General features: G+C 38.3%; 1 protein-coding gene across 7 annotated transcripts; it reads left to right on the top strand.

Moving 5' to 3' along the window:
• The first annotated feature begins 14,072 nt into the window (after positions 1 to 14,072).
• LOC135648725 (diacylglycerol kinase 1-like) lies at positions 14,073 to 46,894 on the top strand. Of its 7 annotated transcripts, none has more exons than XM_065166637.1 (14): positions 14,101 to 14,252; positions 14,343 to 14,391; positions 14,990 to 15,198; positions 15,279 to 15,401; positions 15,549 to 15,677; positions 18,774 to 18,859; positions 21,650 to 21,773; positions 35,565 to 35,613; positions 36,608 to 36,690; positions 36,948 to 37,015; positions 39,134 to 39,208; positions 45,958 to 46,045; positions 46,146 to 46,262; positions 46,409 to 46,894. In XM_065166637.1, the coding sequence occupies exons 3-14, from the start codon at positions 14,998 to 15,000 to the stop codon at positions 46,721 to 46,723; spliced, it is 1,458 nt and encodes a 485-aa protein (XP_065022709.1). In that variant the 5' UTR covers positions 14,101 to 14,252; positions 14,343 to 14,391; positions 14,990 to 14,997; the 3' UTR covers positions 46,724 to 46,894. The 7 variants fall into 7 exon arrangements, 6 of the variants coding, with proteins under 6 accessions (XP_065022711.1, XP_065022709.1, XP_065022708.1 ...); XM_065166636.1 differs by having other exon boundaries at positions 14,101 to 14,254; positions 14,348 to 14,391; XM_065166639.1 differs by lacking the exons at positions 14,101 to 14,252; positions 14,343 to 14,391 and adding an exon at positions 14,073 to 14,094.
• The last annotated feature ends 25,195 nt before the right edge of the window (positions 46,895 to 72,089 follow it).

Genomic DNA, 72,089 nt, shown 5'->3' with positions numbered 1-72,089 from the left:
CTACTAGCATAGGCAAGGAATATCCTTATGGCTTCCAATCGAGCCACAGGTGCGAAGGTTTCTTCGTAATCGATACCTTCTTCTTGGTTGAAACCTTTGGCCACTAATCTAGCCTTGTTTCTAACCACGATACCATTTTCATCTTGCTTGTTTCTAAAAACCCATTTAGTACCAATTACTAAATGGTCATTTGGCCTAGGAACAAGCGTCCACACCTCATTTCTCTCAAACTGATTCAATTCATCTTGCATTGCGATAATCCATGAATCATCTTTCACGGCTTCATCAACGCATTTGGGTTCAATTTTGGAGAGAAAGGCGGCGTTGGCACAAAAATTTTTAAAAGAAGATCGTGTTTGAACCCCCTTTGATGTGTCTCCTAATATTAGCTCCTTAGGATGAGCATCTACATACTTCCAATCCTTGGGTACGGATATTTCGGAAGTGGATGCATTCAAGTTGCTAGTTGGAGAAGGGGTTTCATTTAAGTTTAAGGAATCAAAATTAACATCATCATCAAGATCATTTTTCTTAATTTCGGAAATCTCATTAAAAACAACATGAATGGATTCTTCAATAATTAAGGTTCTTTTATTGAAGATACGAAAAGCTTTAAAAACCGAAGAATAACTAAGAAAGATTCCTTCATCGGATTTAGCATCAAATTTTCCTAAGTTATCCTTTTCATTTAAGATAAAACACTTACACCCAAAGACTTTAAAATATGAAACATTGGGTTTTTTGTTATTCCATAACTTATAAGGAGTTCTGGTGAGTAAGGGTCTTACTAGTACTCTATTCAAAATATAGCATGTAGTGTTTACGGCTTCGGCCCAAAAGTATTTGGGTAGGCTGTGTTCATTCAACATGGTTCTTACCATTTCTTGTAGATTTCAATTTTTTCTTTCTACTACCCCATTTTGTTGAGGATTTCTTGGAGTAGAGAAACTATGGTTATATCCATTGAGTTCACAGAATTCTTGGAAATCGTGGTTTTGAAATTCTCCACCATGATCGCTTCTTATTGACGAAATCATAGAACCTTTCTCATTTTGAACAAGTTTACAGAACTTGGTAAAATATCTAAAGCATTCATTTTTTTGTTTTAAGAAGTAGGTCCATGTATATCTGCTATAGTCATCAACAATGACAAAGGCATATTTGCTACCTCCTAGACTTGATGAAGAGATTGGTCCAAACAAGTCCATATGGATCAATTGTAAGGGCCTAGAGGTGCTTATTTGATTTTTAGTCTTGAAACTACCCTTAATCTGTTTACCTAATTGGCAAGCATCACATACATTATCTTTGATGAACTTGATATGAGGAATTCCTCTTACAAGTTCTTTAGATGATATTTGAGTGATTAGTTTCATGCTAGCATGACCTAATCTTCTATGCCATAACCAAGCATCTTCATTTAAAACTGAAAAACACATTTCATTACACAAGTCATTGATGTCAATAGTGTATACGTTATTTTGTTTTAATGCAATCATAGACATGTTTTTATGGGGTTTTTCAATAATACAAGCATTGGATTCAAATTTGACAATGTATCCTTTATCACATAATTGACTAATGCTCAAGAGGTTATGTTTTAAACCATCAACTAACAAGATATCTTCAATAAAAAAGTTGGATTTGTTACCTATGGTTCCTTTGCCAATGATTTTACCCTTGTTGTTGTCTCCGAAGGTAACATAGCCTTCATCTATGCTAGAGAGCTTAGAGAATTGAGATGGATCTCCGGTCATATGCCTTGAGCATCCACTATCAAGATACCATCTCTTGCTCCTAGCTTGGGATGGTGTGGGTTTCTACAAGAAAGGATAATTTTTAGGTACCCATTTGCTTTTGGGTGCCTCACAAATAGATCTATATTTTCTATCATGTTGCATAGAATTTGTCATGGTTCCTTTAGGAACCCAAATCAATTTGTTTGGACTTATTTTCTTGAATGGACAACAATGTGTCTTGTGTCCAAATTTGCAACAAAAGTTGCATTTGTTTTGATGTTGAACATGTAAGATGGAGCCTTTTATGAAGGTGGTTGGATTTTGGTGAGAACTTCTCACGAATCCAATTCCACTTCTTTTGGGAACGTGACCCTTATTTGTAAGGATCATGTTCAATGACTTGCTACCAACCTCGAATTTCTTCAAGATATCCTTGAGTAGCAGGTTTTCTTTTTGGAAGGTTTCTAAATCATGACATTTGGTACATGAATTTAAACTATCATGACTTTCAACTTTTAACTTGTCAAACTCACAAGTAAGACTATCATGCACCTTTTTCAGCAATTTATATTTTCTACTGATACTCTTGCATTCGTCAAATAAGTCATTGAAAGCATTTAATAATTTATCAAAAGATAAATCAGCATTTAATGAATTCGTTACCTCCTCTCCAATAGCCATTAAGGCGTAATGAGCAACTTGCTCGGTGTTGGACTCCTCTTCCTCAGATGCGCTCGAATCATCCCATGTTGCTTTGAGTGCTTTCTTCTTTGTTGTTCTCTTTTTGGCTTGGGGACAATCACTCTTGTAGTGTCCCGGCTTTTTGCACTCATAGCAAATAACTTGATCCTTCTTGGGTTCAAGTTTATTTTTAGTATCATTCTTAAACTTGTTTCTTTTAATGAATTTTTTAAATTTTCTAGTTAAAAGTGCCAAGTCGTCGTCACAGTCCTCATCACTTGAGTTTTCTCTCAAGTGATCTTCAGAAGTTTTGAGTGCCATATCCTTCCTGTTCTTTGGAAGGATGTCTTCTTGCTCTTCATGAGCTTTACAAGTCATTTCGTAGGTCATTAATGACCCGATTAATTCTTCAAGAGGGAAATTTCACAGATCTTTTGCCTCTTGAATAGCCGTGACTTTAGGATCCCAACTCTTAGGAAGGGATCTTAGTATCTTATTAACAAGCTCAAAATCCGAAAAGCTCTTTCTGAGTCCTTTTAGACCGTTAACGATATCCGTGAAACGGGTAAACATGTCGCCAATGGTTTCACTCGGTTTCATCCGAAAAAGTTCGAAAGAATGTAACAGCAAATTGATTTTTGACTCCTTTACTCTACTTGTGCCCTCATGGGTCACTTCGAGTGTGTGCCAAATATCAAATGCAGTTTCACAAGTTGAAACACGGTTGAACTCGTTTTTGTCAAGTGCACAAAATAAGGCATTCATAGCCTTTGCATTAAGAGCGAAAGCCTTCTTCTCCAATTCATTCCAATCGATCATTGGAAGAGAAGACTTTGAAAAACCGTTTTCGACAAGGTTCCACAGTTCAAAATCCATAGAAATAAGAAAGATCCTCATTCGGGTCTTCCAGTAGGTGTAGTCCGTCCCACTGAACATGGGTGGACGAGTAATAGAATGCCCCTCTTGGTTTCCGGCATATGCCATTTCTCTTTGGGTTTTAATCCGTTAGAGAGTTAACCTTGCTCTGATACCAATTGTTAGGATCGAGAGCACTAAGAGGGGGGGGGGGGTGAATTAGTGCAGCGGAAATCTTTTAGCGATTAAAAACAAAAGCTGCGTTCGTTCGATAAAAATCAGTTTTGAAGCAAAAGCCGATTCTAAGATAACTTATGATTAAGTGCAGTTTACGTCTAAACGTAGTTTACGTCTAAACACAATTTACGTTTAAATGCAGTTTGCGTCTAAACGCAGTTTTACGTCTAAATGCAGATTTACGTTTAAACGCAGATTTATGTCTAAACGCAGATTTACGTCCAAACTCAGTTTACGTCTAAAACGTAGTTTTACGTCTAAACGCAGATTTACGTCTAAACGCAGATTTACGTCTAAACGCAGATTTACGTCTAAACTCAGATTACGTCTAAACACAGTTTGGACAGTTTTACGTCTAAACGCAATTTTACATCTAGACGCAGTTTCAAAGGGATCTGAACTTAGAAACTCGTTCGTAAAAGCGTAGAAGACAGTTTTGCAGAATCAAGGCGTAAACGTAAACTGCAATGTAAATATCGCACGAAAACACTGGTTTACGTCTGAAAACAGATTTGGAAAGATCAGCACTTAGAAACTTGTTCGTGAAGACGTAGAAGACAGTTTTGCAGAATCAAAACGTAAACGTAAACTGTAATGTACGAAAACACCGATTTACGTCTGAATGCAGATTCTGAAAGAACAGCACTTAGAACTTGTTCGTAGAAGCACAGAAAGCAGTAGTTATGAAGGAGGTTTGCAGTAATGATAAAGTGCTCAAAATAAACGTAAACCAGAGATTTAGAGTGGTTCGGTCAGTCTTGACCTACTCCACTTTTGGCTTCCTCCACCGACGAAGTCACCGACGTCAACTAGAGGCCTTCCTTCAATAGGCGAAGGCCAACTGCCCTTTTACAGTTTCTCTCCTTTTGACAGGCTCAGGAGACAACCTTTACAGACCTTTCTCTCCTCACTTTACAACTTAAGAACTTGAAGAACAGAAGGAGGAGACTTAAAGGCTTTACAACACTTTTGAGCTCTTAGAATCACAGAAAAGATCAAGATTTCGTTGTAGGTCTGTATCTTTTCAGTGCTGAATGGGTGGGGTATTTATAGGCCCCAACCCAATTCAAATTTCGAGCTTAAAACGATCAATCCCAGAATTTCGGGATCAGGCGGTTGCACCTCTTGACTGGAGAGGTTGCACCGCCTGGCAGAGCTCGAAGACCGAGCTCAGGCGGTGCCACCTCTCTGTCAGGGAGGTTGCACCGCCCAGTCTTGCTCGAAGATTGAGCTCAGGCGGTGCCACCTCTCTGTCAGGGAGGTTGCACCGCCCAGTCTTGCTCGAAGACTGAGCTCAGGCGGTGCCACCTCCCGGCTGGGGAGGTTGCACCGCCCAGTCTCGCTGGGAGTCAGGGAGGTTGCACCACCCAGTCTCGCTGGGAGGCTTAGCCCAGGCGGTGCCACCTCCTGGCCTAGGCGGTTGCACCTCCTGGTGCAATCAGGGTCCGAATGGTTAGTTCCATTCGGCCCAATTTCAGTCTTTCAGGGGCCCAATTGCCCCAAGATTAAGCCAAAGGGATCACCTCCCATTTTCCAACTTAATCAACATGCTAACTATGATTAAATCTAAGACAATTTCTGCAGCTTTGCTTCGGTGCGTCAATCGCTTCTTCCGGCGAGTTTCCGACGAACTTCCGTCGATCATCCGATGAACCCTCGGTGATGCTCCTGCGGACTTCCGGCAAACTCCTGGACTTTGCGACGATCCACTTGGCAAGTTCCGACGAGCTTCGCTTGGCAAGCTTCTGGACTTCTCTGATCTGTTCTCGCAGAACCTCCGACGACCGTCCGAACTTCCGTCGAACTCTCGAACTTCCAATGTGATCATGAACTTGACTCCGGCCCAACTCCTGCTGCTTGTCTAACTTTCATCGTAGATAATCCTGCACACTTATCTCAACACATAGATTAGACGACAAATGACAATTGACTTCATCATCAAAATCCGAGATTCAACAAGTTTGTGCCTACTATTGGATTTGAATCATAACTGCAAACTGCATTTATATCTTTGCTGCATCTCGCCTAAACAAAAGTTAAAGTGATTTACGAATCGGCTTTCTTACCGAAATCACTTTTAACGAACAAACGTAGTTTTTATCGTAGAAGGTTTTCCGCTGCACTAATTCACCCCCCCCTCTTAGTGCTCTTGATCCTAACAATTGGTATCAGAGCCTGGTATTTCTTATTTCGGATTTACACCCGAGAGAAATGGCTCTTCATGGCTTTCAAGAGGGCTTATCGGTCTTTCGTCCACCGTTGTTTAACGGATTGGACTACACTTATTGGAAAACTCGAATGAGAGTTTTCTTGATTTCTATGAATTTGGATTTATGGAATATCATTGAAAACGGTTTTCAACTTCCCTCTTAACCGATGAACGAATGGTCAGATTTGGAGAAGAAGTATTTTTCTTTAAACGCAAAGGCTATGAATGCCTTATTTTGTGCTTTGGACAAAAATGAGTTCAATCAGATTTCTACGTGCGAAACAGCTTTTGACATTTGGCGAACACTTGAAATCACGCACGAGGGAACTAGTAGAGTCAAAGACTCGAAAGTTAACATTTTATTGCATGATTTTGTGCTTTTTCGAATACAACCAAGCGAGACTATAGGCGACATGTACACCCGTTTCACAGATGTCGTCAATAGTTTAAGAGCTCTTGAAAAATGTTTTTCAGATTTTGAACTCATATACAAGATTTTACGTTCTCTTTCTAAGAAGTGGGATTCAAAAGTAACTGTAATATAAGAAGCTAAAAACCTAAACAACTTACCACTTGAAGAATTAATTGGTTCGTTGATAATATATGAAATGGTGCATAATGCACGTGATTAACATGATGAACAAAATCACCTTCCAAAGAACAGGAAGGATTTGGAACTCCGGACAAATGAATACCACTTGAGCGATGACTCAAGTGATGAGGACAATGATGAACTTGAACTTTGAACACTAAATCTTAATAAGTTTATTAAACAAAAATCTAAAATAAATAATAAACTTGAACGAAGGAAGAGGCCAAAGAAGAAGAACACAAAGTGGGATGAATCAAGCTCCTCCGAAGACGAGGAGAAAATCAAGAAAGGCGAGGTGGCAAACCACGCCTTAATCGCTTTCAATGATGAGGTAATCGAAATCCTCCTAATTTATTTTGAAATTACTTGATGCTTTCATGATGTATTTTCTCTTTTAGTTTAGAATTAATTTTCTTAAAAATTACATGTTTAAAAAAAATATTATGATCATGCTAAGTAATTTCGAAAATGATAATATTGCATATTTTATGATAAACAAATAAAATGATCTTGATTGAAAATATGAAAACATGGTTAAGAAGTAATAATGTGTATTACGTTGATTTCCATTGTTATTGATTAAAAAAATCATGTTTGATTTGAAGAAATGCATAATGATGAAATTAAATATTTTGATTAACAATTTTATGCATGAGATTTTAAGCTGATGATAAGCATGTGTTATTTTCATGAGTGTATTTGAAAAACTATGGCAAAAATGTGCTCGAATGTATGAACTTGTTAAGATTATTTTTCGGACTTTCTTGATTTAATGTTCAAATCACTTAATTGTCATGATGATTTTACACTATTACATGCCTTAATAACATGTTGGAAATTATGTGTTTTGGATACATAAATTTATATGATCATGAGCATGTTTTATCTTCATGATTGAACTTGAAAATCTATAGCAAAATCTTGTCCGAATGCATGAAAGTGTTAATTTCATTTTCGGATTCGCTTAACAATTGGTATCCTAACAATTGGATTTTCTCATACACTTATTATATGAAAAATATTTTTCTGAAATGGATTTGATGAAATGATTCCTGCTTATAAATTCCATCCTGAAATATGAATGATAGTGTTTTTACTTGCAAAGATTTGTTTCACATACATATCTCCTATGATTCATATGTAGAGAAAGAATTTATAAATCATAATACAATGAGATTTCTTATGCAAAAATAAAGTGCTTTTGTGATTCTTTGCTAAAGAAAATAATTATTAAAATCATGATCTTGATAATTATAACATGAAGTTCTTTATAAATCAAGATCGTTCATTATGCTCCCTACATTTATAAAAAAAGAATTCTTCAAATGAAGTGTAACTTGTCTTTTGATTTCTCAGAATCCAATGAAGTGTCATATTGATATCTTGATACTTGGAATATTTTAAAATGTGATCTTGATAAGAATGTTTCAAGTTGCTCTTTGTGCTATATCTTTTCAAATGAATCATTAGCCTTGATATCATATATTTCATAATATAGAAATAACAAGATTTATTTGCCTTGTATGTCTTGTGTGATGATTGTACATCAATTTGCTTTATTATGAACTATATGAATCTTGATCGTGAACTTGTTAAGAAGAATTTTAATGAACCATGAATCATATCTTTGGTATTCACAAATTGATCCTCATTGATATCTTTCATTGATATGATAAATTATCATCTCATGATATATCTTATAATTATATCATGCTTTGCAATTGTATCATGTGATCTTTGCTGAATTTTCACATTGATATTCTTCATGACATGATTTCTTTGCATTATTGTCTTGTATACTTCATGCGATAATATGAATACATGAAACACTTATGATATGATTATTATGCAATTCCTTGTATTCATGAAATGTTTATCTCATCACCTAATAATTTTTCTTGATATTCCTTATGTGATGATAAGAATACATGAAAAATTCATTAATTTGTTTTGATGTACACAAATAAGAAGTTTCGATCATGTATGGTAGGATGTAATTTGACAAATTTGGTACCATCATGTTGCAAAATAAATGATGATTAGGAATCATGCATTAATGATGATTGTATATTTTATGATTTGGCATGATGCATGCAATGATGAAATATTCATTAATTTGAAATGATGCATGCAATACTTATGAAAATGATGTACATGATGTATTGTATATGATATGTATCATGAATGCTTTAAATGATGAATGTTTGGTATCATGATCAACATGCTGATAAATGCTTAAAAATTTTAATGTTTGAGTATCATGTATGATATGCTCATTAATGATGATTGATTTATTTTTCGGTATCGTGCATGAAAAATAAGGTTTTTGAAATTGTGTATATTTTAATTTGAATATATAATGATGCATAAATAAGATTGATACTTACCTTTTTCATAATCTGAAAATTGATATAAGGGTCTTCCCTTCTTTTTGACAATGACAAAGGGGGAGCAAGAATTTATAGCGTGAACATCATGAAAAGAGGCAAACTAGCTAGCTTGCACAATTCAAGACAAAAGCAAAAATTACACTTTTCAAAAGAGAAGAAATTGATATCTTGAACATCACCGATAATTACTAGTTTGAAATCTCAAGAAGAAGCAAAACATGCTAACGTGCATGAAATTGAATATATAATGATGCACAAATAAAATTGATACTTACCTTTGTCATAATCTGAAAATTGAAAAAAGGGTCTTCCCTTCTTTTTGACAATGACAAAGGAGGAGCAAGAATTTCTAGTGTGGACATCATGAAAAGAGGCAAACTAGCTAGCTTACACAATTCAAGGTGAAAGCAAAAATTACACTCCTTTAAAGAGAAGATGCAAATGTAACACTTGCTAAATTGTTTGCTTGCCTCATGTAAAACATTATCTCTTGCTAGTTTGGCATTTTGCTAGCTTGCACTTAGCAAAGAAAGCAAAAATGACACTTCTCAAAAGAGAATAAAGAGCTTGTTATCTTGAACATCACAAGTTTGCCAAACAAAAATTGCAAAAGTGCTATCTTGCCTATCTCAAGAAGCAAAACTTGCAACTTGCACATTGCAATAGGAAGCAAGAATCATAAGCTTACACAAGAAAACTATCTTGCATTTGCTTTCGAAATTTTTGCTAGCTTGTATGTAGTAAAACTTGCATATCGTAAAAATTGCTAGCTTGTAGTATAAAGAGAAGCAAATAGTTGCTATCTCAAAAAAATTAAACATGCTAAACTTACACCTTGCAATGGAAGCAAAATTGCGAGCTCAAACATTGCAAAGGAAGCAAAAATTTGCTAGCTTGCAACTTGCATATTTCAAGAAGCAAGAGTTACCTTCTTGAACATCTCTAAATTGTTAGCTTGCAAGTTCTAAAATGTTGTAACATTGCTAGCTTGCATGTTCTAAAAGTGCTATCTTGTATGCTATAAAACTTGCATATCTAAAACTAGATAGCTTGAATGTTCTAAGCATGATATAACATTTGCTGAATTTTCTGGCTTCAAAACTGTATGATGATAAAACTTGATATTATGTTTTTCATGCAATAAGTTAAACTAATATTCCAAACACAAGAATAGTTGGACTTCTCCTTTTTGTTGATGACAAAGGGGGAGAAGTATGATGTTCTGCATAAGTTTATGCATAAGTTCATGATGACGTGTTGTAAGTATTCATGATGAATATTGCAATGACTTGAATTCAGTTTGAATTCAAGATTCTATCAATATGGCATATTGATAGGGGGAGTTTGTTTAAACTCCGGGAGTTAAGTTTAACTCCGTCATCAAGTGGTTGTCATCATCAAAAAGGGGGAGATTGTTGAATCTCGTATTTTGATGATGAAACTACTTGATATATGTTTATGACTTAATCTGTGTTTTGAGTGATGCAGGATGCTTCGATCAGGATGAGACAATTAAAACAGGAAAATCATGTTGTGCCGGAGGAACATGTCAGAAGATTGGACGTCGGGCCGGTGGATCAGTCGACGTATTGACAGAAGGCTTCGGGTCGTGGACTCGGGCATCGAGCCAAGAAGAGCAGGTATTGTGCCAAGGATATCGGAGTTGCGGAGTCAACTGGCCGATTGGGCAATAGGCTGCAGGAAAGGATGATGCGCCGAAGAATCGGACGAAGCGTCGAAGGACCAATGACATGCCGGACAACTTGGTTAATTGCTTAGGATTAATTGTCTCGATCGAAGTTTTGTTTTAAGTGTGCAAGATTAACTACGATGAAAGTAAGATATGCAGCAGGAGTTGCGCCGGAGTCAAGACAATGATCACGTTGGGAGTTCGAGAGTTCGACGGAAGTTCGGATAGTCGTCGAAGGTTCTATGGGAACAAATTCGGGAAGTCCATGAGCTTGCCAAAGAAGCTCATCGGAACTTGCCAAGTGGATCGTCGCAAGTCCAAGAGTTTGCCGGAAGTCCGCAGGAGCATCACCGAGGGTTCATCGGATGATCGACGGAAGTTCGCCGGAAGCTCGCCGGAAGAAGCAATTAACGCACCGGAGTAAGTTACAGTAAATGTCTTAGGAAATATCATAATTAGCACAATGATTAAGTTGGAAATGGGAGGTGATCCCATTAACTTAATCTTGGGGCAATTGGGCCCCTGAAAAACCCAAATTGGGCCGAATGGATCAACCCATTCGGACCCTGATTTTTGGTAGGAGGTGCAACCGACTAAGCCAAGAGGTGGCGCCGCCTAGGCTAAGTCTCCGAGCGAGACTGGGCAGTGCAACCGCCCCAGCCAGGAGGTGGCACCGCCTGGGCTCAGTCTCCGAGCGAGACTGGGCGGTGTAGCCTCCCCTAACAGGAGGTGGCACCGCCTGGGCTCGGTCTCCGAGCACTGGCTGAGCGGTGCAACCGCCTCAGTCAGGAGGTTGCACCGCCTGAGCTCGGTCTTCGAGCTCTGGCAAAAGGTGCAACCGCCCCTAACAGGAGGTGGCACCACCCAAAGGCTCAGTCTTCGAGCTCTGCAAGGCGGTGCAACCGCTCCAGTCAGGAGGTGTAACCGCCTGATCCCGGAATTCCGGGAATTGACAATTTTGAGCTCCAAATTTGAACTGGGTTGGGGCCTATAAATACCCCACCCATTCAGCACTGAAAGAGCAAGAACTAACACCGAAATCCTGATCTTGTTTTGTGATTTTTAGAGCTCAAAATTATTGTAGAGGTCAAAAGTTCTTCTCCTTATTTTCTTCTAAGTTCTGAGCTGTAAAGAGAGGAGAGAAAAGTCTGTAAGGGTTGTCTCCTAAGCCTGTCAAAAGGAGTGAAACTGTAAAAGGGTGGTTGGCCTTCGCCTATTGAAGGAAGGCCTCTAGTTGACGTCGGTGACCTCGTCGGTGGAGGAAGCCAAAAGTGGAGTAGGTCAAGATTGACCGAACCACTCTAAATCTCGGTTTGCATTTACTTTGAGTATATTATGTTTACTACAAACCTCCTCTAAAGCTTACTGCTTTCTGCGTATATACGATCGGGTTTCAAGCTTTACACTTTCCGAATCAGCGTTTAGACGTAAATCTATTTTTTCGTGCGAATATCATATTTCAGTTTGCGCCTACTATCGAATTTGAATCATAACTGCAAACTGCATTTATATCTTTGCTGCATCTCGCTTAAACAAAAGTTAAAGTGATTTACGAATCGACTTTCTTACCGAAATCACTTTTAATGAACGAACACAGTTTTTATCGTAGAAGGTTTTCCGCTGCACTAATTCACCCCCCCGTCCCCTCTTAGTGCTCTTGATCCTAACAATTAGTACTATTTATTTATTTTTAAAAATTTTAATATAATTAATTATCAAAATTTAGATATTTTTGTTATGCTATGTAAACGAGTGTATTTTAATTTATCTTCAGCGTAATAGAGTTAACCTCGGCCGTACCATTCCAAATTTTCGTTGCTCTAATAGGATATTATTCTAACATTATAGGGAAATTTTTTAAATTTTTATAGTATTTTAGGTTATATAATTATTAAAAATTAAAAATTTTAATAAATTTTATGAATGAGTGTATTTTAATTTATTTTCAATTATAACAAAATCAACATCAGGTAAACCAGATCAAACTTTTATTATTCCACTAGTACATCATTATAACATTATTAGTAATAATTTTTTATTTTATGAGAATTTTAGGATAATTAATTATCAAATTTAAAATTTTTTAGATACGATTTGTGAATAAATTTATTTTAGTTTATTTTGGAGTGTAACAAGATCAATTTTAACAAAACTAGCTCGAACATTCACCACTCTACGAGGACATAATTTTAATATCATTAGTAACACTTGTTTATTTTTATAAAATCTTAAGATAAATAATTATCAAACTTTAGATTTTTTGGATAGGCTATATGAATGAGTTTATTTTAGTTTATCTTTGAGCCTAATTTTGTCAACTTCAGTCAAACCATCTCAAATAATTACGAATCTAATGAGACATCATCCTAAAATTATTATTAATAGGTTTTCTGAACGAGTTATTTTAATTATTTTTGAGTGAAATAAGTCAACTTTGACTAAATCATTTCAAACGTTCACCACTTTGCTAAACAATGATTTAGAAGATTTTAGGATAAATAATTGTTAAACTTTAAATTTTTTTTATGTAGACTTTGTGAACTTTAGTTTATTTTTGAGTAACAAGAGCAGCTTCAACTAAACCATTTGAAGCTTTTACCAATTTTGTAGGATATCATTCTAACATCATTAGTAATATTTTTTTATAATTTTTAGAAAAAAATAAAATAGTTAATTATTGAAACTTAGATTTTTTAGATAGATTCTAAGATTAAGTGTATTTTAAATAATTATTGAACATAATATGATCAATTCGATCAAATCATCTCAATTTTTTAGAATTCTATTAAAACATCATCGTAGAAAAAAATTATTATAAATTTTCATTTAATAAAGAATTAATGATCAATTTATATAAAAATTAATATTTTTTTAATAAAATTTAAAATAAGTTTATTTTAATTTATTTTTAAGTCAACAAAAATTTTTATGACTAAATCATTAAATAAAAAGAAAAAGAAGAAGAAGAGAGGGAGGAGACAGGAGACAGGAGTTAGAGGAGGAGCACAATCGGTTCATTAACCCAAACTAGTTTAAAAATTTTATGAGAATGATATTGATATTTATGAAAAAAAAATCTAAGAAAAAAATGATTTATGAGGAGTACAATCTGATTAAAAATAATCATCATGAGTTTTATTTGATAAAATATCCTAAATTATTATTGTCCGGATAATATTTACATATTTCTTGTATTAAGTCAAAACTATGTGCCTGCTATCTTTATCTTTATTTACATCAATCACGACCATGTGCCTGCTATTATTCGACGGTCGTTCCCTGTGCCTGTGCAATTTTTGACATTCATGGGGGGTCATTCACCGCCTGTACGTTGAACTCTTTTCACTAGCTTTATACCTAAGCCGATCTATCCCTCCCATCTGTCGGTCACAGGTGTTCCTAATTTCCTGATTTCTTAACCCAAAGATCATTCGTCCATCACGACAGGAGACCAGCCATTTGGTTATTGCCAAGTACCCGCAATGCAGCCGTCCGACCAATATCCTTTGCCCGTTATCAAACGGTGGATCCTTTGTTCGAATTTGGAGCATCCGCGAATCCGGATTCTTCACTTTGCTTTGCCCCGACGCTATTAAGATTAGACGGGACTGATTCAAAGGTATGTGCGGGGCCCATCATGTTCGTGCTTTGATAGCGTCACCGGAGAATATTTGGCGATCCGTACCCAACCTGGAAACATTGTAAGGTGACATCTTTTGGCGTCGCCCCTTCTCGCATTTTGAAGGCACGATCAGTTTGAATCCATTCCTTCCCCTGTTTTGCACAACATTTATAGCGGGGGAAGGAATCGCGTAACGGAGACCGATTTCGTTTTGTTCCCTCTTCGAATGATTCTCGGGTGTGCGTCTCCCGGACCCGTCTCGCATAAGTTCTGTTTAGGGTTTAAGTCGCTTATTGTTGCTTTCTAAAATTTGGATTTCTTTTCAAGATTAGGTTAAGAGCTTCGAGACTTATGATGACGGTGTAGTTTTCTGCAGGTGAGTTTCTGTTTCTCGTTGGAAGTGGTTGATGGAAAGGAAAGTAGATCTTTTCGGTTTAGTTGTCTCCTTAGCAAGAAATTGATGGATCATGGTCTGATTTTTATTTTAGGATTCTGGGGCTTCTTTATGTGGTTTTCTTGTTTGAGATGTTCGGTTTGTTGTTTCAAGTGATCGATGGAGAGATTGAATTTGAAAAGGCTATTTCATTGCATCCTTCCGTCGCATAGATGTTTTGTTCTTATTAATTAGGTCACTCTAACTTCATTTTTTGTTGTACGACTGTAGATATATGGAATTAGCTCAGTTAGTTTCTCTCTAGTCACCTATGATGTGGTGTTGAACCGAACAATATCTTTTTCCTATCTTAGAAAAAATAAAAATTAATATTTTGTTTGTGGGTGAATTACCGATTATCATTGACAAAATCTTCCTTTTGTTTGAAGGAGATAATCAAAGCATCATTGAATATTTTGTATCAACCCAATTGGCATCATGCTAGCATTTGGTTTTAGTCATCAGATAGTACCAATAACTGCTTTTATTATTTGAATTTAATTTTTTGAGGATAAAATTTTCTTCATATGTCACGTATCAGGTTGTAGGATGGATAACTTTAGTCCTGAGAAGGATGAATTTCTGAAGGAGTTCTATATCCCTAGTTACATATTTCTTCCTGAGTTACCTACGAGGCATCCTTCATTTGTGCCGAGTTGTCCTGTTGTGGTCTTCATTAACACCAAAAGTGGCGGCCAGCTTGGAAGTGCTTTGCTTGCGACATACTGCAATCTTCTTAACAAACTTCAGGTGCTTAATTTTATGCCTAGAGATACTGATACATGTGAAATTTATCAGTCTATTTTACTTGCAAAGAATGTAATTTCCAGGTTTTCAACTTGAAAGAGGAAGCTCCCGACAAGGTGTTGCATAAGCTTTATGGCAATCTGGAGAAACTCAAGTCAAATGGAGATCATCTTGCTGCTGAAATTCTGAATAGGCTGAGACTAATAGTGAGTAGTATAATGTCCAGGAGTAGTACCTAGCCTTCCATTCTTTCCAACTTTCATTATATGTAGGTGAAATTGTTGTCATTGATGTATGAATTTACATTTTTTAAGTTTTCTTGACTTGCCTTTGATTTAGGTTTGCTTGATTAGGTTGCAGGTGGAGATGGTACAGCAAGTTGGCTTCTTGGAGTGGTTTGTGATCTTAGACTTGCTCGACCACCTCCTATCATAACAGTGCCATTAGGAACTGGGAACAACATTCCATTTTCATTTGGCTGGGTGGGTGATAAAGCAAAATTTTTCTTTGTGTCCATCTTATTTAGGGACTTTTTTTACTCTCAATGCACATGAAGATTCTTTACTTTGGAGCATATGCAATATTGATTGAGGGTGTCCTATGATATAATCTGGTCCAGGTGTCTAACACTTAGTCTAGTTTAAATAAGTTGAATTGAGGGTTGAGTCAATTGTAGGTACTGTTGACATCATGTCTTAGGTCAAGTCAATTGAGTTATTTTGTTTCTACTTTTCTGGAACTTTTGTTGTCCAATTTTTAGTCACATATTATATTAATATATATAGTCATAGAGGGAGCAATTTGTTTAGGTTGGATTCTATTTTAGTCAGCTTTGGCTTGTTTATGTCACGGAGTACTGAAAGTATAGATTCAATATATCCAAAATATAAGATAATAAACAGATACAAAAATGCAAAATGTTTGTTTTTATCTATTTAAATATTTATCTTGTCTTGAGTCCATGGTTAAAATATGATGATTTTTTTGTTAAAAGAGTTTTTTCTTAAGCCAGATGGTATAAGTTGCCCTTTTTGTACTTGATGAGTATTTCTTTTGCTTTTAATCCACTCCTGCTCTTTATGTCCTTAAATCCAATATGTATATCTTTGGTTATTTTCAGTTATCTTGAGTTATATTGTTTCAGCTATTTGTTGCTATCTATATATATATATATATTCTAGTACAGATTATAGTTTTTGACCACCACGCAGCTTTGTATTTTCTCAATTGGCATCAAAGAAAGTACAGAAATTCTTAGGATTGAATCTTTTCATTTTCCTACATCTTTCTCGCTTTAACTTATCTTCATTCATCCTATTTTTAGCCATATTCTTCTCATTTTTGAATCTCTTTATTGGACAATCGAGGTTAACACTATAAAACATGTTAATGAAAATAATATTTACATTAAGTACATATTAAATGTGCAGCTGAGGCACATTAAAGGATTGAACTAGACTGGCATTGCATCATTGCAATAAGTGAAATCTCAAAGGATAATATTTGCATAAGGGTGATCTTATTGACTTAAAAGTTTCTGACTTGAGGTGCTTAGGTTGGATATCAAGTATTTATTGGGTCAACTCAATTGTGTATTTTGTTTTTCAGTGTCTTGCTACCGTTCTCTTTAATTATTTATTTAGAGAATTATGATTAGATTGAATTAATGTTAGTTTTGTATTTTTAGGTTATCATAATTGTTAGGATGCATTTGGAGAAAATTTTGGAGTCTCAGATATGTCAGTTATTCATATAAAGAGAAAAGAAGTAAACCACTCCTAAAGGAAACCTCTGATTAAACTAACAAAATCGTTTAAGTTGTCCAACAAAAGAAAAGATATGTTTTTCTGTATTTTTTGGATTCTGAATGAAATATTATCAATATTTATGTATGGTATTGTGAATTAATGAAACTAGCGATTTCAATAGGTGCTCGGGCGCTCGCCTAGGAGCTCGGGCAAGGCGAGGCGAGGCCCGAGCACCTCGCTTCATGTCCAGGCGCCTCGCTTCAAAGAGGCGCCGCTTAGGCGCTCACCCAAGCCTAGGCACCGGGCGCTTCGGGCGAGCACCCGAGTTAAACCAGGCGACTGAACCAGTGTTTTATGTTTGGTTCGGTCTCTGGTGCTTCGGTTTGTTTGATTGAACCAACTAAAGCACCGATATCAACTTCCCAACATCCCTCTTGCGACTTCCCCAACCCTAACCCTGCTCGTCGTTGCCGCTGCCACTATCGCCGCTGCCATTGCTCGCTGCTACTGTTGCCGTTGCTCACTGCTACTACTACTGTTGCAGCTGCTCGTTGCTACCGCTGCCACTATCGTTGCTCGCCGCTCCCGCTGTCGCTGTCGCTGCCGCTACTGCTGCCACTATCACCGCTTGTCGCTCCTGCTCCCGCTGCTTGCTGCTACCGCTGCCGCTTCCACTGTCATTGCGCGCCGCTTCCGCTTCTCGCTGCTACCGCTGCCGCTGCCGCTGCCGCTGTCGCTGCCACTATCGCCACTCGCCTCTCCCGCTGCTCGTTGCTACCTCTTCTCACATCGACTCGATAGTATACTGTTAAAAATATATTAACAATATACTGTTAACTGTATGCTAGTAATAATATTTTTTTATTTATTATATTAATAATATATTATTTTGATTTTAATACTGCTAATTTTTATTTATTTGAAATTATTGTTATTATTTTGAATTTTGAGATTTTTTTGTTAATGTGATATTGTGATTTTGTAATATTTTTTAATTTAATATCATATGTTTATTTAAATAATTATATTTATTAATTATATTATATATTTTTAAATTTTAATGTCTCGTTTCGTTTGGGTGAGCACCTAGCGCCTCGGGCGTTTTTGGATCTTGGCGTCTTTTGGCGCCTAACACTTTTTAAATCACTGAATGAAACAAACATAAATTTTTTGAAGAAATAATTCATCTTTTTATGGGCCAACTGACCCAAGTTTGCTTTCTTCTCTCTATGCTGATTACTGGTTTCAATTTTGTCTACGTTGTTCTTTATAAAGTGCTGTTTTTATTCCTTGTGTTTTCTTTCTAAACTTACATCTTTGGGCTTTAGCCCAAACATAATGCTAAATCACAGTTTTGGTTTGACACACTCAATCCAAGCGACTCGAGTCAGATTATGTAAAAGCTTATTCTTTTATACCAATTAACCACTTCAGTTGTTTTCATATAGGCTTTTCAGATGGCATGCAGTTGCTTGGCTGATCGATGCATAATGTGAGAGCTACGACTTTCATAAAAAAATTCCAAAATCTTGATTTTTTATAACTTAGAGTTTATATACACATATTGATACATTCTTTGCTTTGCTTTTATTTAATATAATTTCATAGCAAGCCAGAGACATTCAAATATAAAAGATTGTTCCTAATGTATGCTAATATACGTATATATCAGCTGCTTCACTGTGCAGTTATACACAAATGTGTTTATTTATTTTCAGATGTTATGTTTGAATTTCAGATAAGTTGGTCCTGTGATGAATTATTTCTTTAATTAACATGACACATGATTGAAAGGCCAGTTGTTGAGTTGCATTTCAAATTCACTTGTAGGGAATGAGGAATCCTGGGATAGACTGTCAGTCTGTCAAGTCATTTCTAGAGCAAGTCATGAAGGCAAGAGAAATGAAGATTGATAGGCAAGTCATATACTGTTCTTGAGTAGGCAGATTTTTTATCTAAGATAATGAAATTTGCCTTATCAGTTCATTATCTTCTTTCTGTACATTTCCTGTTTGCTGCATGATTGGATCTTGTGACTTGCATTGCCTCCATCATCACTTTTGAACATCATTAGATGCAGTTGTCAGCTTTTCATATTTTGACGAACTAGATGCTTTCAAACAAATAGAAGTACCAATCTTGCTAGTGTATTCTCAATTTTCAGCGAATTGTTTTTCTCTTTACCTACAAGAAAGGACAATAATTTACGGAAATAGATATTTAGGTGGACTGTATGTGGTCTCTCACAGACCTGACATGGCAAACAACACATCACTCATAGCTCTGCAAGAGGTGACATCATTTCTGACTGATCTTGGGGTGATACAATCCATCTAAATAGCAGAGTCCATAATTAGCAACATGGATCATAAATGTCTCATGATTCAGGGGCATAAACATAATTATGTGTATCATATTTTGAGCCAAGAATGTTATTTAGCTTATTTTCAGAGTTTACTTGCATTAGTAGCTGGAGCCTCTAATGAAAATAGCCTATCTGCTTGTAGTGTTGAGGTTATGAACATTGACCCTTCTCACATCCTGCATTTGTAGGAGGCTCATGCGCTAGGATATCCCTTTTTAAGTAGATGGAATCTTTAATTTGCATGTATGACTAATTGGAGTCTTATTAGTAAGTTGCACTTTCTAATGTTTTGGAAGTTTGTTCTGAACTTTTTGAGACTTGTTGCTTGCATTGAATGTGTTCCGACTTACATTGAGATTTGTCATGACTGAAACTTTGCTAATCCCGTAACTATCCATGAGAAATGAAATAAAAAAGGGTCTTTTAGCATTTCCAAAATTTAAATTTGCAAGTGTTCTTGCTTGGATATGATAGGGTCCTTCTAAAAAATTAAGCAGCAGCTTGTTTGCATTGAGTGGCATCTTTGATTAGAGACATTGAATGGAATCCAATGGCCCTGGTCGAGTCACATCCTAGAATTATCCCTTGCTTTTTCTTCTCGATTTTCTTTGCATCAGGTGTGGATCTAACTGGACTGCATCAAAATTGGTGTTAGTGCTTCAGTTGGCTTATGCTATCCTGAAGGCAAACTGGAACATACTTGGTTTAAATTGATTTAGTAGAAAAGACTAGTTGGTGAACTGTTTGACACTGGAAATCCCTTTGATTCTACTTTCCAGGAAAGGAGGGATCGTAATTCTGACTTTGTTGATTGAGATATGTTTTTATTGACCAAAGGTCAGGCTGTCCTGACACTGTGGGATCTGTTTTTCTTATTTGTTTCAACAATCCGCGCCATGGATGAAGGAGAAATGTTGAGGTTTACCCACAACAGTCCATTCAAGTTTTGCAACCAAATGATGAATTAAATCTTCTAAAGAATGCAAAATTCTCCACCTTGTAGTAGAAGGAATTTGAATGGTTCAAGAAAAGAAGATCCCAATGATGATATTGGTTTTCTAACTTGTAGCTTTGATTTTATGTAGGTTTTAGCTTGTGTTGGAATGAGTCCCGACTTCAATGTAGAATTATTATCATAATCTATGTTTTCTACTCCTATAAATATTCATTATAATGGGATAAATATGATCTTTTTTATTTTTTATTTTTTTTCAAATGTTATTGCTTGGAGTTGATTGGAAAACATTTAAATGTTGGCTTGGCCACTTTGAGTAGCATCTGAAATTAGCAACACTGAGAGGTATTCCTCCTATGGTTTGAGCATCAGCTACTTGTCTAACTGGCTGTATCACGCTGTATGGTAATAAGCCATCTTTGAGTATTAGATCCATGAGTAAGCAAATATGTGAACTCTAAATTACATGGAATTTTGATTTCATTTCTAAGATGGCGACATCGATTGATTTTCTTGGTCATACTACACTAGATGATAAATGTTGCTTGAGCATTTAAGATCTTATGTCTACTATGTGTACATTGCCATTTTCACTCCCCAGCATAGTGAACCTGACAAGATCAAGTGGTTTGGTTCTTGTATAGTCAGATTTATATTACCAGCATTGATATTTGTTTTTAAATTGTTGATATGCTCCTTGAAAATTGCAGGTTCTTAGTTTGCCACTACCTAGGGATGAAAATAGGATGGATATAAATAAATACTAACTTGTATCCACTTGTGGTCATGGAACAATTATAGATGTTGTCATGAGATGTCATTCAAGCATAAATCATTTGATAGAAACATGTTAACCTTAATTAGTTAAGGCACCGAGTTAGATTTGCAAACACTCAAATTTAAATTCTTAAGCAGCTTAGAACAACTAGTCAAGTGGCTTTATTTTTCATTGATTAATTTTACCTTTTCATGAAATTTTATCGTCAGTCCAAGATTTACACATTTTCATATCCTTATTTGGAAACCTTTGAATATCAAATTTGGTACTGAACATGGATATCTGATAGTTACAGATTTGAATGGTAATATCTATCTCCAAAAGGATGCTGACCGGCTTTCAACACATTGCACAACCTATTTTCCCTCTTTGCACTATTATTAACATTATTTTAACAACTTGATAGACATATGTGGAAGATCTTGACAATGTAATCTAATAGTTTTGTTTTTCTTTTCCTTTTAATCTTGAGGTGGTTTACCTTTCTTTTCCTAACTAGATTTAAGTTGTACAATATTGATGGAAAATCTTGTTAAATGTTATGCTTGATAATATTTTCTGAGGTTCAAAACTCAATTTAAATTGCATCGTTCTTCATGCATCATCAGCTGGCATATTATTATGAGAATGCGAGTGCCAAAGGAAGGTTCTTGTGATCCAATTCTACCTCTAGAACTACCTCATGCTATGCATGCATTTCAACGTGTTTCAGAATCAGACTCACTGACTATGGTAAAAAGATTTCTTCTACATTTATGTGAACTCTTGTTATTTTTATTATAATAATAGAAACAAAATTTCCCCTTCCTTGTAACTGATGGTCTCTGGCAGAAGCTAGTAAGTTCAATCACATATTCTCCCAGAATTTCTATTTAATATGATGGTCTTGCCTGGTTATTGAGAAAGTGCTTTTCTAGTTCAATTTATTTTTACTGCAATGCAACAACATATGCATGGTTCCAGCCAAAATTTTTCCTTGAGGGGCTGCCTATCCTGTGGCTAAAGTCGCTGCTGTTGTAAAGGCTGATAGCATTTTGGACGCATTAATAAAATTTAAAATACTTCCCGACCGCAATAATTGCAAGTTCAGATTGGTCTTAGTTAATTGCCTATATATACATCCAATGTGCTAAACAAGCTGGTGCATCAATTTTTTGAGGTTTTGCATTCTTTTCTCACATAATTTCTCTTTTATTGGTTTTGTCTAGCATGTGCTGTCAATTTTTTCCCATAATGCTTGTTTCCAATTCCTATAAAAGTACATGACAGAGGATTCATCAATAAAATTCTAATTTGTACAAGAAGACTATCTGCAGGAAGATTGTTCATAGCATATTGTAGAAGATCTAGGTGCACAGAGAGGAAATCAAAGACATGTTCATCATGTCACAGTAGATTAGTGTTAGAACCGAAGAGAACAGAATGAAACTTAGACCTTTCAGGATACTTACGCATAGATGCATTTGGGATTTTTGTTCTCTGTAATTATTCTTTTGCTCTCACTCTTTTGCTCCATTCCTCTATTAGTAAAGGAGATAGATTTTATGGTTATCCTTTATGTTAGCTATCATTAATGTCCTTGATGTGCTCCCCAGGTCCAATTAATGCAAGTATTTACTGACAGTAACTTGTGTAATGATAAATATAGAACATTCTAAGGTACTTTATTGCCAACTAGATTTTATTGATGAACACATCTGGCCACTAGCTCCCATCATCAATATCTTGGGTGTACCATCAAGGTTGTGCTGTCATGAATCTCAATGAACCACTGCAGCTATTAGGTTTATCTTGATGGTTGGATTAGACTTTCTTTAAGGTAACACCTAGTAACCCTCATGCGCATGTACTTTCTAATGTTGATCATTGCATAAGCCTCCTGAGCTTTTCAATGACAACTTTTCTGCTCTAGGACACTTCTATTATGAATATATTTTTAGATTTAGTTTTCTAATACAATAGTGTTTCATTGTAAACATGGGTCATGACCTTTCATTGCTTTCAAGTAGAGGTAATATTTTATGTCTATTTCCTTTGGAGTTTGCAATGGTTGTTTTTGTGAAGTTTATAATTTAAGCCACACCCTCTACTAAATAGCACTTACATGATTGATGAATCAATATTAATTCGTTCCAACATAAAATTATTTACTTTATATTAATCTATCGATTAAATAATCAATAGATTAATATAAAGTAATATAATTTTAAGTTGGAATGGTAGTTAGATTGCATGGAATTAAAACATCAAAATGCTCGAGAATAGATCTACACAAACCTTGTAAGAAGGATGCAACTATGAGCAAGGAATCATATTTTAGTTGGTAAGGTGCATCAACAATAACAAAACCATAAAGTCTTAACTATCTAGGGTTAGCTACTTATATCTTCTATCACTGTTGAGATCCATTAAAATCTATATGATTAATTAAGTTAAGAGTATTTAAATCTTTGTTTATAATTCCTTTTGAAGTTTTTTTAGGTATTCCTTTAGCTCTTCTTATATCATTGATTCCTTTACCTCTCCTCATATCACCAATAGTAATTTTTTTACATCTTCTAACTACTACATATGTATTTCATTTAAGCATATATCCATACAACTTAAACGAATCTCCCTCATTTTTTCTTTATCAAAGCAATACCTAATTGTTGGAAAATAAACATATTTTCTTTTCTATCTTTCTTATTAATTACACACATCCACTTCAATGTTCTCATTTCAGTAACACAATTTTTGTAATATTGTTATAACAATAAAGCATTGTTGTCCAACACTCACTTAGATCCAATTGAATTTCAGAGATACTTATTTTAAATCTTTTTCTACTTTCGATAATTTTTTTTAAAGCTTTGTAGTAGGACATAATTTAAATTCCTATATAGTTAGAATAATTTTATATATCACACTTATTTTGTAAATTGTTACGAAAAAGCTCTTTCTTCATTCACCAAGCATCTCTAAAAATCTCGAACTTTTGTAAAATAAATTAACCAAGCTATTCCTTAATGCATCTAATATTAACTAAATCCTTAACACTTTCTTTCCCTAGCTTTAGTAATTCGATATATATCATTTTCTTATCTTTTAGTACCTAATTTGTTATAAAAATTGTTATAAGCTTTATGTTTTGTTGTATTGATTAACTCTTTTAACCTCTTTTTTAGATTCTATATATCTTTAAAATTTTTCCTCGTTTTTATAGTTTTACGAATCCTTAAAACATGATCTTATGGTAATAATTGTTTTTTGAACTTCCTCACACTACATCCAACTCTTCCTTCACCTCTACCTTTAGTTTCACTGATAATCTCTTTTATTAAGCTCCTAATCTTATTGCTATCGTAATCCAAATAATATTAATATTATCCTTATCTAAAGTCTAATCCGCCTTATTTTCCATCCTATTCTTAAAAATCCTTATATTAGTATCTTAAAATTTTATCTAGTCATAATGAATTTTTCTATTAACTTGTCTTCTTCTGTATTCAATAACAAATATCTAATGCCATCAATCTATGTTGATTTGTCAAGCTCTTGCTAAGTATAACTTTATAATTCTTATATATAACTTTGTATTATTTTCTAGTGAGAAAAAAGTTTATTTGACTATAGTTATGACCAAGGTTCACCATACCGATGTGTATCGCCCGGTACGGGCGGTACGTACCGGTCCGAGAGGCGACCGGTACGCGGACCGCCCTCTACCGGGCGGTACACCAAAAAAAGTATATATCGGGCGGTAACGGTCGAAATTTCGACCGTTACCGCCCGGTACCATTCGGTAACGGTCGATTTCGACCGTTACCGCCCGATACCACTCGGTAACGGTCGAAATCGATCGGTACCACTCGGTAACGGTCGAAATCGACCGTTACCACACTGTAGCAGTGCTATAGTGCTCCAACGGTCAAATTGACCGTTGGAGCCCTTTCTCCTCCTATTTAAACTAATCTTCTCTCCCCTATTTCATTATACTCTCTTAAACTCTCTCTCAAACATTTCTTTTCTCTCATAAACTCTATAAAACAACGATTTGTGAATTCAATCGAGGTAAATTTGGGAAGATTAAGAGGAAGAACTTTCTAATCAAGAGGTATGTATTCGTTTTCTTTAATTAGAGAGTAATTAAGTTATTTAATGCTGCGATTAGTTATTTTAATGATGATTTAATCGAAATTTATTTGATTTTATATCAATTTAATGTCTTTAATACCTATTAGGGTATTTGTCATGTTTATAGTGGTGAAAGAGAAGTAAATGATTAGTGTAGATAAATGATAAGTTTATCATAATTTGAATTTTGAATCATATTGGATTAAAATTACATATTTAATGTTTCTTTTATGTGTTTAACATATATATGATGGTAAAATAAGTTTAATTATGTTTTATTAAAGTTATTTAATACTGTAATTAGTTATTTTTACGATGATTTAATCAAAATTTATTCGATTTTATGTGAATCCAATATCTTTAATATCTATTAGAGTATTTGCCATGTTTATAATGTTGAAAGAGAAATAATTAGTGAAAAATTAACTATATTAATCACATAATTAGTGTATCTAATGATTTTAATACTTCTTTTATGCACGTAACATATTTATGATAATAAAATATGATTAGTTATGTTTTAATAAAATTACTTAATATTGTGATTAGTGATTTATGATCGATATTTGGTCAATTTAATATGTTTATACTTTATAGTTTATTTGATTTAAATTTGATAGGATCATGGCACCAAAGGAACAATCACACGATGATGCATGGGTTCATGCCCGAAAGCTAGATGGAAACCGTCATCATTGGCAATGTATTTATTGTGACTACATTGGTAAAGGTGGAGGAATAACTCGAGTAAAAATGCATTTGGCTGGTGGGTATCCTGACGTTGCAAAATGCAAGAAGGTTCCAACGGAGATCCGTAAATTATTTCAAAGCAAGATGAAACAAGCAAAGGAAGATGCATTAAAAAAGAAGGCAAGAGTTGAGGAAGAATATCATAGGGCTACACAGGAACCAGTTTATGATCAGTATGAGGGTTGCGGCGATGAAGTCGACCCGGATCTCACAGCTGGGATTCGTGCATCATTGGAGCATCAGCATACGGTCGATGAAGCAATGAGGCATCGACGACCTGACTCACAATTAGAGCATGGTAGTGGTAGTGGAATCCAGAGGTCAACCAGCATGAGGCAACCAACTGCTCCTTCTCAGTTAGGCCGAACTAGTAGCATGAGGTATGGTGGACTCCGTGGTTTTATGAGAGGTCTTGGCAGGAGGTCCGCACCAGATATTGTTGATATTGATCCGCAAGCCTATCCCCCACAAACAGCGAAACAGACACGGATTGACGATGCATATACAAAAGAAAAAAAACGGGATATTAGGAAGGCAATCTCAAAATGGTTCAACTTTCATAGGATTCCAGCCAACACAGCCCAAGGTCCATATTATCAGAGCATGATCTCCTCTATTCAAAAGTCTGGCACGGGGATCCAACCTCCAACACCGAAGGAGATTCACGGCGTGTACTTAGATGAGGAGGTGGCAGAACTAAAGGATTGGATCAAATCCTTCAAGAGGCAATGTGATGAATATGGGGTGACATTGATGTGTGACAGTTGGACAGGACCAACAAGAATGAGTATCATCAACTTTCTTGTTTATTGCAATAGAAGAGTGGTGTTTCATAAGTCCGTTAATGTTTCTGAAAAGATCCAAGATGCAAACTACATTGAGAGCTTGATGGACACTATGGTAGAGGAGATTGGACCACAGTATGTTGTCCAAATAATAACCGACAATGGAGCGAATTTCAAAAAAGTCGGTTTGCAATTGATGGAAAAAAGAAAAACTTTGTTTTGGACTCCATGTGCAGCTCATTGCATAGATCTAATGCTAAAGGATATTGGTGAGTTGGATACGGTCAAGAAATGTGTAGCTCGAGCACAATCAATTACAAAGTTTATATATAATCATCATTGGGTCCACGCATTAATGCAAAAGTATGTAAATGGTGAGATACTTCGACCTGGAATTACTCGGTTTGCTACAAATTTTATTGCATTAAAATCATTACAGCAAAAAAGACATGGCTTGAAGGCAATGGCTAGCTCACAAGAGTGGTCTGAATCCAGATATTCGAAATTGAGTGATGGAAAGAAGATAGAAAAGGCCATTCTTTCATCTAGATTTTGGGAGACTATAGGAGAAATCATAAAAGGTGTGGAACCACTTTATATTGTCCTCCGTAAGGTCGATATGGACAAGCGTCCACAAATGCCGTATCTTAAATATATGCTGATTTCAGCAAGAGAGGAGGTCAGGAAAGCATTCAAAGATGATTTTAAGGCCGACCAATACGTACGAATCATTGATCGTCGGACCGAAGTTCATATGGATCAAGATATCCATAATGCAGGTAAATTCATATTCAAAAATACTTAATTTATTATTATTTAGATAATAAATTATCATACTAACAAAATTATGTTTTGCAGCGTATTATCTAAACCCGGCAATTCAATATCGATATGCTCTCGGAACGCAAAATAATTTCCTAACGACACTACGAAATGTTATATATCGACTCTTGCCAAACACTACCGAGGCAGCCGATGCTCTTATGGAGGGTCGATTATTTCGAGAAACAGTTGGTTCATTCTCCGACGTTGTAGCTATATCATGCCGTTACACTATGGATCCTGGTGAGGAAAAGTTATGCATATTGATTATCAATTATATTTAATGTTAATTATTTGTTATGCTAATAAAATCTTATTTATATCTTATTGCAGTCGAGTGGTGGTTACAATTTGGAGGCGATGCACCACATTTAAGGAAGGTTGCCGTTCGTGTACTTTCACAGACAACAACATCTAGTGGTTGCGAACGTAATTGGTCAACGTTTGCGTTGATTCATACGAAAGTCCGCAATAGACTCTCCTACAGACGGTTAGAGAAACTAGTATATGTCCATTATAATATGCGGCTAAAATTACGATGTGCTGAGTTGGATAAGGAGCCAGAGGAACCAGATATTGATCCCATTGACCTCCAATTCTACAACGAAGATTCAGAGCCAATGTTAGATTGGGTTGAAGCAGCAGAGAACCAAGAGGATCCTCTACTTGATGAGGCGGGAGATCCTCAGCGTCCTTCACGTTTTATCACCGAGGCAATAGAAGAAGAAGAAGCACAACCCCAACGGGTAGAAAATCCCCCTCGATTACAACATGGTATGAGTCAAACTGCTCGAGGAACTACCGATACCCAACGGTCACACTCGTCCGCCCAACGTGCAAAGGCAAAGGGGAAGGCAATAGCATCAGTTGCATCGTTGGAAAGAATCGAGTCGGGCGACGAGACACCTTCACAATCACATTCTCTTTCTCGTTCGGTCCAGAGACATGACAGCAACACGGACAGCAGTGCCTCAACAGATGATGGCGGTGATACCGGGCAGTCGTTGGTCTCGTCTGCACAACTTGAGGGTGGTGAATGGACTGAGGAGCAATATTTTACACATGCCACTCAAGATTCAGATCATGGAACTCGACAAGGTACTGGTCAAGTTTATGCGCGGAAGGGAAAGGAGAAGGGGAAGGGGAAGGCAGTGGATGAATATGAACAAATGCGACAGAGCATACATGATATAGACACAGAAAGAGACTCATCGTATTCACAGCCATCGTATTATGAAGAATCATATGGGCAACAACAGTATGGTGATAGTTGGTCATCCTTCTCTGAGCAACAGCATGATACAGAACAACACCAATATATGCCTCAAGAGCTGCCTCGGACAAATATGATTTATGACGATCAATCTACGATCAGTACCACATTGATGCATCAATGGCATACGGTGTATCAATACACTATGTCATGGGATCAATTTCATGATTGGGTCCAACAAACGTATCATATTGATATGTATCGGATCGAGGACCCCGATCCACCACCCGTGGAGGCTCGTCGTTCGTTTTGGTGGTAGAATTAACAATCAGGTATATCTAGATATATGATTATTTAATTCATTTGAATTTTAGAGTTTATATTGTAACAAAATAGTCTAACAATTCAACTGATTTTTCTATAGATATTTCAATCTATAACGAGCTGAAATACGAACCTCGAACAAGACTACCTCAAAGCCCGAAAAAGATATGTGATGCTATTTTTATCTAATTTACATTGATTTTGCTAAACTTATACTATTACTATATTTATTTGTAACTTGAAAACTCTATCCTAACTTTTTTTTTAATTTTCAGGTATTTTCGGAGGGATAAATCGGTGAAATTAAGTGTACCGAGCGGTACACCTCGGTATACCGCTCGGTACGCCGTACCGTACCGTACCGAGCCGGCGTCGAAACGCCGGTACGGTACGGTTCGGCGAACCTTGGTTATGACAACTATTATAAGTAATCAAATATTCATCTCTCTTCTTAAAGTGAATATTTATAATTATGAGATTTTATGAAGTAACAAATTCTAAAATCATACCACCCCTTCATCCCTTTAAATTCACCATATGTTTTTCCTACATGACCTTTCAATCACCAACTTTCTTCAGTTATAGTTCCTTGAATGATATCCTCTTAAGTTTTCTTTACATTCTTTTTTAGTTTAATCAGTTGGTCCAACTTGATCGGGTTAAGCACTTATAACATTCAAAAACTTTTCTCCCAAGACAAGTTTTAATTTTTAAAATCTTCAAATCTTTTCACATCAACAATAATGTTCTTCAGATCAACAATTCGTACAACATTTCCATATTTAACTATTTTGGTATACCAAATTTTAAATCAAATACTACCAATATCTCTAGAATTTTCTCCAACCTACTTGATCTTTTGTAAGAAAATAATGTTTATTCTTCTACTGATCAATGCCTATCAATTCGACTCCCATTTCTGAAATTGTTCCTATATTCAAAGTTATTGACCTAATTCTCTATTCTTGGATTAACTTCTTTACTCGCATTGGTCCAAAACAATGAGAACCCTTGCCTACTTTGCACCATATTCGGGTGCCGATGTGATAAGCCATTTTTGAGCAACCTCCTAGCTTACTGTTTGCGATTCAAGATACCTAGATGGCAGGGGTGTCTTATGTCGGTTTTTAGTGACGACGTAGCCATATATTGAAATTGGATAACATCCATGTTCATGAGATCTGATGTAGTTTTATGTTGGTTGTCAATGACCTAAAGCAACCCTTTGCCTTTTCCATCCGGGCTTGTGATCAACATTGACGATGTGAAGTTACACATTGATCAATAATTATCAATTCGACCATGGTTTGATAACATACCATCTATGTCACTACTGATTGATATTTATATACTGTTATTCTTTTTCTTTGTTACTAGAGGGTACAAGCCGATATACCCTCTAGTTTATTGGCACTGTACTAGTTTGACCCATTACCAACTTGGTATTGGTTCGAGATTTAGATCCTTGATTATGAGATCACAATTATATAACTTTTAGACAAAAATATATATTGGCTTCATAAGTGTTTGTGGGCCGAGCAATTTTGCTTTATCTGGTTCAACATTGAGCGTGCCATCTAGTGGGCTAATGTTATTAGGCATACCGGGTTGTTCGCTTATTGTTACTGAGATAGAGCTGTACAGAATGATAAGTCTACCACTCTATTATTGATGATCATCGCGCGCCCACAACACCTTGATTAACGTTACTTATGTTTGCTTGTGCTATTGTTTATCATTGTGGTTTGCTTAGTTTTTGTGTTTTTCCTTGTTTTTGTAAGCCTAGACAGATCGTAAGGTTGCACACCAATTGCTCCCGGAACAAGTGAAAACTAGGCTAAAACTTCCCCTTTTTTCATGTTGTGGCTTGATTTCTTAAGCCTATAGTGTGGTACAAAACATCAACTATTTTAGCCCCTAGAATGCTTTTGGGTGGCGAATCAAGCAAGAGTGCTTTAAGGAGGTAGCTGTCTCAAGTGGTCTCAATAGGGTCGCAAGTGCAAACTCATTCTCAAGCTGCTAGAGCTGCTCAAGAGGAGTGTCATAGTCAGAATGGTGAGTAAGAAGTTGGCAATTCTCCATGAGTGGAGGAAATGCAATCCGAAATGCTGATTATGGGAAAGCAAAAAAAGAAGAAGAAAATGTTTGCAATGAGGAAACTTGCCTCTATGTCGTTGAAACAAGCTTAGAGGAAGTCTACCAAGGCTAGTGATGACTTTTTAGGATAGAAGACTTGCAAGAGGTGGAATCTCGAGTTGACATGATGGAGTCCCAAGTCGATTGACTTATTATTCACACCAAGGAATCAATGCAGCATCTACAATAAGTAGTGGCTGATCTCACTGCAATAATTATAGGGTTCAAGAGAGCTTTACTTGTGGGCGGGGGCAATACCTATGTTGCTTCATCACAAAATTTGAAGGCATCCGAGTTGCACTGCTATGGGGTGCTAGGGATGCAAAGGAACTCAAAAAGTTTTATTCGACATGGAGTAGTACTTTCGGGCAACGAGGCTTGATTTTGAAGAGACCAACGTGTTGATCACGACCATATATTTGAATGCGGATGTCAAAATCTGGTGGCACACCCAATGGGAAGAAATCCAATACGGGCAATGTCGGGTGGACACATGGGAGGACTTGAAGCGTGAGTTTTGAACTCAGTTCTTGTCTAAGGATATTAAGTTCGTCGCCCATCGGAAGTTCAAACAACTTCGTCAAACCGGATTGTGTAGTAGTACTCGACAAGTTGCAGCTTTCGACATGGTTCAAAATTCACAATGTATTCCATGCGTGTATTTTAAAAGCCTACTATTCAAATCCGTAAGATGCTTTTAGAAATGTTAAATTTGACTACCCTCCACCTAAGTGTCTTATGAAAAGTGAGTTGAAACCATTTTAGCAGGTCTCAAGATACAGCACTGTAGTGAAGCAGATCGAGTATTTAATGAAGTGGTGAAAGATTCTCAAAAGCCAGTTGGGAGCTAGAAGATACGTTGCGACATGAAGAAAAAATCGTCAAAGCCTACTAGCCTTCGTTGATAGATTAAGTGGGGGAGAATGTCACAGATGGCCATCGCATGCTTGCAATACCTTTGTCAACATACCATTCATCGCTTATGTTTGCTTGTACAATTGTTTGACAATATGTTTTACTTAGATTCTGTGTGTTTCTCTTTGGTTTTTGTAAGCCTAGGTAGTTTGCAAGGTTGCACAGTGACCACTTATCGAACATGGGAAAACTGGGCCAAAACTGTCTTGTTTTCATATGTCCGGACATGATTTCTCAAGCCTACTATCCGGTGTAAAATGTCAGCCATCTTAGTTGTTGGAACCCTGAGTGGTACTGAGCTGGATGGGGCTTTAGAGTAGTATCGAGCCTTATTTAGATTCACAAGTTTATATGCAAAGTGTGCATAGACTTGCCCAACACCTCAATACCTGGGTGAGCGGTCATTTGTGGGCTTGTGGCTGTCTTTTTCTCTTCCAAAGTCCTTGTTTTCACCTTGCATTTCAAGTGTTTGTTGAATTGCTTGAGTGCTGTGTTTTTGAGCGAGACGTTGTGACCTCGTCTTTGAAACTAACCAACTTGTATATTATTTACAGGTCTCTTAAGACCTATGCGAGGTTACACTTAGGCTGACCTTTTATAGACGGATATCATAAAGGTGCCTCACGACTTCACAATTTTAGCTAAGTCCATGTCAATTCGATGCTAGTACTCAACTCTTATCTTATAAGGAATTCTTCTCCATGTCATTGTTTCATTTTCTCTTCCCTCTTTCTTACTACCAACCATAGTTGTTCCGCCAATGCCTTTTTTGCTGCCTCCACCATAACCAGCTCTATGCTGCCATCCACCAACCAATTGCACCGGCTTTGCATTTCTTAATTCATGGCCTTGTCAACATCTCCTTCCTCTCCACTAGCATGTGAATCTTTGCCTTCACCACCTTCCCATCCCACTTCTCTAAAATTTCCAACAGTAGTAAAGTTCCACAAATCCAAGTCAAGCTTCTCACTTTTCTCTATTTTTGACTTTTCTGAATACAACCCAATTCGATCAAAATGTTAAACAAATCACTGGGCAATCAAACAAGGAACTCTGATTCATGAGCTTGCATTACTGGACTTGATGAAGCTACAAAGAGATCATTATTGCAGGATCGATTAAATGATGATGTCTATTCTATCTGTCTCTATTTTCATAACTTTTGTCACTTATAAGCCAATTGAGCTAAATATTAAGTTCTCTCATTATGAAGTGTAGACCTGACATTTCTATTCACATAACCTCAAATATGTTTTTTGCCCATGAGAGATGAAAAGAAGCAACTAAAGCCCAAAAACGAAGTCTCGGTAAATGAATGGTGTTCCATGCTTTTCATGGGCTATATATCATCACTCAGTGATTGAAAGAGGTGCTCGAGCGCTCGCCTAGGCGCTCGGGCGAGGCGAGGCGAGGCTCGAGCGCCTCGCTAATGTCCCAGGCGGTGTGCTTCAAACAGGCGCTGCCTGGGCGCTCGCCCGAGCCCAGGCGCTGGGTGCTTCGGGCGAGTGCTTGGGTAAACCAAGTGACTGAACCAGGATTTTAGGTCCGGTTCGATCCTGGTTCGGTTGTTAGTTGGTTCAATCGAACCAACTAAATCGATATAACCCTTACCCAACCTTAACCCTTACCCAACCCTAACCTGTTGCCGCTGTCGCTCCCGATCTCGTTGCTCGTCGCTCCTGCTCCCGCTGCTGCTGCTCGTCGCTGTCGCTGCTCGCGCCTCCCGCTGCTCGCGCCTCCAGCGAGCCCTCCAGCTGCTCGCGCCTCCCGCGAGCCTTCCCACTGCTCGCGACTCCCGCGAGCCCTCCCGCTGCTCGCGCCTCCCGCGAGCCCTCCCGTTGCTCGCGCCTCCCGCGAGCCCTCCTGCGAGCCTTCCCGCTGCTCGCGACTCCCGCGAGCCCTCCCGCTGCTCGCGCCTCCCGCTCCCTTTCCCTTTCCCGCTACCGCTCGCCACTGCTTCCTCGTTTCTCCGTCAGGCTCAGTATACAGTATACTCTTAATATTAAGTTTATTTGAATTTTGAAATGATTAATTTTCAATACTGTTAATAGATTAATAATATATTATTTTGATTTTAATGTTGTTAATTTTTATTTTGATGTAAAATTTTATTGTTTTGAATTTTGAAACTTTTTGTTAATGTGACATTGTGATTTTGTATCTTAGATTTTCTTAATTTAATAGCATATTTTTATTTAAAATTTTAAATAATTATATTTATTAATTATATTATATATTTTTATATTTTAGCGCCTCGCTTCGCTCGGGCGAGCGCCTGGGCGAGCGCCTAGCGCCTCGTGCGTTTTTGGACTTTGGCGCCTTTTGACGCCTAGCGCTTTTTAAATCACTGGTATCACTTATTCATTATATACAGTAAAGATAAACATCAAAACTAGTGATAAAGGTTTGAAACTTTTGTAAAAGCTAAAGCCATAAACATAGATTATCATTGCAAATTCAATTAAAAACAATGTTAGCTTCAATCATAGAGTATAAAGCTCATGCTAAGGTGATGTTTTCCTCCATTCTTTGTACATTTTCAGTAATATCTGCTTTTTTTGTTTTTGTAGATTTGATGTGAGAGATAAATTTTATCTAGGTATAAGAAGGAATCACCTCATTCACGAAAGAATAGTAAGAAAGGTTGGACAAATTTACCAAAACTAAAATGTTTTTCCAGAGCATGAGAATAATAAAGATGATATTTGAGTTCCTTAGATTAGCTGCAGCCCTCCAAATATCTTATTTTGGTGTTTAAATCATCACCCTCATATCAACTTAAAATAATGCAGAATTTTTGGTGCCACAGGGTTGAAAACTCGGCTTTAGAACTCCATTTTTACTCTAGTTGGCCAAATCACTCTTTTGTCACATGAGAAACAGTGGTTTTGCTCAAAACTTTTCAGTTTAAGTCAGCACTGGAAAAACTGGTAGAAACTGAGTTCCAGACCAACCATTTCCATGGACAAATCTGCTTGTTCTCAATTGACTCACAGATGTACTTTATTAGTCCAGATATATCCTTTTATCTGTCATCTATTTTCTTCGCTTCAGTGGAGGGACTGTTAAGGCTTACAAGGCATGAAAAGCCGATACAAAAATTCACATTACATCTAGGTGGTATATCAACATGAGTGTAGAAGTAGTTGAAGTTTGTACTGATGTGATACTACAAATAGGAGATCAAGAGACATTTTGCTTAAGCAACATATATTTCTAAGAAATAATATTTTTCCTTCTGATCAGAACTCAGAAGGTCAATTACTTATCTTGATTATGGACTAAGGTTCTCTTTGAGCTGCCTAAAATAGTTCAGAATAAACGGAATTCCAAGATTATTCAAATCATTCGGCAGCATTTATATTTATAACTGGCAGTCCTGAATATCATGTTCCCAGAAATGACATATGCTACTTAACTACTACTATATGCATGCATAACTTGTCCATATCAATCTTCCAGGAACGGCATCAAACATTTCGTGGGGGATTTTGGAACTACTTCAGTATTGGTAAGAGTTCCTGAATTCCTAAAGATTAAATTGCAGATTATTTCTGACTGTAATTTTGTTTGAGGACTTCAAAGAAAATTGCATTTGTTAAAGGAATGTTAAGGGCTCAACTAATGTATCATAGATATGCTACTAAATCATATACATGAAAATTTAAATTGAACAAATAGTTATGGTGACATTATAACAGTTTCTTTTCATTATTCTACTTTTGTATTGATTGATTTATTCATATCACTATGCTTGATATATTGGTCATATATGCCAAAAGCCTGGTATTCTTGTCTAGATCCTCGTAGTACATGATTGTAACCATATCTTTACATTTTAGCATGGATGGGAATTTTAGGAAATTTATTTCATGTTATTTTCATTCAAAGAAAGTTTATGTTAAATTCCCATATGCATGGGGATGTAACTTTTGCATGCAAGCTATGTAATTTAACTATTGATGAATTAACATTGTTAGGATGAGATTTCTTAGTACAAAACTGAATAAATGTACTTAGATAAATCATTTGTATGCAGAAAACAAGAACTTGTACAAGTGTTGTTTGTCTGTATGATCCTTTTAGTAGGCTACTTTCCTTTTATTTGTGAAAAATTCTTTCTAAACTTGAGATGGAAACTTGTATTATGGAACATGCTGGGCTGTTTCTTCGAATGTTTTCTTTGCTGCTATTGCAATAGTCATGAATTTTGAATACCAGTTTGTATCAACTTGTGCACAGTGTAGCTGCTTTAGTGACATAGACTGACATTCTAAACATGTGTGTGGTATACTGAGGTATATGATATCATATTGATACCCCATACCAATTAGCTTGCTGGCAGGCTGGTACTTGGTACAGTTTGGTATATATAGTCTTGTTGGTTGTCAAGTTTTCCTTCAATTTTAAGTGGAAAATTAACTTGAACATTTTGGCTGGTAATTTTCTGGTTTCACAAGTCTGTACTTATGTGCCATTGGTTATGTCAAATGCATGTTTTACAGGAATGGATGCCCAAGTATCATATGCATTTCACCATAAGAGGAAGAAGCATCCTGAAAAGTTTAAGAACCAGTTAGCTAATCAGGTGCTCGTCGATTATTGCTGCTCATATCACCATTCCTATCCTTCATCTGTGTTTACTGTTTGCACTGATTGATTGTAAATCTAAAAATGGAAGTAATTGTTGTTGGTCACATTGGTTCCAGTGCACCCAACTTTGATGGATGTAATTAACAAAAGCACATGTTCCTGCAAAGGATGCCCCATGTATATTAAGCTTATCATCTTTGTTTCTGTCCTCAAATACCTTACTAAAGTTTCACCATTGCATTGGTGTTCCAGAGAACCTATTTAAAGCTTGGATGTACCCAGGGATGGTTTTGTACATCTCTTTTTCAGCCTACTTCAAGGTAACTTTGTGGCAATCTTTTAACAGATTCCCTAGATTTTGATAGCTTGAATAACAGTTGTTGTAATGATCATAACCATTCTCTTATGCTATCTGTTATAGTAAACTTAGCGATACACATGGTAAAAGTTTAATAATGTGAAGATTTATGCTTCTTTGTCTGGGAAAATGATTTATATAACCATACATATTGAATTGCACAATCTGGACAAGTTCTTTTTAGTTTGTGGCTGGCTATACATTATAATCATACATAAAATCTATTGTACTAGTCAAGATACATTATAAAACCTAAAGCAAGTCTTCGAATATCAACTGTATTGATTGGTATGAATTAGTATTTACTGGTCTGGCCAAGGATTAGTTTTGAAACATATTGATCATATCAGTATAATGCCATTTATTTTTTTATTATTTTATTCAATGATACTGAGCTATGTAGGTGATGTATACTGCCAACATACGGTAGTCCACTGAGTTACCAGAATCAGTACAGATCAAGACTTAAATCTTTGGCCAAAAGTCTTCTATAGTTCCAACTTTCAATACTGGATTAACATTAGGCACGCCATCTTGATCATGTGCACAATATGCAGAATTTCCACTTGTTTTAGATCATATAGAAGTCTTAGAATGTTGCTCTATATAATTTGTTCAAGTGACTGACACATTACAAAAACCAGTAACTAAATGTCAATCCATTGTAGAAGCTTTTTATATGGAAGTGGCAGCCATTTTAACTTAGTTGACTTGACATGATATAGTACCACTGAAAGAAATGAGTGTTTGTTAGACCAAATGAATATTGTGACAAGGCAAGTGACACTTGTGTAATTTGGATTTCCAATGAAGGACGGAAACATGTTGAAGATGACTATCAGTTCATTCAACAAAGGGGTTGAATAAGGTGAGAGAAATTGGCATGACAGATACGAAAGGATGAGGTCTACACATTGGTGCATTATGGTTTTCGGAAAAGCAAAAGCTAAAAGTTACTATTATAAAGGAGGTGAAGACCTCTTTACAGCATTAATGATATCATCTTGACTCAGATATTCACTTGCTTTTTCATGCTTTTTTTGTTCTTTGATATGGAACTGCTGTGATATAATTTTCCAGTCAAATCTCTAGCATCCTTGTTAGTCCATGACAGATAGCTTAATATTCTTCTTAAATCTATATGTAGGATTAATGTGATGTTATATTGTGTTGGTAGAATGAGGTGAACTACCTCAGGATGTTATTGCACATGTAAGCCACTTGCAGACCTAGCTTAATAACCTAATCAGGGCAGGCCTAACCATGCCGCGCTGGAATTATTGATAGATCATGTTTTCCTTGGATCCTAATATATGTCAAATATCACATTCAACTAGTTCCATACTTGGTTACTAAGAAAAGCATGATATCATATTTATGAACAGTCCCTGCTATCAATATTAACTTGTATTTATGGCTACATCCACTCTATATCTTGTTGGATTAGTAGGTTACTCAAATTATGACATATGGTATGAGAGCAACTCTATGGAACTCTACTTGGGGAATGATACACGTTTCCTAATGCAGTCTAATATGGTGTAAGGTCAGGTTGGTCCAATTGATCTCCATTCAAACTCTAAAGGAGACCTTGAATTGGAAGGGTGAGATTAGGATATCTTGGTAACCTATAGCATGAACTGAGAAATGCATGATCTACTAATAACTTGGTTTCATTTCTTTCTTAACTGCCCCTCTTTTGTCTCAGCTCTTTGCATTCGTTATTTGGTATTTTGTTTTAAAATTTTGTTACTTTTTTCCAATATAATGAAATGAATGGGAAGTATTTCTGTTTTTTAAAGGAAAAAGAAGGGTTAGTAGGTCACTGGGGCTGTGACATGTATAATATAATTTCACAAACAACCTCATCAACCAAATCTAGACTGTTGTTTGGTGTTAATGAGTAAGATGCACAAGATTAATGAGAAACGTTTACTTAAAGGCTTCGTTTTATTGGCTGAATTGTGATTGTTCATTAAAAATGTGTGTTCTTTTTCCTGAGAAATTGGATTAACTATGATTAGCGTGTGTTATTTTCTGTTGGACATAGTTTCTTAGAATATTTTTTGTTCAAATACAGGAACATAGCTTGTCTTGCAAAGGTCAAGATCATGAAAAAGACTGGCCATTGGGAAAAGCTTCATATTCCTAACAGGTGAAATTTTAGCTGCTTTTCAATTGAAGCATTGCAATTGCCTTCATTGAGTGCAGCAGTACATTACTCCCTACCAATGACTAAAAGAATGACTTAAAATATCTATCTATTTAGTCATGGTAGTAGAGCATTTCTTATTTTTCTGATATTGGGATGCTTGGCTATGATTAAATTGTTTTATATTACTCTGCAGTCTGCATGATTGTTTGTGATCCTTTAATGGCTTAGTCCTTTTATGTTTTTTTTCCAATTATCAAAGATCGAGTTATACAATTCAGGAGTCTGTTATTTATTTATCATGATTTTTGTTTCTTCAGGCCTTCTGTTTTTCAATTGCCTCCCATATTTAACATTTGTATTTAGTCCAACAAGCACAAGATAAGGTTCTTTTCTTCCTTTTTTTTCCTCAATACTAAGATGTGACTTAATTCATGAAGCACCTTCTCTCTCTCTCTCTCTCTCTCTCTCTCTCTTTTATATATATATATATAAAACTGTGTTCAGCTTCATCTCTGTTAGGACTCTAACTAGGAGAGTCCTAATTGAGAGGGACATTCATGTAAAACCTACCTAAGCCGACCCCTATTAAAGAGGTGAAGTGGCCGGCTAGGGTTAGGAGGTTATTTCTTAGAGAAGAATAAGGAGTTGTAAAGGAATAGGAGTCTTGAGTAGGAGTCTTATTAGGAGTTGGTTAGAAGTAGGAGTCTTGAGTAGGAGTCCTATTAGGAGTTGGTTAGAAGTAGGAGTCTTAAGTAAGAGTCCTATTAGGAGTTAGGGTTTAGAAGCCCTATAAATAATCATGTATTCCACCTCTTTTCATAAGCAATAGATGAATCTTTTCTGCAGCCTTTGAGTAGCAACTTAGAGGGAGGAACCCCTATAGAGTTGCAAGGAGGCCGATCCCCTAAAAAGATCAACCCCAAGTTTAGAATCTGCAAGGGTTCTAACACCTGGTATCAGAGCAGCGTTCTTGGCATCTCGCTGCCCTTCCACTGCCATCCATCAACCCTCCACAACCGCCCAAAGCAATTCCCACAATTGCTTAAAAGATCGTCGCCAAATTCTACCGTCATCTCCACCACTGCAGATCATCCTTTGATCTCCTCGTGAATTGTAACAGGTTCTGGTTTCCTACCTTACTGCTGCTGCAATTTAGTTATCCTTATTCGAAAATCCAAAAAAAAAAACTGTTCCTATATTGCTGCATAAACCTTTCGTCACAAAGTTTTCATCTCTACGACGAAAGATATATTGTAGAATTCCAACCGCATAGCACCATCTGTTTGATCTTGCTACTGTGCTTTTTTTATCCAAATTTCTATGAAATTTTTATGACATCTTTGACACTTTCTAACAGCAGATTTTCCTTTAGTTTTTTCAAAAAATTCTCAAAATAAACCATTGATCTTTTACGTCTAATCTGCTATACTTGAAAATCTGCACTGTAAAATTTCAACCGCATAGCACTATTTGTTTGATCTTGATACTATATTGTTTCTATCCAAATCTCTACGAAATTTTTATGATAGCTTTGACACTTCCTAACAGTGGATTTCCCTTTGGTTTCATCAAAAAATTCTCAATATAAACCACTGATCTTTTACGTCCAATCTGCTATACTTAAAAATCTGTGCTGCAGAAAATTTCAGCGGCATATTATTGCCTTAACCCATCTATTTGCAATCTTTTTTTGAATGAAATTTCTTATACACTTCATAGATCATCTTGGCTTCCATCTAAGATTGATATATTAAGGAATTCATCTCTAAAAATGATTTTGTGTTGCTGCAAATTTTCATCATAACCCGCTGAAATTTTTCGACGACAATTCTGCTATCGCAACTTGCACCAATTTTCTTGCTGTTATACTGCCGAAATTCTCTTGATTAAATTAGACATCCTTGCTGTTATATAATCTGTGATTTTGCTATCAATTCTCTCCTCAATTCTCTTAAGTTTTTGGTAGAAATTACATCGAGAAACCATTGTTTCTTCGACGACAATTCTACTCTTACAAGACAGCACATACTTGCTGCAACTTCCACTGATTTCTATCAAACCTTTGCTGCCATCTACCACAGATCCAAAACTTTCATTAACAGCCCTAAAACTCCGCTAAACCACACCCTCAAACTGCACCCAAAACTGCCACAAAACAAGTCTAAATCGTAGCCTACATCCACCGATCCACCAACCCTTTCGACCATCACTTCTCTCAACCTATACATGCCTTTAACCTAACAACAAAAGAGAGATCTTAACATCATAGATTTGGAGGCATATACTATGGCATCTAAGGAGGCAATCAATGCTAAATTCGAAGCTTTGGAGGCGCGAATGGAGGATAAGATTCGGACGCTCTTTACCGAACTCAGATTGGGCCGACCACTAAGCCCGAAGAAATCACATCAAGAAGAGAGCTTTGCCCAATCACACCAAGCCCAAAGATATGACTTCCAAGAGAGGGGAAGCTCTATGACCAACCCCAACTATCCATGCATGAGAGTAGATTTCCCTAGATGGGAAGAAGGAGACCCGATTGGTTGGATCTCGTGCGCGGAGCGATATTTTCGGTACTATAAAACCGCGGATGCATCTTTGGTGAAAATTGTAGCTATACATCTTGAAGGGGATGCTATACTGGTTTGACTGGTTTGAACATACTTATGGAGTCCTTTCATGGCGACAATTCAAAGAAGGACTGCTGATCCGCTTCAAATCAACCGATTACGAGAATATTGACGGACAACTAGCAAAGATCCGACAAACCTCTACCATTCAGGAGTACCAAACCAGGTTTGAAAGGTTATCTAATCAAACTCATGATTGGTCTCAAAAACAACTATTGAGGACCTTCATCGAGGGCTTGAAGCCGGAGATCCGAGGAGAAGTTAAAGCGCGACAACCATATACGCTTATGGCAGCCATCTCTTTCGCACGACATCAAGAGGAGCAATTGAATCATGAAGCTCGGAGGACTAGGGTCGCTCCTCAACCAGTAATATTGAAGCCCTCAGCCCCCCCTACTGTCGACCAAGTCCCTACACCAAAGAGGTTAACAAGAGAAGAGCTTCGGGAGCGATATGCGAAGGGGTTATGTTGGCATTGTGACGAGCCGTGGAGCCGTGAGCATCGTTGTAGTAAAAGGAGACTTCTTATGATTGAACCAATAGAAGAAGAGGTCATTGAATATCCAGAAAAGAGCCTTGAATATGAAGAAGAAGATGTAGAAGAAGAGCCACAATCGACCGAAGTTACGGTACATACACTAGCCGGCTACTCAAACCCGCAAATGATGAAAGTTGGAGGCCTTCTCAAACAACAACCGATCACTGTTCTCATCAACACGGGCAACACTAATAACTTCCTAAACAGTAAGGTTGCTGTCCATATGAAATTACCTATTGAGAATTGCAGCAGGTTTGTCGTTAAGGTCGCCAACGGACGGATTTTGAAGTGTGATAATAGGTGCCCGCAGGTGAAACTGTTGCTGCAGGACCAAGAGATAATTGCAGATTTCTTTCTCCTCCCTCTTGATGATCATGAGGCCATAATCAGAATTAAATGGTTGATGACATTAGGTGATATTTCTTGGAATTTTATGCAACTAATTATAAAATTTTACAGTAAGGAGAAACAAGTGATACTGCACGGGAAACGTGAGGGCGACGTAACGATGATTTGCGCACAACAAATGGAGAAGGTTTTGCATAAAGCATGTAAGGGCTTTTTGGTACAACTTGAGCAGCAAATTAAAGGAGAGCCAATAGAATTTGAAGATCCAAACCTATTTCCTTTGCTTGCTGAATTTTCAGATATATTTGACGAGCCGCACAACCTACCTCTTACTCGTCGGCATGATCATTGTATAATGATTTTTCCAGTCAAATCTCCAGCAAATACTCAGCCATATCGGTATCCACATCTCCAGAAGGATGAAATAGAAAGGATTGTAAAAGAGATGCTGGAAACAGGAGTTATTCGGCCAAGTTGCAACCTCTACTCTTCACCGGTGCTACTTGTACGCAAGAAGGACGGAACATGGCGAATATGCGTTGATTACCGAGCTCTCAATGGCATAACCATCAAGGATAAATACCCTATTCTAGTAGTAGATGAATTGCTAGATGAAAGGGAGCACAAATCTTCACAAAGCTGGACCTTCAATCCGGGTATTATCAAATACGAATGTATGAAGAAGTCATACCGAAAACCGCCTTTCGAACACACAACGGCCACTACGAATTTTTACTTTCTTCAACAAAAGGTGAAATATCTTGGGCATATCATATCAGAGGAAGGTGTGACGGTGGACCCCTTCAAAATTGAAGCAATGCAAAACTGGCCTACCCCGAGGAACATAAAATTGCTACATGGCTTTCTGGGTTTAACAGGCTACTACCGTAAGTTCGTGAAAAACTATGGAAAGATAAGTGCACTACTTACTTCCTTACTAGAAAAAGATATCTCCCAATGGTCGGACAGAGCCTTCATTGCCTTTGACAAACTTAAGGCAGCCATAACGACGACGCCGGTGCTAGCGCTACCAGATTTCAATCGACCCTTCATCATTAAGGTCGATGCATCTGGAGACAGAATGGGAGACGTTCTCATGCAAGATGGTCGACCACTCATATACATTAGCAAGACATTGTCTCCCCCCGATCAAAACATGTTAACATATGATAAGGAGATGCTCGCCATTGTGCGTGCAGCAACGAGGTGGAGACCCTACTTGATTGGCCGACGATTTCAAATTAAAACCGACCATAAAAGCCTCAAGTACTTTTTGGAGCGAAAGATATCATCCCCTGAGTAGCAAAAATGAGTAACAAAACTTCTTGGATTTGATTATGAAATAACTTACAAAAAGGGGAAAGAGAATGTTCTTGCAGATGCGCTTTCGCAGCTACCCGAGCAAGTTGAAGTTTCGGCCGTTTCACTTCCGATGGAATGGTAGGAAAATTCAGAGACTAGTAAGATTATAAAAAAATTGGAGGAAGCACCAAGCCCCATGGCTCATTACAATTGGGACTCAAAAGAATTACACTATAAGGGACGCATTGTGCTTATGATAAATTCTACTTTCATTTTCACGAGTAGATTTTGGACAAAGTTATTCCATATGCAGGGTACTAAATTGAAAAGGAGTATGGCATATCACCCACAAACCGACGGCCAGACGGAAGTTGTAAATAGGTGCTTGGAGACAACCCAAAGCCACCCACCAAATATGACTACCCAAGGAGAACTTCAGACTCAGCCAAGTGCCATTATCGATCGACGGATCGTGACTCGACGACGACGATCCACTACTGAATTGCTAATACAGTGGGCAAACCTACTAACAGAAGATGCCACTTGGGAGAACTATGATGATTTGAAGATCAAATTCCCAAAATTCATGAATCGTCAGCCTTGAGGACAAGGCTGATTTGAAGAGGGCGGGTTTGTTAGGACTCTAGCTAGGAGAGTCCTAATTGAGAGGGACATTCATGTAAAACCTACCTAAGCCGACCCCTATTAAAGAGGTGAAGTGGCCGGCTAGGGTTAGGAGGTTATTTCTTAGAGAAGAATAAGGAGTTGTAAAGGAATAGGAGTCTTGAGTAGGAGTCCTATTAGGAGTTGGTTAGAAGTAGGAGTCTTGAGTAGGAGTCCTATTAGGAGTTGGTTAGAAGTAGGAGTCTTAAGTAAGAGTCCTATTAGGAGTTAGGGTTTAGAAGCCCTATAAATAGTCATGTATTCCACCTCTTTTCATAAGCAATAGATGAATCTTTTCTGCAGTCTTTGAGCAGCAACTTGGAGGGAGGAACCCCTATAGAGTTCCAAGGAGGCCGATCCCCTAAAGAGATCAACCCCAATTTTAGAATCTGCAAGGGTTCTAACAATCTCATTACTAAATTCATCATGTGTTCAAAAACAAATAGTTTTTCTTCCAATGTTTTTCCAAATCATAGATAAACTAAAATTAGACTCTTGAATTCTGATAAGTGATGGACTTACAATTAGTTGACTAAAGTATCTGGTAATGGAACATGAAAGTGGTTTTAGAAGTCTGGGCACTTTTGAATTTAAAGAAATTTGGTTACATTTGCCTCCATTATTTCCCTCAATCCTTCTGTCTGACCTGCATCTATTAGGTCTGCTACATTTCTTTACCCTCATGCATCTTGTCTAGTCTCTTAATTGGGCCTAACAAGAATCTTCATTGACATGCTTGTATTTTGATCTTTAGTGTCCACCTCTTTGCATCTTTAGTTCTTCTCATGAAATCATTCATTTCAGTTGTTGGCTGCCCAGGTAATTTTATAATTTGTTTCCATTTACCTTGTGTGTGATTCTTTGAAAATAGAACTGACATTAGACTATGAAGTTTCAAATATTGAGTACATAAATTTTGATGACAATCATTTCAAAAACTGTCATGTAAAGTGGTCTTTCTAGAAGATGCTTCGATGAGTACTCTGATGGCAAACAACTTGAGCATTTCTGCTATTAATCACACACGGTGTAACTGTAAATAAATTTCTCTACACAATGATAAATGTATTTCTTGGTGATGAATACATAACCATTTAGGAGAGGAGAATTGCTTCTGAAATTTCCTGGGATGAGACCCACATATCAGGTTTGTGAGACGAATTTTTACCTTGAAATATTCAGGGTTGACTCACCTCTCCTAGAAAGTTTTTCCATTTGAATTCTGAAGGATATTGGTGGGTCACTTCTAATTACAGTTCAATATGCAGCATCAGGTCGATTGTTTGTCTGAACTTGCCCAGCTTTTCTGGTGGATTGAATCCTTGGGGAACACCAGATAAGAAGAAACAGCGAGACGTCGGTTTTTCCTCTTGTAAAGTGTTATACATTGATTTTTCAATTGGGGAAAGAATGTTTGGAACATTTCTTTTTAGTTCTAAATTATCATATCCTACAGCGGGATTTGACTCCACCATTTGTTGATGACGGCCTATTAGAGGTAGTGGGTTTCAAGGATGGTTGGCATGGACTTCTTCTGCTTGCTCCTGGAGGGCACGGGACTCGTCTTGCACAGGTATCTGGTTCACAACAGCTTATATCAGAACAGCTTTTCATCAAATCAACATCATGCCTGAGGATAATATCAGCATGCCATATACGATGATCACTTCAATATTTTTCTTGTGATCTACATTAATAATGTACTCTTTCTACGTCTAGGCTCGTGGTATTCAGTTCAAGTTTCGCAAGGGTGCTGGTGATCATGCATACATGAGAATTGATGGAGAACCTTGGGAGCAGCCTTTGCCACAAGACAAGGACGAGGTTGTGGTAGAGATCTCCCAACTGGGTCAAGTCAGTATACTTGCAACAGATAATTGCATAGCTAAAAGTGTTTATGATGTCTCAACACAACCTGATGAAGACTCGACCAGTGAAGATTCTGACAACAGCTACTCTGAGGAGAGGAAGAATTTCGGAGCAGCAGATGCATTCAGATATTATGATGATATTGATCGTACTTGTATTAGTTAGTCCGTACTTGGCCTTTTGATGTAACCAGTTGTGGTTTACAACCTTTCACCAGCCGCAGTATTTTGACCAGGACACCGTTGGTGGATAAGCAGTTCTTTTTCTCTGTATATATGTGTAATATGTATCTTACCAAAGGATTTTCTTATAAAGAAAGATTATTAACGAGCTCAATGCAGATTTGCAGTTGTCTTGGTTTACTTTACAACACCTCAAGGTAAGGTAGGTAGAGGGGATAGCTAAGTTGGAAGAGTGGCATACTGAAAGAACTGAAGGTTGTGTTCAATCTAAGCTCACAGCATGTATATATTTTCTATTAATTCTATGCAAAAATTGCATGCTAAAAAATTAATATTAAAACATTGGTCATTTTATTTTGGCCAACGCAAACTATAGTCTGATTTCATTTTCCCAACATAAACTATATTCTGATTTTAACTTTCCCAATACAAACTATTCTGACTTGGACAACTCAAAAAGGCAACTTGGCTACTACCTACATATAAAACCTTACAAGCGTCAATCACATAATTACCCATTTAATCCATTAAAAAACTATATATAAATTGGATGATTTTCCTAAACAAAACTAATGTTGTTTTTATTTCCTAAGAGCATATCCATATTAGTTTCTTTCTCATATAGCCTTTTTATTTTTAAATGATAAAATTACCTCCAACTACCATTTATTTATTTATTTGTCTCCTTCCATCTTCAAACTCATTCAATTGAATCAATCTATTCAATTGAACTAATTCAATCAACCTAAAACTTGGACCAGTTCAAAACAAATAATATCAAATAAAATATTAATGTATTATTTATATTAATATAAATAATCTATAATTATATAAAGGGTGAATCTAAAAAAAAACCTATAATTTTGGAAACTTCCTACAGAGTGCCCCTAATTTAGAAATTTCTTACCATTTTCTTACTTTTTAGAAAGATAATATTATCCTTCTAGAATTCGTTGGGTTCACATAGAATTAAACCGAAGAAAAAATCGATTTATCTTAAACCGATTTTGTTACCATACACCGTATAATGTTTTCATTTACCAATCGACACGACCAGTGGTGAATGACATTCCACCTCTCGTGTTTTTCCTATTCCTTGACTGCATTGAGTTCCTATGTCGAAGGGTTTAGGGTTTATGATTACCACAAGGAGTATCAAGCTTGGTATCGAGTTCTAGCAACGAGGCTTTTAGGGTTCTAGCGTACTATCGCTAGAGCACCCCTCTTAACTATGGTGTGGGGTTCCTTCTTTGTCATCTATCTAGCTAGTCTTCATTTCTCAAACAACATTTCTAGTCCCCAGGTCATTTGTATGAATATTAGGATGCTTGTTACTCTTGCATTGATGTTTACTGTTCTAAAATTTGTGAAGCTAGCTCGTAAGCTCTACTACTATCGTAGTGTTCTAAAAAATGTTGGTGGACACAAGATTTTTTTAGGATTCAATATGGTACTAAGAGGGGGTGAGACGAGGGATGAATTAGTACAGTGATAAAATTACAGTTGTGATTCCAAATCTTTCCGAGTTGATAAAAACATAATGAAGAAATCGTATCGATTAAATGAATAATACAGAGTGCAGCTAAGTAATGAAAGTAAGCAGTAAGGAAAGAACACATTGAATTTATAGTGGTTCGGTCGTTGTGACCTATGTCCACTTCCGATTCCTCCTCTGTTGAGGTTACCAGCGTCCACTAATGGTCTTCCTTCAATAGACGAAGACCAACCACATTCTTACAACACTTTCTTCTATTTTGGGTTTAGGAGGCAACCCTTACAAACCTCATACCTCACTTGAATGATCACAAGACTTAGAAAGGGAGGAGGAGGATACTTAGCACTTTTACAATACTTTCACATCCCAACACTTCAAGATTTTGTTCATACTTTGTTACTTCCTTATGTAGAAAAGATAGCATATTTATAGGCCCCAATGACTTCAAAATTGGAGCAAAAAAGTGTCTCATCCCGGGTTTTCGGTGTACTAGCGGTACTACCGCATAGTCTGGCGGTACTATCGCCTGATAGAGCCTCGGAGACTAGCTCTGGCGGTACCACTGCCTGGCAGCATTAATTGCCAATGGTACCATTGCCTAGACCACCTAGAAGGCTGAGCCTCCGATAGTTCCACCGCCCACTCTAGGTGGTGCCACCGCCTGATAAGGTTCTAAGTGGCCTAGTGGGCCTTCCATCCGACCTAACTCAGTCTTGTTTTAGGCCTAGTTGGCCCTTAACTGAGTTAGTAGGATTTTCTCATAATCTTAACTCAATCTAAGTTCTAATTATGATAATTAAGGCATTAACTAAGCAATCATTGTTCGGTATGTCAATTGTTATTTCGGCGAAGTCTCGACGAACTTTCGATGAACTCTCGATTAGCTTTTGGCGAACTCCCGACAAATTCTTGGCGAACTCCCAACGAACTTTTAGCAAACTCCTAACGAACTCTCAATGAACTCCCAACAAACTCTCAGCGAACTCCTGACAAACTCTCGGTGAACTCCCAATGAACTCTCGACGAACTCTCAGCAAATTCCTGACGAACTCTCGGCGAACTCTTGACAAACTCTCGGTGAGCTCCCGATGAACTCACAGTGAGCTTTCGGCACATCATTCGAATCTTCGACGTATCGTCTGATCTTTGACTCCGACCCAACATCTGTTTATGCCTTATTATCGTAGTTAATCCTGTAACACTCTTCTCAACATATGGATTAGATCAATAATTTATTAATTGATTTCATCATCAAAATTTGAGATTCAATAATCTCTCTCTTTTTTATGATGATAACCAATTGATAACGGAGTTAACCTTAACTCCCCCTATTTATATGCCATATTGAGATAAAGCAAACTTGAATTCAAAAGGAATCATGACCTTTGAATTTAAGTGAAATAATTTTGATCTCTACGATCGAATGCAATATATCAAATCAAAATTTTATATGTTGTGCATCATTTATAGTTTTAAATTAAAACATGTACAATTTCAAAACATTACATTTCATCCTCATTTCATGTATGATATAAAAAATAAATCAACATCACTTTGGGCATAACATGCATGATACATTCATTATTTCATGATACCAAACATTCATCGTTTCTCCCCCTTTGTCATCAACGAAAAGGAGAATCATTTAACAATGCAAGTATTTTAAACTATTCAAGTAAGTTTTATACCAATTTATCTAATAAGCTAACAAATTTGTGAAATGAGAAGTTAAGCAAAAACTTTACATGATAACTACTTTTGTTTCTTGAAATTGGCAAGCTAGCTTTATTGCTTTAGATGTGAAGTACCTTTTGGTGTAAGTTTCTTTCTTCCTTTTGTCATAAGAATAGGAAGAAGAGTAAGAGAGGAATTCATTTATCATAAGAAAAATCAAGTTATAAGAACAAAATCCATGAAAGGATTTGAACCATGTCAAATCCATGAACAAAATCAAATTCACGAAAAAATTAGTTTCATTGAATCAAGCTTCTACTTTTGCAAAGAGAAATGATTCATTAAAAAATCAAAATGTGCATACTAAAGATTTATGAATCAAATCCCTTTTCTTGTAAATAGAAGGAAGAAGAATTCATAGGAATTGATTATTTCATAGAAGATCAAGTCATTAATCCAAAGATCCATGAATCAAGGTTCTTCCTTTGCAAATAGAAGGAGGGACTCATGATCATCACATGAAAAATAAGGAATCAAGTTATGAATATCAAAAGTCTATGAATCGAATCTTTTCTTTTGTAAATAGCAAGAGGAAGGATTTATAGAAAATGATCTTAATTTAAAAGGAAAATTCAAGTTACAAAAAATTGAGAAATCCAAAAAGCTTATAAAGGAATTCATGTATTTGGAAGGTTTAACATGCCTAATTCTCTTCTAATAAAATCAAATTATTCCTCGTTCAATGGTTTTGTAAAAATATCTACTAATTGATGCTTTGTATTAATAAATTCTAAAGATATGTCATGATTATTAATATGATCTCTAATAAAATGATGCTTAATATCAATATGTTTAGTTCTAGAGTGTTGAATGAGATTTTTTGTTAAAAATATTACACTAATGTTATCATATTTTATAGGTATATTTTTTAAGTGAATTTCATAATATTCTAAATTATTTTTCATCCATATAACTTGTGCACAATATGCACCTACTGTTATATACGCAACTTCAATTGTAGATAATGCAACCGAGTTTTGTTTCTTGGAAGACCAAGAGACAAGTGTATGACCTAAGAGTTGACATGTTTTTGATGTACTTTTTTTATCTATTCGATAACTAGCAAAATCAACATCGATATAAGCAAATAACTCAAAGTTTTTAGAATTTAGATACCATAGTCCTAGATTAGGAGTTCCTTTTATATATCTAAAAATCCTTTTAACAACTTTTAAGTGAGATTGCTTAGGATTAGATTGAAGTCTAGTACATAGTCCAACACTAAACATGATATCGGGTCTAGTTACTATGAGGTATAATAAACTACCTATCATACCCCTATAAGTCTTTTGATCAAAATATTCTCCATTAATGTCCATATCTAATTTTGTAGAAGTGCTTATTGGTGTATTAATAGCCTTAGCATTATCTATATTAAATCATTTTAATAGATCTAAAGCATATTTTATTTAACTAACAAAAAAATTCATCACTAAGTTGTTTAATTTGTAAACCTAAGAAAAAAGTTAATTCCCGCATAAACTCATTTTGAATTCATGGCTCATACTATTGGTAAAAGATTCATATAAATACTCATTTGAAGATCCGAAAATGATATCATCAATATAAATTAGAACAATGAGAAATTTATTTTTAAAATATTTAATAAACAATATAGTATCGACCTTGTTAGGAACGAGTCGGCACTAAGAGGGGTGGGGGGGTGTGAATTAGTGCAGCGGTAAAATATGTCTTCAAATCAGTTTCGAAAAATCTCTTCGTACGATGAAATCGATTTCAGAAATGCTTAACTTTGAAAGCAAAGTAAGAGTGTATTGAATGTAAAGCAAGTAAGGAGGTAAAGTGGTTTGCAGTAAAAAAAAATTGCTCAAAGTAAAATGCAAACCAGATTTTAGAGTGGTTCGGTCGTCGTGACCTACATCCACTTCACCGATTCCTCTTCCGTCGAGGCCACCGGCATCCACTATCAATCTTCCTTTAATAGGCAAAGATCAACCTCCTTCTTACACCCCTCTTCTCTTTTTACCGGGTTTAGGAGACGACCCTTATAAGCACTCACTCCTCTCACAAACTATTCTAACATTTAGACTAGAGGAGGATTCTACAAGAGATTTCTGTAATGTTTTTTCCTTTTTAAATTCTTTGTGCTTATGTGTTTTTAAATTCACTATGTCTTATCCTAGGTTTCCTAGGTACTGGTGGTACCACCGTCATTCCTGGGTGGTACCACCACACAAGAATCCTGGGGTGCTGTTCCCTAGGTGGTGCCACCGTCGGCCCTGGCGGTGCCACCGCTGGCCAGGGTTTTAGCACCTGTTAGGATCAAGAGCACTAAGAGGGGGGGGGGGGGGGGGTGAATTAGTGCAGCGGAAATTTTTCAGCGATTAAAACGAAAGCTGCGTTCGTTCGATAAAAACGATTTCGATGTGAAAGTCGATTCTAAGATTACTTTAACTTGAGATTAAGCGAGATGACATTAAAGTAGATCTATGAAGGTAGTTTGTAGTTTATGATGGAAAGCAGAATACAAGCGCAAACTGAAATGCGACGTTCGTACGATAAAAGCCGATTTACGTCCTAACGCAGATTTAGAAAATTCTGAACTTAGAAACTTATTCGTAAGATCGCAGAAGGCAGTAAACAGTTATGATTGAAATCAAAACGTAAACGTAAACTGAAATATGATGATCGTACGAAAAAAGCCGATTTACGTCTAAACGCAGATTCAGAAAGTTCTGAACTTAGAAACTCGTTCGTAAAATCGCAGAAGGTAGTAAGCTATTGAGAAGTTTACAGTGAAGGTAAAATGCTCAAAGAAAATACAAACTGAGATTTAGAGTGGTTCGGTCAATCTTGACCTACTCCACTTTTGGCTTCCTCCACCGACGAGGTCACCAACGTCAACTAGAGGCCTTCAATAGGCGAAGGCCAACAACCCTTTTACAGATTCACTCCTTTTGACGGGCTTAGGAGACAACCCTTACAAAAGTTTTCTCTCCTCTCTTTACAACTCAAACTTTGAAGAACAGAAGGAGGAGAACTTTTGGTCTTTACAACAGTTTTGAGCTCTAAGAATCACAGAAAGATATCAAGATTTCGAGTGTAAGTTCTTGCCTCCGGCGCAACTCCTGTTGCATGTCTTTCTTCCATCGTAGTTAATCTTGCACACTCAAAACAAAAACTTCGATCGAGACAATTAATCCTAAGCAATTAACCAAGTTGTCCGGTATGTCATTGGTCCCTCGACGCTTCGTCCGATTCTTCGACGCATCGTCCTTTCCTGCAGCCTATTGCCCAATCGGCCAGTTGACTCTGCAACTCCGATATCCTTAGCACAATACCCGCTCTTCTTAGCCCGATGCCCGAGTCCATGGCCCGAAGCCTTCTATCGATACGTCGACCGATCCACCGGACCGACGTCCAATCTTCTGACATGTTCCTCCAGCACAACATGATTTTCCTGCTAAATTATCTCATCCTGATCGAAGTATCCTGCGTTACTCAAAACACATATTAAATCATAAACATATATCAAGTGGTTTCATCATCAAAATACGAGATTCAACAATCTCCCCCTTTTTGATGATGACAACCACCTAATGACGGAGTTAACCTTAACTCCCGAAGTTTAAACAAACTCCCCCTATCAATATGCCATATTGATAGAAACTCTTAGATTCAAAAATCTAAGCAATATGTCATCATAATCTTATGCATAACATGTCATGTCATCAACATACTTCTCCCCCTTTGTCATCAACAAAAAGGAGAAGTACCACAATCAAGTGTTTGTGATATAAGTTTAACTCATTGCATGAAAAACATAATATCTATTGTTATCATCATGCAAGTTTGCTATCATCAAATGGTAAGATATCAACATGTAAAATTGCGATTCAAGTTCTTGATATATCTTAACATGATATGACATTCATAGCACCTATTCATATAAATGCTGCTTTTGATATCTCATCATAATATGACATTCATAACATCTATTCATATTCTTCAAATATGGCACTCATAGTATCAATTTATATATTTCTCCCCCTTTGTCATCAACAACAAGGAGAATGATATAAGCAAATTTTAAATATAAGTGCGATGCCATAAGTTGGTTCATGTCATTTTCCAACAGTGAGTGATAGGATACCAATTATGCAAACATCTCGAGGAAAACATGACATGGAGATAGCTTTTATTGCTTCTTCCTTTTTATTTGTTATCTTTTTACATGAAGGAGGAAAGCCATATGTGAAGTTCAAATCGATAAGATATTAAAACACACTTCATTTTTGCAAGGATTAAGATATGTAAGTGAGTCAAATCCTTGTATGTAAAAATATCTTCCTTTTATAAGAGGGAATCATCAAATATGTTTCTCGAAATATATTTTTCACATGATAAGTGCATTTGCTAAATGATTCCATATGTCAAAAATCAATGATGTGAATTAACTTGATATGACATATGCTTGTTAAGTTCGGAAGAGGATAATGTATCAAGAAAATCCAAAAATAAAATTTGACACTTTCATACATTCGGACAGGGTTTTACTAGAGATATTCAATTACAATCATGAAGGTAAAACATGTTTATTATCATGGAAATTTTTATATTCAAGCACATAATTTCCAACATGTAATCATGACAAGTAATTGTGTAAAATCATTATGGCAATCAAGTGATTTGATCATTCAATCAAAAAAGTCTGAAAAATAATTTTAACACGTTTAATCATTCGGATATATTTTTGCTATAGTTTTTCAAATATAATCATGAAGATAAGGCATGCTCATCATCATGGTAGTATGATAGCAAGTTTACCATATACAAGCTAGCAAAAATTTTCTACATTTTAAGGCCCGCAAGCTAGCAATTTTGAGATGTTCAAGAAAGCAACTCTTGCTTCTTGAAATATAAGTTTTGCTAGATGTGCAAGTTAACTTTTTGCTTCTTGAGATAGGCAAGATAGCATTCCTTGGTGATGTTCAATATAGCTAAGTTCTACATCATGCAAGCTAGTGAATTTTATAACATTTTAGAACATGCATAATCACCAAAGCATCATAAATTTTAATGATGTGCAAAATTACAAATTTTGCATGATTGCATTTGTGTGTCTTGAGATTTGCAAGATAGCACTTCTTGGTGATGTTCAAGATAGCAATTTCTTTTCTTTTGAAAAGTGCAATTTTTGCTTTCTTCTTGAATTGTGCAAGCTAGCTATCTCCCCTTTAGTCATTGTCAAAAAGAAGGGAAAAACCCTTTACATCAATTTTTAAATCATGACAAAGGTTAGTATCAATAACATTTGTGCATCATTATATTTTCAAATTAAAACATGCACATTTTCAAAACATATAAACTCATTATTATATGCATGATTCCAAATTATCATTCATATTATTTCAATCATTGTTTCACTCATCACTATAGCTTATCATGCATAATATGTAAAACCATCTAACATGATATAAACATTTATTTATTTAATTTTTTAAGCATTCATGATACACATCATACATTATCATAATAAAAAGCATATGCATCATTCCAAATCATAAATATTTCAAATCATCATGGTATTAATTTGTCACATTGCATCCTACCATGCATGATCGAAACTTCTCATTTGCATACATCAAAATAAATTCATGAATATCTCATGCATTCATATCATCACTTGAGGAATATTGAAAAGAAATAATTGGGTGATGAGATAAATATTTCATGAATACAAAGAATTGCATAAAAATCATATCATGAATATAAGGAATACAAGTCACAATCATTCAAGAGAAAATCATCATTCATTTTCAATTCATTCAATTTGATAAATCAAGATCATGATTTTGATAAAACTCATTTCAAATTTAAATCATCAAAATCATTTTTATGGCTCACAAAATTTATAACATAAATAGATTCATGATTTCATTGATAATATATTTTCCCCCTTTTTAAGTGTTTCATTTTAAGTGGTCGATTTCATGTTAGCATGCCTTTTCATTTATGAAAACATACATCAAATTTTTTTTTTTTAAAGCCACTGTTATTATCATGAAAATCGATAATCCATAAATATCAAGAATCATCATACATAATTTCAAAAATATATACTCATTAATCATAACTTCAAATTAAACATGATTTCATATACTCAAAATCGAGAAATAACAATGGAAATCAACATGATACACATTATTACTTCTCAACCACATATAGCATAATTTCATAAGGTATTTTTAATCAAAATCATTTTGTTTATCATAAACATGCAATTTTCATGATTATTTTCAAAATTACTAGAATGATAAGCATGATTCCTAATTGTTTGTATTTTCATTATAAAATTATTAAACATGCAATTTTTAAGAAAATTAAATAAAAAAGAAAAATGCTTTATGAAAAGCATCATGTAATTTCAAGGTAAATTAAAGGCATTTTGATTACCTCAGCGTTGAAAGGCGTAAAGGCGTAGTTTGCCACCTCGCCTTTGTTGATTTTCTCCTCGTCTTCGGAGGAGCTCGATTCATCCCAATTTTTGTTCTTCTTCTTGCGTTCAAAGCAAGTAGTTCCGTTCTTTTTATTTTTTAATTTTTGTTTCATTTGTAGTTTAAGTTCACCATCACTTGAGCTTATGCTCGAGTGGTCTTCAAATGTTCTATGTCCCAAATCCTTCCTGTTCTTTGGAAGGTGGTTCTCAAGTTCTTCACGTGCATTGCACGTCATTTCATATGTGATCAATGAACCAATTAGTTCTTCAAGTGGAAAAATATTTAAATCTTTTGTTTCTTGTAAAGCCGTTACTTTTGAATCCCACTTCTTAGAAAGAGAACGCAAAATCTTGTTCACAAGTTCAGAATTCAAAAAACATTTGCCAAGAGCTCTTAAACCATTGACGACATCTGTAAAACGGGTGTACATGTCACCAATGGTTTCGCTTGGCTTCATTTGAAAAAGATTGAAATCATGCAGTAAAATATTAACTTTCGAGTCTTTGACTCTACTAGTTCTCTCGTGCGTGATTTCAAGAGTGCGCCAAATATCGAAAGTCGTTTCGCACAAAGAAACCCGATTGAACTCATTTTTGTCCAAAGCGTAAAATAAGGCATTCATAGCCTTTGTGTTTAAAGAAAAATGCTTCTTCTCTAAATCCGACCATTCGATCATTGAAAGAGAAGACTTCGAAAAACCGTTTTCGACAAGATTCCAAAGTTCAACATCCATAGAAATAAGAAAGATCCTCATTCGGGTCTTCCAATAGGTGTAGTCCAATCCGTTAAACAACGGTGGACGAAAAACTGAAAAGCCCTCTTGAAAGCCATGAAGAGCCATTTCTCTCAGGTGTAAGTCCAAAATGAGAAATACCGGGCTCTGATACCAATTGTTAGGATCAAGAGCGCTAAGAGGGGGGGGGGTGAATTAGTGCAGCGGAAATTTTTCAGCGATTAAAACGAAAGCTACGTTCATTCGATAAAAATGATTTCGATGTGAAAGCCGATTCTAAGATTATTTTAACTTGAGATTAAGCGAGATGACGTTAAAGTAGATCTATGAAGGTAGTTTGCAGTTTATGATGGAAAGCAGAATACAAGCGCAAACTGAAATGCGACGTTCGTACGATAAAAGCCGATTTACGTCTAAACGTAGATTTAGAAAGTTCTGAACTTAGAAACTTATTCGTAAGATCGCAGAAGGCAGTAAACAGTTATGATTGAAATCAAAACGTAAACGTAAACTGAAATATGATGATCGTACGAAAAAAGCCGATTTACGTCTAAACGCAGATTCAGAAAGTTCTGAACTTAGAAACTCGTTCGTAAAATCGCAGAAGGCAGTAAGCTATTGAGAAGTTTGCAGTGAAGGTAAAATGCTCAAAGTAAATGCAAACCGAGATTTAGAGTGGTTCGGTCAATCTTGACCTACTCCACTTTTGGCTTCCTCCACCGACGAGGTCACCGACGTCAACTAGAGGCATTCCTTCAATAGGCGAAGGCCAACCACCCTTTTACAGATTCACTCCTTTTGATGGGCTTAGGAGACAACCCTTACAGAAGTTTTCTCTCCTCTCTTTACAACTCAAACTTTGAAGAACAGAAGGAGAAGAACTTTTGGTCTTTACAACAGTTTTGAGCTCTAAGAATCACAGAAAGATATCAAGATTTCGAGTGTAAGTTCTTGCCTCCGGCGCAACTCCTGCTGCATGTCTTTCTTCCATCGTAGTTAATCCTGCACACTCAAAACAAAAACTTCGATCGAGACAATTAATCCTAAGCAATTACCAAGTTGTCCGGCATGTCATTGGTCCCTCGACGCTTCGTCCGATTCTTCGGCGCATCGTCCTTTCCTGCAGCCTATTGCCTAATCGGCCAGTTGACTTCGCAACTCCGATATCCTTGGCACAATACCCGCTCTTCTTGGCCCGATGCCCGAGTCCACGGTCCGAAGCCTTCTGTCGATACATCGACCGATCCACCGGACCGACGTCCAATCTTCTAACATATTCCTCCAGCACAACATGATTTTCCTGCTAAATTATCTCATCCTGAAGTATCCTGCGTTACTCAAAACGCAGATTAAATCATAAACATATATCAAGTGGTTTCATCATCAAAATACGAGATTCAATAGCACCCTGGTTGGGCCTTGAATCTGGCCCAAACCAGTCTAATTTCGGGCCCATTTGGCCCTTAACAAAGTTGATGGGATTACCTCCCTATCACAACTCTAATTATGTGCCAACTACGATTCCTAAGACATAATCTAAGCAAGATAAGTCTGGTTTCTTCCGGTGATCTTCCGACGAACTTCCGACGATCTCTCAGCAATGTTCCAACGGACTTCCGGCAAGCTCCTAGACTTCACAATGATCTTCTTGGCGAGTTTTGACGAGCTTGTTTGGCAAGCTTCTGGACTTCTTGGTTGGTTTCGGTAGAACTTCCGATGAATGTCCGGACTTTCGACAATCTCTCGAACTCCCAACGAAATCACGTTCTTGACTCCGGGACTTTATTTTGCTTTATGCCTTGCTATCGTAGTTAATCTTGCACACATAAAAACATACTTCGATCTAGAAAATTATTACTAAGTATGAATCATGTCATCCGGCATGTCATTGGTCCATCGACGCTTCGTCCGATTCTTCGGCGCATCGTCGTCACTTGCGGCCTATTGCCCAATTGGCCAGTTGACTCCGTAACTCCAATATCCTTGGCGCAATATTCGCTCTTCTTGGCTCGATGCCCGAATCCATGGCCCAAAGCATTCTGTCGATACATCGACCAATCCTCCGGCCCGACGTCCAATCTTCTGACACGTTTTCCTTCGGCCCAACATGATTCTTTCTGCTTTAATTATCTCTCCTTGATCGAAGCATCTTGTGTCACTTATAACGTAGATTAAATCATAAACACTTATCAATTGGTTTCATAATCAAAATCCGAGATTCAATAATCTCCCCCTTTTTGATGATGACAACCAATTGATGACGGAGTTAACCTTAACTCTCGGAGTTTAAACAAACTCCCCCTATCAATATGCCATATTGATAGAACTTTGAATTCAAGCTGAATTCAAGTCATTACAAATTTCATCATGAATATTTGTAAAACATCATCATGCATAACATGATCATACTTCTCCCCTTTTGTCATCAACGAAAAGGAGAAGTTTTAACTATCAAGTGTTTGAGATATTAGTTCAAATCATTGGATGAAAAACATAATATCAAGTTTTATCATCATGCAATTTGAAGCTAGAAAATTTAGCAAGTATTACATCATGTAAACTATAAAGTTTTAGATATGCAAGGTAATAAGATAGCAAGTTTACAACATACAAGCTAGCAAAAATTTTACAACATTTTAAAACATGCAAGCTAGCAATTTTGAGATGTTCAAGAAAGCAACTCTTGCTTCTTGAAATATAAGTTTTGCTAGATGTGCAAGTTAACCTTTTTTTGCTTCTTGAGATAGGCAAGATAGCACTTCTTGGTGATATTCAAGATAGCAAGTTCTACATCATGCAAGCTAGTAAATCTTACAATATTTTAGAACATGCATAATCACCAAATCATCATAAATTTTAATGATGTGCAAAATTATAAACTTTGCAAGTTTGCATTTTAGAACATGCGTCTTGAGATTTGCAAGATAGCACTTCTTACTTCTCTTTTGATATGAACAAGCTAGCAAGTTTGCTTATTTTGCAATATGCAAGTTTCCAAATTTTGTATCTTGAGTTAGCAAAATTTCTCCCCCTTTGTCATTGTCAAAAAGAAGGGAAGAATATGTAGTTCTTTTTTTCATTTTACAATGATTTCCAAATCATGACAAAGGTAAAATATTTATTTTTATTTTAAAATACCATAATTGAGATAAACCTTAAATTCAAATCAAAGCAATTTCAATCATGATTCACATCATATGTAATACATCACATACATCATTATAATAAAAAGCATAAGTATTGCATGCATCATTCCAAATCATAAATATGTCACATCATGATGGTATCAGTTTGTCAAATTATATCCTACCATGCATGATCATAACTTCTCATTTGTATGCATCAAAATTATTGAATCTCGGATTTTGATGATGAAACTAATTGATTGTGTTTAGATGTTTAAATACATTTTGAGTGATGCAAGTCTACTCGATCAGGATTAGACAGTTAACACAGGAGGAATTGACGTTGCGCCGGAGGAGATCACGTTAGGATATTGGATGGCAGAAGGCTTTGGACGTCGGGCATCGGGCCAAGAGCAGAATTGCGCCAAGGATATTGGGGTTGTGGAGATCAACCGCCGATTAGGCAACAAGCCGCAAGAGAGGACGATGCACCAAAGAATCGGACGAAGCGCCAACCAATGACATGCTGGGCAACAGAATGTCAATTCGCTTTGTAATAATTGTCTAGATCGGAGTAGAGTTTTGGCTTGTGTGTGCATGATTAACTACGATAACGACGAAGACATAAAGCGAAACAAAGTGTCGGAGTCAAGAACGAAGGATTTGTTGTGAGTTCGAGAGTTCGACGAAAGTCCGAAGGTTCATCGGGAATGCTGCCGGAACTAGCCGAGAATGAGTAGGGAGCTTGCCGAAGGGTTTTTCGGAAGCTCGCCGGAAGGTTCGTTGGAAGTTCGCGGAGCTCACTGAGAAAGATTGGAGCTTGCCGAAGAAGCTCATTGGAACTCGCCAAGATCAAATCGTGAAGTCTAGGAGCTTGCCGGGAGTTCGTAGAATGGTTTCCGAGAGTTCGTCGGAAGACCGTCGGAAGTTCACCAAAAGCTCGCTGGAAAAAGTCTTGACTTGCGGACCTTGTAATAGCTTAGAAAATGTCTTTAAATTCGTAGTTAGCACGTTAATTAGGGTTAGTATTAGGTGTTAATCCTATAACTCAAGTAGGGGCCAATTGGGCTCGAGTTCGGACTAGTTTGGGCCAAGTTTGGAGCCCAACCTATGAGCTGAAATAGTGTAGGCGGTGGCATCGCTAGATTAGGCGGTGGCACTGCCTAGAACCCGAGAACCAAGTGGTGGCACCGCTTGGTTGGGCGATGGCACCGCCCAGCACCCGAGAGCCAGGCGGTAGCACCGCCAGTACACTGTCAGTGTTAGACACTGACAGGCGGTGGCACCGCCAGCATCGGGAACCAAAGAGAATTCAAATTTTGGAGCCCAAATTTGAATCCTCTTGAAGCCTGTAAATACCCCTCAATTCTAAGCTGAGAATACAACTTTTTGAGAAGCAATAGATTGAGAAAAAGGTCTTAGAAAAGTCTTAGAAAGTCTTGTTTTCAATTTGTTAGAGTGTTCACCTCCTTCTTTCTTGCTGAAAATTTGTAAGAGTGTGAACCACTTGTAAAATGTTGTAAGAGGGGTATTTGTCCTTCCTCTTCAAGAGATTTACTAATGGAAGGTGGGAGTCTCATCGAAGAGGGCCTCGCAAGTGGATGTAGGTCATTTGACCGAACCACTTTAAAATTGGCATGATCTCTGGTTTGCATTTTCTTATTGCTATTTACATTACTACAAACCTTCTTACATACTTTATTTCCTCATTACCTTTGTTGCACACCTTTATGAACACGCGCTCAAGTTAAGCTTTTCAAGTTCAGTTTTTATGCATAAAAGATTTGTCGAAACCAACGTTTTAATCCGCTGCACTAATTCACCCCCCCCCCCCCTCTTAGTATCGCTCCGATCCTAACAATTGGTAACAGAGCCCGGTATTTCTCATTTCATATTTACTCCCCAGAGAAATAGCTCTTCATTGCTTTCAAGAGGGCTTATTAGTTTTTCGTCCACCGTTGTTTAACGGATTGGACTACACTTATTGGAAAACTCGAATGAGAGTTTTCTTAATTTCTATGAATTTGGATTTATGGAATATCGTTGAAAACGGTTTTCAACTTCCCTCTAAACCGATGAACGAATGGTCGGATTTGGAGAAGAAGTATTTTTCTTTAAACGCAACGGCTATGAATGCCTTATTTAATGCTTTGGACAAAAATGAGTTCAATCGGATTTCTACGTGCGAAACGACTTTTGATATTTGGCAAACACTTGAAATCACGCACGAGGGAACTAGTAGAGTCAAAGACTCGAAAGTTAACATTTTATTGCATGATTTTGAGCTTTTTCGAATGCAACCAAGCGAGACTATAGGCGACATGTATACCCGTTTCATGGATGTCGTCAATAATCTAAGAGTACTTCGTAAATCTTTTTTGAATTTTGATCTCGTAAGCAAGATCTTAAGATCCCTTCGAAAAAGGTGGGATCCTAAAATAACCACAATACAAGAAACAAAAGATTTAAATATTTTTCCACTTGAAGAACTAATTGGTTCGTTGATGACATATGAAATGATGCACAATGCACATGATGAACAAAATCACCTTCCAAAGAATAGGAAGAATTTGAAACTCCGGACAAATGAATACCACTTGAGCAATGACTCAAGTGATGAGGACAATGATGAACTTGAACTTCGAATACTAAATCTTAATAAGTTTATTAAACAAAAATCTAAAATAAACAATGAACTTGAACGGAGGAAGAGGCCAAAGAAGAGGAAGGCAACCAAGGATGAATCAAAAACTTCCAAAGGTGAAACGACGAATTGGGCTTTGACGAGCTTCGACTACAAGGTAAGTAACTCAACTCTCCTGAATTATTTTGAAATTACATAATACTTTTCATGAGTTATTTTTAATTTAGTTTAGGATTAATTACATGAAAATAAAAAAATTAGAAATCATGCTTATCATTCTAGTAATTTTGAAAATAATCATGAAAATTGTATGTTTATGATAAACAAAATGATTTTGATTAAAAATACCTTATGAAATATGATATCATGCCTAATAAATTTATTTTTTGAAGCTATGCATGATAATGATGAGTTTTGGGTAATTTATAGTTTATTGATTATTGATGATTTCCACAATGATCTTTTACAATTTATGGATTATCGATTTATATCATGATGAAAGTTGTTTTCGAAAATGATGCATGGCTTTTGTATGCAAACTAAGCATGAAAAGATAGATTCACCTAAAAAGAAAAATGTATGACTACAACAAATAACAAATGATTTTGGTTGAAAATACTTTATACTCAATGAAACCATCATTGATGAATATGCTTTATGTTTAATAGTTTCTTTGGCTTATATGCTCTATCATGATAAATATTTTGAAAATAAATCAAATCATGTTTGATTTGAAGTAATGCATAATGATCATGCTTAATGATGCATTTTTTGATTTGACATAAAAGTGACTTTAAAAAATGATATATGTTTTGATTTGACATAAATGAAATAGGCATGCTTATATGAAATAGTGAAGTGTCATGCTTGACAATTGTATACTTCATGATACATAAAGTTGTAATAAAAATATTAATATTTTAATACTATGATTTGACGATTTTATGCATGACATTGTAAAGTTATATATAATGATGCATAATGATGAAATTGTGTAATAAAAATATTAAACATTTTGAAACCATATTTTAGTGTCATGCATATTGATCATGCTTAATAAATCTCGAAATTATGCATGATGAATCTTACGATTTATGGATTATTGATTTTTACCATAATGAAAGTACCATATTGATCTTTGTTGAAATAAAACTCTTTCAGTTTTAAACATGATACATGTTTTTATTTGGCATAAATGAAACAAAATCATATGTTTTGAAACAATCAAAAAGAGGAAAACATTCTTGAAAATTATTTTGCTCAATCTTATTGATTTTGATGAATCCATTTGTATCATCTTTGTGAATCTCTTGGATTTTGATAATGATTTTGATGATTTAAATTTGAATAAATTTTTATCGAAATCATGATCTTGATCTCTTGAAATTTATAACATGAAATCCTTTATGAATCAAGATTGTTTTCTATTTAAAAGAAGATTTATCGAAATATTTCATAGTCTTTTAGTATTCATGATCTTGATAATTATGTTTTGAAACTTTATGTAAACCAAGAATATTCATCATGATTCTCTGTTTGAATATTTAAAGAGGAGAATGTTCTAGATGAACCATGATTTTGATGATTGAATATTTGATGTGCATGAATTGAGATCTTGCTCTCCTATTATTCTTTTTGCTATTCACCAAACGGAAGACTAATTCTAATAAACCATGATATGCTATATGAATTTTATTGTATTCATGAAATAATATCTCATCACTAATTTTTGTTTATATTCCTTCATGTGATGATATGAATGTATGAAACACTTATGATATGATTTTTTATACAATTCCATGTATTCGTGAAATATTTATCTCATCACCCAATTAATTCCTCTTGATACTCCTAATGTGATGAAGTGAAATTATGCATGAAATACAAATTGGAAGAAGTTTTGATCATGCATGATAGGATATAATTTGACAAATTGATACCATCATGATATGAAACATTTATGATTTGCAATGATGTATGCAATACTTGTGCTTTCTAATTATGATGTGATGTATTACATATGATGTAAATCATGATTTAAAATACTATGAGTTGTTGCTAAAATGATGTATTATAAATATTGATTTAATGTTTTGTATCATGAATACTCTAAATGATGAATGTTTGGTATCATGATCAAAATGTTGACAAATAGTTAAAAATTTTAGTATCATGTATGATATCCTCATAATGTTGATCGATTTATTCAATATCGTGCATGAATGAATATAAGGTTTTTGAAAATGTGCATATTCTAATTTGAAAATATGATGATGCACAAATAAGATTGATACTTACCTTTGTCATAATTGATATAAAGGGTCTTCTCTTCTTTTTGACAATGACAAACGGGGAGATAGCTAGCTTGCACAAGTCAAGAAGATGCAAAAACTTGATTGCTAGCTTGCCTATCTTAAGTAGCAAAGATTGCTAACTTGCTTATTTCAAGAGGCAAAAGTTGTCTTCTTGAACATCACTATCTTGCCTATCTCAAGAAGCAAGACTTGCAACCTGCACATTACAATAGGAAGCAAGAATCAATAGCTTACACACTTTAACAAGAAAGCTATCTTGTATTTGCTTTCGAAATTTTTGCTAGCTTGTATGTTGCAAAACTTGATCACTTTTTCAAACACTTTGCTAGCTTGCACTTTGTAAAGGAAGTGAAAATAGCACTTCTCAAAAGAGAAGAAAGAACTTACTATCTTGAACATCACAAAAATTTGCTACCTTGCATGATGTAAAATTTGCTAAGATCACTATCTCAAAAGAGTTGCTATCTCAAAAAAAAAAAAGAAAAGAAAATGTGCTATCTTGCCTATCTCAAAATACAAAACATGCTAACTTGTTATGGAAGCAAAATTGCTAGCTCAAACATTGCAAAGGAAGCAAAAATTTGCTAGCTTGCAACTTGCATATCATGAAAATTGCTAGCTTGTAGTCTAAAGAGAAGCAATTAGTTGTTATCTCAAAAAAAGCAAACATGCTAAACTTACACATCTTTAATTGCTAGATTGCATGATGATAAAATTTGATACTATGTTTTTCATGCAATGTATGGAACTTTTTATCTCTAAACACATAAGAGTAGGAACTTCTCCTTTTTGTTGATGACAAAGGGAGAGAAGTATATTGATGACTTTATGTATTGAATTGAATATTTTATATATATTTGCATGATGGTTTAAATGTTTTTCATAACATGTGATGAATTTTACTTGGATTTGGGATAATCCAAGTGTTCTATCAATGGCATATTGATAGGGGGAGTTTGGTTAAACTCCGGGGAGTTAAGGTTAACTCCGTTAGTCATCAATTAGTTGTCATCATCAAAAAGGGGGAGATTGTTAAATCTCGAATTTTGATGATAAAACTAATTGATTGTGTTTAGATGTTTAACTGTATTTTGAGTGATGCAAGTCTACTCGATCAGGATTAGATAGTTAACGCAGGAGGAATTGACGTTGCGCCGGAGGAGATCACGTTAGGATATTGGATGGCAGAAGGCTTCGGACGTCGGGCATCGGGCTAAGAGCGGAATTGTGCCAAGGATATCGGGGTTGTGGAGGTCAACCGCCGATTGGGTAACAAGCCGCAAGAGAGGACGATGCGCCGAAGAATCGGACGAAGCGCCAACCAATGACGTGCCGGGCAACAGAATGTCAATTCGCTTTATAATAATTGTCTAGATCGGAGTAGAGTTTTGGCTTATGTGTGCAGGATTAACTACGATAACGACGAAGACATAAAGCGAAACAAAGTGTCGGAGTCAAGCGCGAAGGATTTGTTGTGAGTTCGAGAGTTCGACGAAAGTCCGAAGGTTCGTCGGGAATGCTGCCGGAACTAGCTGAGAATGAGTAGGGAGCTTGCCGAAGGGTTTTTCGGAAGCTCGCCGGAAGGTTCGTTGGAAGTTCACGGAGCTCACCGAGAACGATCAGAGCTTGCCGAAGAAGCTCATTGGAACTCGCCAAGATCAAATCGTGAAGTCTAGGAGCTTGCCGAGAGTCCGTAGAATGGTTTCCGAGAGTTCGTCGGAAGATCGTCGGAAGTTCACCAGAAGCTCGCAGGAAAAAGTCTTGACTTACGGACCTTGTAATAGCTTAGAAAATATCTTTAAATTCGTAGTTAGCACATTAATTAGGGTTAGGATTAGGTGTTAATCCTATAACTCAAGTAGGGGCCAATTGGGCCCGAGTTCGGACTGGTTTGGGCCAAGTTTGGAACCCAACCAGTGAGCTGAAATAGTGTAGGCGGTGGCACCGCAAGATTAGGCGGTGGCACTGCCTAGAACCTGAGAACCAAGCGGTGGCACCGCCCAGCACCCGAGAGCCAGGCGGTGGCACCGCCCAGCACCCGAGAGCCAGGCAGTGGCACCGCTTGGCTGGGCGGTGGCACCGCCAGTACACTGTCAGTGTCAGACACTAACAGGCGGTTGTTATGGTAAATAACTTTCGGGCCGCGACTTTGGGGCTGACGCGGCTGGTTCTGGGCTCCAAATGCCTGGGATTAGAGGTGTCCACCTTTGTCGGGCTTTAGGTGGCGGATGCGAAGGATCTTGCTCGAGGAGTTCGCCTGGGCGAACCGGGTTGACGGTGGCTGGGTACCTGCACACAGGTCGGGTCGGTGGCTCGGCCCGACCCCTCCGACGATCAAGTCAGCGGAAGGGAATGTTATCTTGGTTGAGAGAGAGAGAGAGAGAGAGTTTTCTTTTCCTTTTTTCCCCCTTTGGTGGCGTGGACTCGGGGGGGGTATTTATAAGGGGGGTTGATGTTACCTGATGGGCCATCCTGCCAGAGCAGGACCGTACCTCTGACGACGTCTGTTGCCGCTGTGGGCATTGCGTGGAGAGCCGAGCTGCCGCAGGGTATGGGGGTGTCAGCTGGCGCCTCTGCCTGCCTCGGCCGGCTGCGAAGAGTCAGCCGAGGGGGTTGTTCGGGTACGGTGGGTATGGGCGTGCGTCACGTCGTAGTTAATGCTATTTCTGTGGCAGAGCGTCGTACCGGGCGTCCGACGTGGGGGGGGGGTGCATTACGTCAATTCTGGGGTGTTACGTCAAAGTCAGCTTTTTACCCTTATCATATGCCCCCCCCGAAAGGAGCTATGCATTAGCTTTGTGCGTAAGGAGTTCCATGCATGGCTCCCTGCTTCAACGTGCTGCTCAGGTGGGTCTGAGTGGGGTCAGTCTAGGGGCCATTAAGGCCGAAGAGTACCAGGAGGCACCGCGCAGGCGGTGCGATCGCGCTAGTGTGACTGAGGAGATACGAAGTCGAGGACCGAGGAACACAACGCGGGCGGGGTGACAGCGCCGGTGTGACTCGGGGTGGCGCAGAGCCGGAGAGCTGAGGAGCACAACGCAGGCGGGGTGACCGCGCTGGTGTGACTCGGGGTGGCGTAGAGCCGGAGAGCCGAGGAGCACAACGCAGGCGGGGTGACCGCGCTGGTGTGACTCGGGGTGGCGCAGAGCCGGAGAGCCGAGGAGCACAACGCAGGCGGGGTGACCGCGCCGGTGTGACTCGGGGTGGCGCAGAGCCGGAGAGCCGAGGAGCACAACGCAGGCGGGGTGACCGCGCCGGTGTGACTCGGGGTGGCGCAGAGCCGGAGAGCCGAGTAGCACAACGCAGGCGGGGTGACTGCGCTGGTGTGACTCAGGGTGGCGTAGAGCCGGAGAGCCGAGGAGCACAACGCAGGCGGGGTGACCGCGCTGGTGTGACTCGGGGTGGCGTAGAGCCGGAGAGCCCAGGAGCACAACGCAGGCGGGGTGACCGCGCTGGTGTGACTCGGGGTGGCGTAGAGCCGGAGAGCCGAGGAGCACAATGCAGGCGGGGTGACCGCGCTGGTGTGACTCGGGGTGGCGCAGAGCCGGAGAGCCGAGGAGCACAACGCAGGCGGGGTGACCGCGCTGGTGTGACTCGGGGTGGCGCGGAGCCGGAGAGCCGAGGAGCACAACGCAGGCGGGGTGACCGCGCTGGTGTGACTCGGGGTGGCGCGGAGCCGGAGAGCCGAGGAGCACAACGCAGGCGGGGTGACCGCGCTGGTGTGACTCGGGGTGGCGCAGAGCCGGAGAGCCGAGGAGCACAACGCAGGCGGGGTGACCGCGCTGGTGTGACTCGGGGTGGCGTAGAGCCGGAGAGCCGAGGAGCACAACGCAGGCGGGGTGACCGCGCTAGTGTGACTCGGGGTGGCGCAGAGCCGGAGAGCCGAGGAGCACAACGCAGGCGGGGTGATCGCGCTGGTGTGACTCGGGGTGGCGCAGAGCCGGAGAGCCGAGGAGCACAACGCAGGCGGGGTGACCGCGCTGGTGTGACTCGGGGTGGCGCGAAGCCGGAGAGCCGAGGAGCACAACGCAAGCGGGGTGACCGCGCTGGTGTGACTCGGGGTGGCGCGGAGCCGGAGAGCCGAGGAGCACAACCCAGGCGGGGTGACCGCGCTGGTGAGACTCGGGGTGGCGCGGAGCCGGAGAGCCGAGGAGCACAACGCAGGCGGGGTGACTGCGCTGGTGTGACTCGGGGTGGTGCGGAGCCGGAGAGCCGAGGAGCACAACGCAGGCGGGGTGATCGCGCTGGTGTGACTCGGGGTGGCGTGGAGCCGGAGAGCCGAGGAGCACAACGCAGGCGGGGTGACCGCGCTGGTGTGACTCGGGGTGGCTCGGAGCCGGAGAGCCGAGGAGCACAACGCAAGCGGGGTGACCGCGCTGGTGTGACTCGGGGTGGCGCGGAGCCGGAGAGCCGAGGAGCACAATGCAGGCGGGGTGACCACGCTGGTGTGACTCGGGGTGGCGTGGAGCCGGAGAGCCGAGGAGCACAACGCAGGCGGGGTGACCGCGCTGGTGTGACTCGGGGTGGCGCAGAGCCGGAGAGCCGAGGAGCACAACGCAGGCGGGGTGACCGCGTTGGTGTGACTCGGGGTGGCGCGGAGCCGGAGAGCCGAGGAGCACAACGCAGGCGGGGTGACCGCGCTGGTGTGACTCGGGGTGGCGCAGAGCCGGAGAGCCGAGGAGCACAACGCAGGCGGGGTGACCGCGCTGGTGTGACTCGGGGTGGCGCAGCCGAGGCACTTGGTGTCGGCCGAGGCGATGGCCCCGGGCGTAACGTGACCGAAGCGATACTCGTCTTTCGGTTATCGTTTGGCCATTTTGACCACTGAGCGGGCGTGGGCAGCCGGATGGCCTTTTGCCTGGGGAAGGTCAAAGGGCCATGCCTTTCGGGCGTCGTCGGTTTTCGAGGTTGATGTGATCAGGGGCTCCGTACTTCTCACCGTGCGGTAATTAAGAGCCTCCCTGGATGAAGTTATGGCGATGCGACTTTTGCATCTTCGCAGCGCGGCCCAGGAGGGGAAAGGTCGCCGTTTCGGCGGGAAACAGGCTATAAGTAGTGCTCCGTCCATCCCTTTCACCTCTTGGTACCTGCCTTTGCTTCAATCCCTTCTTTGGGTGTCCTAGCCCGGTACTTCTTCAGCCGCCCTTCCTTCCCAAAAGCTTCGGTAAGGATGGCTTCCCCTCCTTCGTCCTCTCCTTCTCCGCCTCCTCTTTCCGGCGCTGCCGGTGATTAGGTGGCGTTGGCGAGCTCCCGCTCGTCGTCCGAGGAAAGGGCCACCAAGGCCCTCGAATCGCTTATGTGGCCGCATGACCTCGACTTCACCGTGAGCGAGTCGTCGCTCGGCCTTCTCCTGGATCGTTATAGTGTCCCGGCGGAGTTCACGCTTATTGCCCCTGAGCCGGGGCAGCGGGCGTATGACCCTATACCCAAGGGCTTTGCCCTAACAGTAGATGCCCTTGAGGCCGGGTTGCGCCTTCCGTTCCACCCCGTCATTATTGCCTGCGTCGCGTGGTGGCGCATTTCTCCTTCTCAGATGGCGCCGAATTCTTGGCGCTATCTGGTGGCGTTCCTCGGGGAATGCTACTATGCCCAGATCACTCCGAGTCGGTCCCTTTTCCTCTCCTGTTTCCGTCTATCCAGAGGGTCGGGGGGCTATTATTTGTCCGCCCGACCGGGTTTCCGTGTCAGTGGGGCTCCTTCCAGCAATAAGGGGTGGAAGGAGCGCTACTTCTATGTCTGCCATCCGAAGAGTTGGAGCTTCGGGCTCCGATGGGCGGCGCGCGCAGTCGATAATACTGCCCCGGCCTTGGACGAGGGGGAGCTCCGGGCCCTTCGAAGATTGAAGGAGATCCTCCCTTCTTCCAGAGTCATCCGAAAGATGACCGAGGCGTGGTTGGTCGAGGCGGGCTTGAGCCCCGTACCTCGAGGTATGCCCTGAGGAGGTGGCAGTGGGCCTTCCAGTTTTGCTTTTCTTTTTTTTTAGGATACTGACCAAGGTCGTGGTGTTTGTGCAGAGATGGTGAATCTTGCTGTGGTGCGCGGAGGACGTCTTTCGTCTGCCGTATCTCCGCGGCGCCAGGTCGGCCCGAGCATCGGCACTAGAGAGGCGCCAGTGGACCTCGAGGACGTCTGTCCTCGAAAGAAGGCGAAGGTTGCAGCGCCGAAGAAACCGAATCCCCCAAGGGCTCAGGAGAGCGCAGAGGCGGCGGAGTCGGGCTCGCACGATAGGCGGGGAGGGCGAGGTCGGGGCGAGGCAGGCCCGAGCAGCGTGGTTGCAGGGAAGGCGCCTCGAGAGCCCTCGATCCGGGACTTGTGTCGCCTTCCCGCGGGGCCGCCGAATGACTTCTACCATGCGCGCCTGATGGGCGAGCTTTCTAAGGGCCAACCCTCTGACCGGTTGGTAGCCCGCTGGGGGGGGTTGACCCGCGGGACCCGGGTGTGGGCTGACGGGGAGACCGCGGCCGCGTTCGTCCGAGGGGGGCTGCACCCTGATCTGGCCCGGGAGATGTACACTCTGCCATCCGACGTCCTTCTCGGGAAGTCGGTGAAGTCGCTGTTGTGGGTAAGTGTCCCGCTGCTGGCTTCCCGCTTGTGGTGCTCCGGGGGGTCGTTCTGACTTTCTTCTTGCAGGGCCAGCACTACGCGATGGCACTAGCGGACCGCGTTCGCGATGCGGGTCGGGCCCTAGGAATTTTGTGCGAGCGCAATGCCGAGTTGCGCAAGCAGCTCGAGGAGGTTCGGGCCGGGGCGGCTCCGGAGGCGGTTGCGGCGGCCGAGCAGCGCTCCTCGGAGCTCGAAGCGGAGGCGACGCGTCTCCGAGCTGAGGCGGGGGCGGCCGGGGA

The sequence above is a fragment of the Musa acuminata genome, chromosome BXJ3-9, assembly GCF_036884655.1.
Source record: "Musa acuminata AAA Group cultivar baxijiao chromosome BXJ3-9, Cavendish_Baxijiao_AAA, whole genome shotgun sequence".
Lineage (NCBI taxonomy): Eukaryota > Viridiplantae > Streptophyta > Magnoliopsida > Zingiberales > Musaceae > Musa > Musa acuminata.
This window is presented reverse-complemented; position numbering and strand designations above follow the sequence as displayed.

Coding starts and splice junctions, on each gene's coding strand:
- LOC135648725 (XM_065166634.1), top strand. CDS start 26,511: ATGATCTCCTCTATTCAAAAGTCTGGCACGGGGATCCAACCTCCAACA. Junction 27,472..27,550: donor TCAAGATATCCATAATGCAG/GTAAATTCATAT, acceptor TATGTTTTGCAG/CGTATTATCTAAACCCGGCA. Junction 27,758..27,847: donor CCGTTACACTATGGATCCTG/GTGAGGAAAAGT, acceptor ATCTTATTGCAG/TCGAGTGGTGGTTACAATTT.